Source organism: Eretmochelys imbricata, chromosome 1 (assembly GCF_965152235.1).
Source record: "Eretmochelys imbricata isolate rEreImb1 chromosome 1, rEreImb1.hap1, whole genome shotgun sequence".
Lineage (NCBI taxonomy): Eukaryota > Metazoa > Chordata > Testudines > Cheloniidae > Eretmochelys > Eretmochelys imbricata.
Window position 1 is genome coordinate 229,482,760 of NC_135572.1, and position 62,842 is coordinate 229,545,601.

Sequence of the window (62,842 nt, forward strand, 5' to 3'; positions counted from 1 at the left end):
TGGGAGCTGACAAGGTAAGCACCTCCTGACCAGAGCCTGCACCCTGAATCCTGTCCTGAACCCCAACCACCTGCCCCAGCTCTGAGCCTCCTCCCATACCCAAACGCCCTCCCAGAGCCCACACCCCATATCCCCTCCTGCACCCCAACCCCAGGCTCAGCCCAGAGCCCCCTTTACACTTCAAACCCCTTGGCCCCAACCCAAAGCCCGCACCCCCTCCTGAACTCCAACCCCCTACCCCAGCCTGGTGAAAGTGAGTGAAGGTGGGGGAGAGCGAGTGACCAAGGGAAGGGGGCTGGAGTGAGTGGGGGCGGAGCCTTAGAAAAGGCACAGGGCAGGGGCGTGGCCTTGGGCCATGGAGTGGGGCAAGGGTGTTTGGGTTTGTATGATTAGACAGTTGGCAACCCTATCAGACCACATGATCATGATGCATGGAAGCAGTGCACTGTATGTACCCCAAACACAATGTCTAATGTAGGCACAGTGGTAGCTTGCATCAGTTCAGTCACAACAGCACAATTCTGTAATGTAAACAAGGCTAAGTAGGTGGTCCCTCCCAGTCTCGGTTGAAGTATGGTGTTGGAGAAGCTTCTACTACTCATACTGTATTTGTTTTATGGATAAATTAGAGGATATCTAATACCTTTCATGAACACTAAATTCATACACCAAATTGATAAGAAAATATAGAAGCATGGTCCATTTTGATGAGTTTCTATGGCCACTAATTTAATTATGGAATAAAGATCCTGCTCAAAAAATTAAAATTTAATGACTAAAGTTAATCACTTAAATCCATATTTAAGCTGCAAAATACGAAGGCTGTTTTTTAAACAAGAATACTGAGTGCACACAACTCCTATTGACTTCAATAGGGAGCTTATTCTCATTTACACTAAGACCACTTTATATTGCTCTGTCAGAAGGGACCTTAGCATGGACATAAATTTACACTTCAAGACCCCCTTGCACTGCCAGAGGTTTGTTAAAGGGGCCACAAGGTAATCAGGCCCTAGGAGCCCAAGGTTCTCAGAACATCTAAGAATCAGGCCCCAACTCAATCGTGGAGTGTAAGATGGAACAAAAACAACCTCCCTTTATACAAGCCTGAGCTAGCATCTTAACCAAGCTTATGCAATGAGTCACCCCAGAGTCACCCCGGACACTGGTCAATCCCAAGCCAACAATCCTGTGTGCAAATGGTGGAATAAGACTTTTAAAAAGCATGCAGATACAAGTAAGACTCAAGATTCAAGCCTACTCCTTTCATTAGCTAACAATTACAGCTGTGTTTTCTCATGATTTTAAAAAGCATACCAGTCAAATATGGCTGTGCCTGTATCTGGGCCTGAACACAAATATATGCAGCAAATTTTATGGCATTTCAGTAATTTTGGCTTATGAATAGCAGACTTAATACAAATCAAATACAACCACATAACGAAATTTTACCCAACCAAAATCTGTACAAGGCATCACAGGCCTGGATACATAAGATAAATTCTTTTCTGTAGGAGGTCCTCCTAGTTTGTGTGCTTTTAGATACCTGATTGTTAAAATTAAATAGCACTGTGCTCCTTCCCTCTACTTGGGATATCGTTCTGCCAGATCACCAGCTCTTTGTTCCTATCTTGTGTCCATTCATATATATGCTATCCAGGTTCTGGCTGTCTGGGAAAGAGGTTACTACACTCCCCATCAGTCACCAGGCAGGCTTCAGCCAAAACAAATGTTTGGGACACAGGGCAAGGCCTCCACAGAAAAATCTTATAGCCTTAGAAGTCCTGGGCTTTTGAGGCTTCACTAAGCTACCAAAGACATTTTGGAGACTAGAAACATCAGTCAGGAGCAGTGTGGGCTTGTCATGAGGTATCTCATGAAACATTTATGATAGAGAGAGGATCCCCACTAGTTTTTCACACAGGTGGGGTTAATCAAATATTTTCCATGTAGACATCTGAACATTTCCGTACAGAAAATAAATAAATTGCCTACTAATAAAGCCATGACGCTCTTCTGGGATTAGGTATCCTTTACAGGTAGCGGAGAAGGGCCATGATTTTCAAAGATGGTTCAACTGTGAGTATCCAGCTTGAGACACCTGAAAAGGATTTGATTCTCAGAAGGTGCTGAATACCAGCTGTTTGAAAATCAGGACCTTTTAAGATGTCTCAGGATGGACATGCTAAATCACTAGTCACCTCTGAAAATCTGGGGCAAGGGTTTTACATTAGAAAGTCACAGAGCTGCTGCGAATCTTGACCCATGAAAATTAGTTTTCACAATGGAAAGGAAATGGAGTATTAATTATATTATTATTTCTAAATAATAAACCATGAGCAAAACCTATTCATATAATTTGTGGGCAAATGAATGTAGTATTACAGTTATGGATGGTACCAATTTGGCCTCCAAAGTATTTAAACTCATGAAATGAGTATTAGCTCAAAAGAGGACATCCCAAGGTGAAATCCAAGGGACTTTAGCCATTAGTAGAAGAAGAAAGACTCCAGTCTTTGTGCTCTTATACTTCCCACTTCTTTAACTCACCAAGTCATGTTTTCTAATATAAGCCTCCAGTCTGAGTGTACAAGGAATTGCACAGACTATATACGGTCTTCATATATTACAGGAAATGCCCCTTAGACAGCCACTGAAGAATGCCTGGCACTTCTGTAGGCTTGGCATATGAAAGATACATGAGGGAGCCTGTTTTGGGGGGCTTGGATTCTGCACTCCCTGCTTGGCTGAGCATAGGAAGAAAGGGCTTGAGCTGGGTGACAGTCTTCAAATACTATATTTGCCAAAAAATGGAAGATGAAAAAAATAAGGGGGAAAATTGAAAGTCAATGTTTTGCTTCAACATTTTCTGAATGAAACATTTCAACATTTCATTTTGATGTTTAGTTAATTTTTTTTTAAGGGAAGGGAGTAAAACACCTGAATAATAAACTAAATGTTTCATTTTGTTTTGAATGAAATGTTTCATTAAACTCCAAATTATTTTTCATTTGTTTGTGTTTGTGTGTGTTTGTTTGTTTTGTTGTTTTTCATTATGGCAAGAAAAACTAAAGGCTTTCCATTTTGAGTCAACACAAAATAATTCCCTTCGTTCCCACCCCCCCATTTTTTGGTTTGGCCACCAAACCAAAAAGTCAGTTATTCACTCAGTTCTAAATGAGGCAGGAAGAGACCTTTTTTTCAAATGTAAGCTGTAGGTATAACCCATGTATTCAGCCCCACTAGTTTCATCTGGAATCTCATCACAGAAGCAAAGGGCATTGGTTGACAGACAACCTACTCTTGTTCAGTGCAAGGTCAGTGGCTAATAAAGTATACCCAACTAGGATCTGATAAGGGATGAGCCCCTGACTTTGTGTGTATAACTTAGGTATAATTATACCAGTGTAGTTAAACAGCTATAGTTATACTGTTATAACTGCCCATGTGGATACCCTTAGTCTAGAATAAGAGTGGCACATTTCAGGTTAGCTTAAACCCCTTTCAAAGCAACATAAGCTTAAAAAAAAAAGACACTTATGTAGGACTAAGAGTGTCCACATGAGGAGTTATACATGCATAACTATAATGGTTTCAATTCACACATTAGTTTATACCATTATAACAGACCTGGCTGGCTCTGTGTTAGGCTGAGTCTCTCCACACAGTTCCTTAATGTACAATGACCTGAGGGAAGGTTGCGGCAGTGTATAACTTTTTTGTATCTGATTTCAAATGAAGATGCCGAACTCCAAAAACAGGTCTCTCATTAAATGTAATGCAACTGGTGCCAAGTCACGGGAGAGAGTGAACCTGAGAGCAGTTGTGGTGTCCGTCCAGCTATACCTCACATTCCCCAGCTAAACTGACCAAGGCTATGTCTGCATCTGGAGTTGGGGGTATGATTTCCAGCTAGAGCAGACCAACTCACTCAAGCTCTGATCAAGCTAGCATGCTCAAAATGTTACTAGGGCCACAGCAGCGGCACAGACAAGCTGCTCCAAATATGTACCACTGGGTCTGGGCAGGTTTGTACTTATGGGATCTAGACAATGCCACCACTTGCTGCAGTCCATGGTACTGTGGTTTCACTACTATTTTTAGCACACTAGCTTGGTCAGAGCTAGTGTATGTCTACTCGAGCTGGGAGTCACACTCCCAGCTCCAAGTGTAGACGTATCCTAAGTTTGTTTCTTACTGTTCTTTCCCACAAGTAATGCCTGCTCCAAATTTCCTCATCCCTTCCTGAGTTCATATTGATGGCCCTCCGCCACTCTTATAACAAGTGTACCATGAAATAGTCACCTCAGCATGGGTAGAGTGAGCAAGTCTAGATTAACAGGTCAGTTGCACAAATATGCTTTGCTAACTCCTCAGCTCAAACAGTTATTTAGGTGAGGCTGCATCTTGATAGGACCCAACCATACTGGCTGCTTGCCTCCTATTCTTAACCCGCTTTGGCTCACCTCACCATGCCCCCACCTTGTCCCCAGCTCCCTGTATCGTGACACAGCTGGAGAGTAAGGGAGTTAAGAAGACCCTTTCCCTGAATAAAATAACCTGAAATTAAAATAAAGAAAAAGAAAAAAAATTAAAACCTATCTTAAGCAAGACTAGAACCTGTAGCCCAGCAGTATTACCTACCCTCTAGCTTTCTTGACTTTATCAATAGAGACCTTCCTGAAAAGCTTCCTTCTCTGGCAAGTGGTATGGCAAGACAGGGCCTGGCTGTTGCAATGCTGCTATCATGATAGTGTCCAGCAGATAATAGGGTGAACTTCTTGTTTATGTAGCACTGCTGTGGGTTTACTGCTTCTGGATTAACAATTGTGTAGCTATTTACACCAATGCCACGTAGGTGTAAAATGCAACCATTGGTGATATGATACACTCACTCTGCACTAATGTAAATTGCAGGGTAATGGTGATGCCGTCCCATGGCCACTTTCTGTAGATGAAGAACAGTAGGTAGACATAAAAGAGCTTTGAGAATCATACTTTGTTGGTGTGCTGAACTGCATACAGACTTTCATAGCTTTTGGATCCACAGCTCTCCTAAAACCATGTGCTGTAAAGAAAGGTGTAGCTGTCCTCCCGTAGCATCTGGTTGGGTCTGTTTGTTTTGTAGTTCTCTATTTACAGTTGTCATAAATATAAAGGGAAGGGTAAACACCTTTAAAATCCCTCCTGGCCAGAGGAAAAACCCTTTCACCTGTAAAGGGTTAAGAAGCTAGGATAACCTTGCTGGCACCTGACCACAATGACCAATGAGGAGACAAGATACTTTCAAAGCTGGGGGGGGGGGGAAACAAAGGGTCTGGGTCTGTCTGTGTGATGCTTTTGCCGGGGACAGAACAGGAATGGAGTCTTAGAACTTAGTAAGTAATCTAGCTAGATATGCATTAGATTATGATTTCTTTAAATGGCTGAGAAAATAAGCTGTGCTGAATGGAATGGATATTTCTGTTTTTGTGTTTTTTGTAACTTAAGGTTTTGCGTAGAGGGATTCTCTATGTTTTGAATCTAATTACCCTGTAAGGTATTTACCCTCCTGATTTTACAGAGGTGATTCTTTTTTACTTTTTCTTCTATTAAAATTCTTCTTTTAAGAAACTGATTTTTTTTTTATTGTTCTTAAGATCCAAAGGTTTGGGTCTGTGGTCACCTATGCAAATTGGTGAGGATTTTTATCAAACCTTCCCCAGGAAAAAAGGGGTAAGATTTGGGAGGATTTTGGGGAGAAAGAGGTTTCCAAACAGCTCTTTCCTAATAAAAAACCCGGTTAGACGTTTAGTGGTGGCAGCGAAAGTCCAAGGGCAAAAGGTAAAATAGTTTGTACCTTGGGGAAGTTTTAACCTAAGCTGGTAAAAGTAAGCTTAGGAGGTTTTCATGCAGGTCCCCACATATGTACCCTAGAGTTCAGAGTGGAGAAGGAACCTCGACAACAGTACAGTAATTACTTTTGGGTGTGAAATACAGTGTAATCATTTGTTCTGTTTTTTAAACATTGAGATAGGATTGACGAATGTACCTCATTAATAACTCATTAATTAGCAACCTTCAGTAGAATACATGACTCTATGCAATGAAGGTTTAACTCTGGTTTAATCGTCTCCCTGTCATGTCAAGAGGCAGGGGGGCTGACATTCAGGCTGTACTAACAGGATGTATTAGTACAGCTTGTTTAGTTCTTTGATGCTTAGAGACTTTCATTGAAGTTAACAGGAACTTTGCAGCACTTTGCAGAATTGGGACCTTAATGGACAAAGAAGCAGAAGTTAAAAGCAGAAGGGGAAGTATTTTATTTTAAATTGTCAAATAACTTTACACTCAAATCTTATGCCCACAAATTGCAGAGATATTGCAATGGGGAAGGGAGGAATCCATATCTGGTTTGCAATTCACATTCTGTACAAGGCAGATTACAGCTGAAGTTGTAACTGGTTTTTCTGTCCCCTCATGCTTCCCTCCCTTTACACTGATTGTAGAAGCTCATTCAGGGTGATGAATAACTGTATTGTGCTCTGCCATTTTCACCACCCTCTCATTTTGTCACTTGACTCACCCCCCACCCCCAGCCTGTGTGGTGAACGTTTGCCAGGTGGAGTTGGCAGCAACAAGGGCTGGGTGCAATATCTTGGGGTTCCTCTTAACAATACAGAGCTCTCACCCAGTAATCTGGGACAACTTAACACCACCCCTTGGTGTCTGTAAGAGGCAATACTTCCCCACTCGCGAGCACCACTCTCCTCTCCCTCCACTGTGCCCCGCTCACAGTTGGCTGCCCTTGATTAGCAAAGAGGAGTGTGTTCACAGAAAGTGTCCCCCCGCCCCTCAAAAGACAGGGGAGCAGATCAAGCAATGCATCTGTGGTTGCCATGTACCTCTAAAACTGGCTGTTAGCCTCTGCCTCTGCTACTGCTCTTTCCTTCTCTGCTGCCACTAATCAATCACTGGTTGCTGCTGCTTCTCCCAGCTGCCACTGTTGGACACATACTTCTGCATTGACATGGTCTGAGGTTCCACCCAGCTCTCCAGTGATTTCAGCTCTGAGTGATTTCCCTGGGTAGCAGGAAACCTTACTTCTACTACAGTCTCTGCACTATCTTTCATTTCACCGCTGCCCCTACACCAGGTCTAAGGCATAGCCCCTGTTTATCAGGGATCCAGCTCTAGTAACAACTAAATAGAAACAATGACTCTCAATTGAGTCTAAGCAGATCTGTCTCGAAACACTGGAGAGGAAAAGGACAAATAGCACCTAGCACTCTTTCAGCAAAATCCACACCACAAGGTAGGAAAACCCACCAACCCACCCTTATTGGGATTTGGCATCCCTACCCTCTGCTTCACAAGTGAGGCTCAGTTTAGGGTGACACTAAATCAGGACAGGCTAAGCACAGTTCTGCTTCCCTTTACTTGTACAATAAGGATAACATTTCATTACCCCTGCATTTGAATACTAGAGTGATTTGTAACCCAAAAAACTGATTATTTGGCAAAGCAGCTCCACCATGCTGCACACCTAGGCAAGGTAGGCCTGTCTATGCAAACACAGTCTGTTCCTAAAGTCTTTTCTCCCAGTGCATCACTAGATCTCAGGGGGGAGCTCATTCAGGCCCTGCTTCCACTTGGGTATGTCACAAAGTCAAGTATGTTTTCTATGTTGGGTGGGTTTGCACTCAGGTAGCTAACCCTACCTGCCACCTGTGCCACCACAGCCACACTGCCATTTTGTGTGCTAGCTTGACCAGCGCTAATGTACGTTCATCTACCCAAGCTGGGAATTACACCTCCTACCTGCTGTGTAGATGTACCCTTAGAATGTGGACTTACTGGACTTGGTATGTACACCCAGTTTACCCCTTGCACTATAACTAATGGAGTGGTCTTTGAAATACGTTGGGTTGTTTCCTGCAATGAAATAATTAGTGGCACAGACCTGAAACAATACAATGCTCTACATGATAATAGTTAGCTATTCTTGCCTTCATAGTATTTGAACTTTGTATGCACAGTTTGATTTCAGGCTGTGTCTGGATAATTTTATTGGCGGTCCACAATAATCCATCATTCCCTTACCCCGAAGCTGTGATAGTAACTGCACCTGTACTCCCCCTCTGTGGTCCCTCATGGGCACCCACTTAAGGTTTCCAACTCCCAACCATCACCTCTCTTGGGTGGAGACTCACATCTCTCACCTTCCTGACTGGGAGTTTTAAAACTGCCAGGCTCACCGCCTGATACTGTCTGCCTAAAGGCCAGGTCAAGTGTTTTGCTTTTCTCTCTCCAAGGGCTATGAACAGCGTATTGCCAGCAGTTAAAAGTTACCACAAGTTTCTAAGCAAACACCATTATTCTTAAGGCAAAAGCATTACAGAAAAAAAATAAAACCAGTAAAAGTTCCTATAAACATGCTGTAGCCACCCATCAGTCTTATGGGGCCCTGGTAAGCTAAAATCTTTACAACCCTTCCACAAGGGTAGAGGCCTTTGGACAGAAGGTCCTGTCCATTTACTGGATCAGAAAGAATGCCCTGAGTCAGTTTAAATGTAGCCCTTTTAATCCAAAAGCCCTTTCTTTATTTTCCTAATCTCTGGAAACACAGTCTGAATCAGTATATATGAACTTTCCCAGCGGGTGGTACCTCTCTGGAGGTGTTCACAATGTGAGTGATTTTTCTTAATCATCCTGCACTGTTTTCATTCCTGAATAGCTGTGGTAACTCTCCTCCAGTGAAGTAGAACACAATCATACATATAGTCCCTGACCCACAGTGATACACACACTTAATGCAATATATTTCCCCAAAGATACTTCACGTAGTTGCAGTATCTGTCATAGCTCCCACTTCCCTTCTTGTTACCATTTCTGAAAAGAAGCAAGTTAGTAGCAACAGGATTCAGTATTGCACAAATATCAGTCATTCTCCTGGTCCACGGATTCTTACAATGGATTTTCAGTCTAGTTAGGAGTGGAACCAGAGCTCTCCGTCATGGACAGCAAGGGAGTTTAAGAGGTGACCGATAATCTTGTTAAATTTAAACACTTAGAGTAAGAGATAGTCTGGTGGCAGCAAAAACTAATTTATTTTACTCTTGGTTTAATAGATCCACTAAACTGCTCTGTGGCTGGTTATCCAACCTTTCCCCATTCCCAGTGCCTTTCATCCAGCTGTGCAAGTACATGCAGCCAATGACACTCATGCTGTCCACTTACCTTGGAGGGCCAGTGACAGAGCAGTAGTCATCCTCAAATACCATCCTGCTCAAATCTAATGGCCTCCCATTAAGCTTATCATTGGCTTTATTCTCTTCCCAGAATATTTAGTGCAGCCATGAAAGACATGTGTAACTCTTCGGCCAGGTGGAACCGGCAGCAACCAGGGCCGGATTAAATATCTAGGGGTTCCTTTTCAACAATACAACATAGACCTGGCTCAAGCTGCCACTCAAGTAACCTAGGAAAATTACACACCACCTCTGGGCACCTCTGAGAGGCAATATGTCCCCACTGGCAAGCACAGAGTCTGAGTGTAGAAAATAAACTTTTTATGAACGGAGGGAAGTCATCCGACATTAATTAGGGGAAATGATGCAAGCAGGATTCAAAACAATAAAACTGTGAGCAGGACACCCACCTCAGAGTGTGAGGGGCAGTGTCTTCTGCCTCATGTTCTTGAGTTCTACAACCAAAAGTTCCTTTACTGTACCCCTCTCTGTTCCCTCACCACACCATACCCCACTCAAAGTGGTTGCCCTTGGCCAGTGAGGACCCAAGGTTCAGAGGTGCATCTGTGTGAGTTCACCTCCCACCTGGGGAAAAAGGCACTTTGCTTGCTTCACCATCTGAGCACTTGCTCTGGCTGGCTGCCCTGCCAGCCACTGCTCCTCATTGCCTAGCCACCCTGCCAGCTGCTGCTCCTCTCTGCGGGCTGCCCTGCCAGCCACTGTTCCTCTCTGCTGGCCACCTCACAAGCCACTGTTCCACTCGGCAGTCACCTTCTGCCACCTGCCTCTCTGTGGTGACCTCTACAGGTCAGTTCTTGAGAGTCCACTCAGCTCTTAGGGTACGTCTACACTGGCAAAGTTACAGCGCTGGCAGTTACAGCACTGCTCAGAGAGCGCTGAAGGGAAACCACTGTTGTGTGCTCACACTGACAGCTGCCTGCACAATAGTGTGTTCACACTTGCGGCACTTGCAGCATTATTCGGAGTGGTGCACTCTGGGCAGCAATCCCACAGAGCATCTCTTCCTCTTCTGCCGCTAAGACTTGTGGGAAGGCGGAGGTGGTCACGGGGCATCCTGGGTCCAGTCCCAGTGCTCAGTGCATTGCTTTGCATCCCAGCAGTCCCTGTGCTTCTGTCCGCATTTTGTGCCATCTTTCAACGATTTGTGTACTGCGCGCCCTGCCTCTTTCGGGCTGCAGGAATGGATCCCAAACCGTTGACAAGTAAGCTTAGGGTGACTAGATGTCCTGATTTTATAGGGACAGTCCCGATTGTGGGGTCTCTTTCTTATATAGGCTCCTATTAGTCCCCACCCCCATCCCGATTTTTCACATTTGCTGTCTGGTCACCCTCAGTATGCTGCTCGCTCTGATCAACACATCATGAGTGGCAGTGGAGTTATTCCTTCAACTACACAGGCAAGAGGAGTGCAACATTGATCTCTCCACGCGTAGTATCTACGACATGAGATTGCTTGTGGCATTCACCAAGGTGCTGACCACAGTGGAGCACCACTTTTGGGCTCAGGAAACAAGCACTGAGTGGTGGGATCACATCGTCATGCACATCTGGGATGACGAGCAGTGGCTGCAGAACTTTTGGATGAGAAAAGCCACATTCAAGAGACTGTGATGAGCTGACCCCAGCCCTGCGGCGCAAGGACATCAGAATGAGAGCTGCCCTGTCACTGGAGAAGCACATGGCGACTGCACTGTGGAAGCTGGCTACTCCAGACTGCTACCCATCGGTCTCTAACAAGTTTGGAGTGGGAAAGTCAACTGTTGCAGTCGTGTTGATGGAAGTGTGCAGGGCCATTAATCACATCCTATTCTGAAAGACTGGGACTCTGGGCAACGTGCATGACATTGTGGATGGCTTTGCACAAATGGGCTTCCCTAACTGTGGAGGGGTGATAGATGGCACGCATATTCCAATGCTGGCACCAGACAACCTAGCTACCGAGTACATTAATCACAAGTGGTATTTCTCAATGGTTCTCCAGGTGCTTGTGGATCACCATGGGCATTTCACAGACATTAATGCAGACTGGTCTGTAAAGGTGCATGACGCACGCATCTTTCAGAACACTGGCCTGTTCAAGAAGCTGCAAGCAGAGTCTTTCTTCCCAGACCAGAAGATCACTGTAGGGGAAGTTGAAATGCCCATTGTGATCCCGGGAGACCCCACCTAACTCTTAATGCTGTGGCTCATGAAGCCATACACAGGCAACTTGACAGCAGCAAGGAGCAGTTCAACAACAGGCTGAGCAAGTGCAGAATGACTGTGGAGCGTGCATTTGGCCGTGGCAGTGCTTTAACATTGCTAGTGAAGACATACCCTCATTCAGACCCTGCTTATACATGTGTACTGCTCCACTCCGCTCCTGTGGACATTCATACAGCCATAGAGCTATATGTGTAGAGGCACCAGCTCTTTCAGTGCTGTCTAGCTGGGATCCTCTCGTGCTCTGTGGATACAGTGTAGCCACAGTGCCATCAGGCCCTTAGATCCATAGCTAGGCAGGTGGTGAACTGAGACTATTGCTTATTGGGCCTGACCCTAAGTTGACTGAAGTCAATGGAAAAACTCTATTGTGCTCATTCTACTGCTAATTCTTCCTCTCCCATTAACCAAGGGTGCCAATTAGGTAGGGAGGGAGGCCCTCCCCCGAGTTTCATACAGGAGGTGTGCTCCCAGGCCAAGCTCTGAACTGCTCAGCATTAGTGTGGAATGTGAGTTCTGCAGAGAGGTGCTTCTCCCAGCTTGTGTTCCTGGGGCAGGCAGTGAGTGTTCTGTTTACAAACAGAGGCAGACTGATTGAGATAATAAAAGGCGGGTAATTAAATTAAGGATCTGGAAGTCATTAGATGAACCTGTAAAACACGAATCCCTCTTCAGGGGGATTTGAAGAGAGAATGCAGGGGACTCAGAAGAAATACAGCGAAGCCTTGTTCTGAGCCAACGTTACATTCAGAAAAAAGGAAGATATGAGGGGCATAAGTGAACAGAAGGGGACAAAACCCAGGGAAGGGATAGCAGTGGTATCGAGAAGTTCCCACTCTACCTCTGGTACTTATGTAGCCCCATCACCGTAGTATCTGAGCGGCTCACATCACAGCTCCTCGGTGAGGTAGAATGGTGCTGTTATCCCCATTGTATGGATGGGGCACTGAGGCACAGAGAGACTAACAGACAGATATTCAAAGGTATTTAGGCACCTAGTGGGATTTTCAAAAGTGCCTACAAGGTTAGGTGCTTTGTAAACCGCACTAGAAGCCGAGCTGCATCTTTGGATGCCTAAAAACCTTTGAAACTCTGTCCCTAAGGCACTGACCTGAGGTCATACATGAAGCCCATAGGGGGCGGAGGGGGAAGTAAAACTCAGGTCTCTCAGGGCTAGTTCCCTATTCACTGGACTTTCTCTCTGCTGCATGCTGCAAAAAAGAGGCCTCTTATGGATGGGGGCAAAACCAAGAAGGCCAGTTCTCTGAGACTCCAGCAATTGGTCCCAGATGATTGGGAACGATGTTCTGGTTAACAGTGTCAAAAGCAGCACAGAGGTCAGGAAGGATGAAGAAAGAAAGAGAATAAGAGTCAGATGAGAGTCTGGCCTGTTCAGGAAGCTGCAAGCCGGGACTTTTTTCCCAGACCAGAAGATCACCATAGGGGAAGTCGAAATGCCCATTGTGATCCTGGGAGACCCCACTTACCCTTTAATGCTGTGGCTCATGAAACCCTACACATGGAGCCTTGACAGCAGCAAGGAGTGGTTCAACAACAGGCTGAGCCAGTGCAGAATGACTGTGGAGTGTGCTTTAAAGGGCCACTGGCGCTCTCTGTATGGGAAACTGGACCTGGCTGGTAACAGCATTCCGGCAGTTATATCCGCGTGCTGTACACTCCAAAACATTTGTGAAGGGAAGGGTGAATGATTCACTCAGGCCTGGAACTCGGAGGTTCAACAGCTGGAGGCTGAATTTGAACAGCCAAAGAGCAGGGCTATTAGAGGGGCCCAACGTGGGGCTGCAAGGATTAGGGATGCCTTGAGGGAGCAATCTGAGGCTGAAAGCCACCAGTAATGTCTGGTGCCCTGCACGGGAGTGACATGCAGTGGTTCCAATGTTAGTAGGAATCTGTGTTTGCTACGTATGATATGCTCCACTTGCAGTGCCTGTTGCTTTCCTGGGCTAAGGTTTCTTTTATGTTATGCAATAATAAAGAATGTTTTCAAAGCAAAAAAATCCATTTAATGAAAAGAAAATGCATTTATTGAAAAGAAACACAACTGCTTGGGAAACACAAAGGGCAAGGGGGTGGGGTGGGGAACGGTACAATCACAGGTTTGCGTATGTCTGGTTATCATACTCAGCCTTGCTGTTTGCAGTGCTGTGCAATGAGTGCTGCACTTCAGGATGGCTATACTGCATGGTGATGGGGGTTGAGTGCAGTGGATAAGGGTCGGAGTTTTCACGGCTGGATGGTGAAACTACAGATGTTGGAGGCAGCTGGTGGTGATAAGAACCCGGATGTTGGGGAAAGTGGGTTGGAGGTGACATGGGGGCACAAGGGAAAGAGTTTTGGGACAAGGGCTGCAGGGGGGTGGGCACAGTAGTGCTCCGCCTGCATGGCTACGAGCGCCTGGATTGAGTCCGCTTGGTGCTCCATGATGCTTATCAGCCGCTTTGTGCTTTGGTGCCAGCAATCGGCATTCTGCTGGTGGACCGTCCTTTCACTCTCCCACCACTCCTGCTCTTTTTGATTTTCATTAAGGGAGTGCTGCATGACTTCATGCAGCGTGTCCTCTTTGCTTCTGCGTGGCCTCTTCCTGATTCTTTGCAGCCTCTCGGCCAGTGATAACATGGACGGCTGAGATCTCAAGGTTGCATCTGTAAAGGCAAAATGCAACACTTAACAGAGGCAGCATTGTTCACACCAGACAGAGCAATGATTCCCCCATACTTAAGGAGGGCAAGCACAGTCTACACAATCGCATAATTTGCCTGTCCCAAAGCGAGCGCACATAACCCACGGGAGCCCCAAAATGGTGAGTAAGCACAGGGTCAAGGAGGACTGATTCTTTCATGGCTGTACTATCCTCTGGGTTTCTGTGCCTTGGGGAGAGCCAACAGCAGCAGGGGGCCCCAATACTGAACACTGTCCCCATATTTTCCACAGGAGATTGTCCTGGAAGATATCTCGCTGCTGAGTGTGACCTGGGAAGCAAGGGAGGGTCTTCTACTACAGTGCGGCTTCCGCCCTGGCCCATGTGCAGCTTGCCTGTGTGCAGCAATGGTCCCCCCGCCCCTCACAGCACAGTGGCGCGGACCTGTTAGCTTAACTGGGACAAGGACCACAGTGGCTCTCCCATGAAACCTGCGCAAGTACATTGCCCAAGTTCTGGATGAGACCTTTGAAGAGATCACTGAGGCCGATTACCACGATGTGAGAGAGCACATCAACGCCCTATTTTGCATCTAGGCATGCATGCAGCCCTAACCCTCCTCGCCCCAAGAGCCCGCACCAAATAACTTCCTTCCCAAAATAAAAGCTGCTTACCTGGAGCCTCCTCTGGTGTTCCCCAAGCACTGCCCACCCCTACTGGCTACCTTCCTCCTGGCTTGAGAACAGCTCCTGGCTGCATGCATCTAGGGATGCTGGAGTGTCTTCCTCCTCCTCAGCACCCTCACTCCCACTTTGCTGCTTCTCCTCCTCCTCCTGCCTTGTTGGACTGTGCTCTGAAGTGTCCATGGTGCTACTCGGAGTGGAGGAGGGGTCGCCCCCAAGTATCGCGTCCAGCTCTTTGTGAAAACGGCAGGTCGTGGGGGCAGCACTGGAGCGGCTGTTTGCCTTGCGGGCTTTGCGGTAAGCATTCTGCAGCTCCTTCACTTTAACCCTGCACTGCAGTGCGTCCCAGTCATGGCCCCTTTCCATCATGTCCCTTGATATCTGCCCAGCAGTGTCATAATTCCTGCAGTTGGAGGGCAGCTGGGACTGGACAGCTTCCTCCCCCCAAACACTGATGAGGTCCAGCACCTCACCATTGCTCCATGCCTGGCGCGTGGAGGCACAGTCACCTGGAAAGATTTGCTGAGAGCACTCCACGCCTGGCTGAGCAAACAGGAAGGGGATTTTCAAAATTCCCAGAGAATTTAAAGGGCAGGTCTGATGGTTGGTCACCTGAGGGCAGGGCAGTAGAGTTCAAAGTGATGACCAGAGTGGCTAGAACAGGCATTGTGGGACACTTCTGGAGGCCGATCAGAGTGCATTAACAGACCAGGGTGTCCACACTGGCGCCGCGGTGCTCCAGAGGGGGTGCATCAAACATTATTCCACTTGCCAAAGAGGAGTACCAGGAGCGCTCTAGCCACAGAGTCAGAGCGCTCTATTTGCCTTGCCAGTGTGGACATGTTGTGAGTTAGAGCGCACTGGGCTGCTTTAATGCGCTCTAACTCACAAGTGTAGCCGTGCCCTAAGATGTGTAACTCTGGATAATTTAGTGATTTAATCGGGGTTGGTCCTGCTATGAGCAGGGAGTTGGACTAGATGACCTCCTGAGTTCTCTTCCAACCCTAATCTTCTATGATTTCATAAGATGGCTCGGATATTTAAATATGAAGTATATAATTCTTGACCATACTTGTTATCACATGTTTACTGGCATGTTTATATCTATGAGTGGAGGCACTGATGGCAATAGAAGTTTTACTTGATTAAGGACTAGAAGATTTGACCCTCCAAATTTCTTTCAAGAGGAAGAGTTGCCCAGAGCTCCTGTGCCTATTTATTTTCCTTTCCTGCCTGAATTGGCCCTGATATACCTCAGAAGTCTCAATTTTTCCCCCTACTTTAAAACATGGAATTTTCTTGGTGTTTGATTTAAAATATTTTCCTGTGAAAACTGCAACTCAATCACTGTAGTGTTGTGTTTGTTTAAGAGTCTTCTGGAAATTAACTACCCTCTAAACAGAAGTGAAAGCAGTGTTGCCAGCTCTCATGAGTCTCATGATAATTATTGTTTTCTTTAAAGCCCCAGCTCCTGGAGTCAAGTGATATGTGATTATTTCAGCCTTCATTCTTAAAGAAAAATAAAGTTTCTAGCCCTTGTGGCTGTGGAGAAAGCTTCAAAATGTGACCCCAGTGCACCATAAAGGCTTAAAAAGCAGAATGTAAATAAAAAACCCACTAAATCTATTATTTTTACATAATCTCATTATTTTAAAGCCAATCTCATGATTTTTGGTGTGCCTGATTCTTGATTTTTGAACATTTGGGGTTGGCAATGCTATGAAAGTGACTGGAAAGGGTCAGTTTCACTCCTGTTTAAAGTCATTTTCTAGTCCAGGGGTCGGCAACCTATGGCACGCGTGCCAAAGATGGCACGTGAGCCGATTTTTAATGGCACGCTGCTGCCTGCTGGGTCCCAGCTGCCAGCCCTGCTCAGCCCACTGCCGAACCCAGGCCGGCAGCGGGGCCAGCGGCCGGGACCCCGGCAGGCAGCAGCGTGCCATTAAAAATCCTGCCCACCCCGGCCCGCTCTTCTCTGGCCCCCCCCGCCCCCTCCGCCGCATGGGCAGGGTGAAGAAGCTTGGTCCTGGCGGCTGCTGCTGCAGGGCAGGCAAGCTCCCCCTCCCCCGCCTCTTCCCTCAGCGTGCTGGGTTCCTGCTCCTCCTCTGGCAGTGGGCTGAGCAGGCCGGCGACATAAGATCAGCATTTTAATTTAATTTTAAATGAAGTTTCTTAAACATTTTGAAAACCTTGTTTACTTTACATACAACAATAGTTTAGTTATATAATATATAGACTTATAGAGACCTTCTAAAAAACGTTAAAATGTATTACTGGCACATGAAACCTTAAATGAAAGTGAATAAATGAAGACTCAGCACACCACTTCTGAAAGGTTGCCAACCCCTGCTCTAGTCTATTATCTGTAATAAGGTAACACCACTAAAGCCCCAAGCAGGTGCAGTATAAACTCATGGGGCCTTGCCCTAATAGGATGTTTCCAAAATTTAAATGATCTATTACAAACTTGATGAACTGCAAAATCATAGGCAGTGGCATGTTGGATTGTGTGCAGCATTTGTGGATGCAGCCAGAGACCCATTTGGAGATTCACTGGGAGGAGAGGGCTTGGTCCTTGGATTGGTCAGTGATGGCCACAACTAGTTTCGGCGATGTGAAAAAGAAATGAGTCCTGTGGAGGTAGAATGTCAGTGCACAGTGGACGTCAAGGGAGTGCGGGGCCCTGTCCATGTGGGAGGCGTGTGGTTTGGGGTGGAAAACAGGTAGGTAGATGCACTAATTAAGGTGGAACTCCAACACTACCTTTAGGAGGAATTTAGGGTGAAGTCATAAGCAAACTTTATCCTTGTGGGAGATGGCGTAAGGGTAGTCCGCCATCATGGCCGCCAGTTCACCAACCCATCTAGCTAAGGTAATGGCTACCAAGAATATCACCTTCATGGAGAGGGAGCACATTGCCAGCAGCTCGGAGGGTGGCTTTGTGAGGGGAGACAGGATGAGATTGATGTCCCATAGGGTGTGGGCTTGAGCACTGGCGGGAAGGTATTAGAATTGTAGAAGATTAGGGTTGGAAGAGACCTCAGGAGGTCATCTAGTCCAACCCCTGCTCAAAGCAGGACCAACACCAACTAAATCATCCCAGCCAGGGCTTTGTCAAGCCAGGCCTTAAAAACCTCTAAGGATGGAGATTCCACCACCTCCCTACGTAACCCATTCCAGTGCTTTACCACCCTCCTAGTGAAATAGCTTTTCCTAATATCCAACCTCATATCCTCCCTCACTGCAACTTGAGACCATTGCTCCTTGTTCTATCACCACTGAGAACAGCCGAGCTCCATCCTCTTGGAAACCCCCCTTCAGGTAGTTGAAGGCTGCTATCAAATCCTCCCTTACTCTTCTCTTCTGCAGACTAAACAAGCCCAGGTCCCTCAACCTTTCCTCGTAACTCATGTGTTCCATACCCCTAATCATTTTCGTTGCCCTCCACTGGACTCTCTCCAATTTGTCCACATCCTTTGGGGGGGCCCAAAGCTGGACACAATACTCCAGATGTGGCCTCACCAGTGCCAAATAGAGGGGAATAATCACTTCCCTCGATCTGCTGGCAATGCTCCTACTAGAGTAGCCCAATATGCCATTAACCTTCTTGGCAACAAGGGTACACTGGTGACTCATATCCAGCTTCTCGTCCACTGTAATCCCCAGGTCCTTTTCTGCAGAACTGCTGCTTAGCCAGTCGGTCCCCAGCCTGTAGTGGTGCATGGGATTCTTCCATCCTAAGTGCAGGACTCTGCACTTTTCTTTATTGAATCTCATCAGATTTCTTTTGGCCCAATCCTCCAATTTGTCTAGGTCACTCTGGACCCTATCCCTATCCTCCAGTGTATCTACCTGTTCCCCCGGCTTAATGTCATCTGCGAACTTGCTGAGGGTGCAATTCATCCCATCATCCAGATCATTAATAAAAATGTTGAACAAAACTGGCCCCAGGACCAACCTCTGGGGTACTCCACTTGATACCGGCTGCCAACTAGACATTGAGCTGTTGATCACTACCGTTGAGCCTGACAATCTAGCCAGCTTTCTATCCACCGTATAGTCCATTCATCCAATCCATATTTTAACTTGCTGGCAAGAATACTGTGGGAGACCATATCAAAAGCTTTGCTAAAGTCAAGATATATCACATCCATCACTTTCCCCATATTCACAGAACCATGACCCAATGCTCTTCATTCGCATTAGTGGCAAAATAAATTGGCACAGTGCTTCAGGTACGACAGCTGATTGATTGCCTTGCCTTTAAAGCCATGGCTACGTCTTTCACAATAGGAACATCAAGCAGCTGGTATGTTGTGGTGCTATTTTCCAAAGCCTGTTCTCTGAAGAAATGCTCTCACAAACACTGCACAGCACGCAACACTCAGCAGTAATCCTGGAGACTTAATGTACGTCATTTGCACTTTAATAGACATGTCCACCAAAAGCATGTTCCATCTCCAGTCAGCTCTCACTCAGCTGATTGTAAGAAGCAGAACTTCAGCTGAGTTATCGGCAGACGCCTTTTTGCACAACGAGTAAGTGAAAAACAACATCCTGACATCACTATAGGAACTAAAACCCCATTATACTGTGTCCTACGCAGTTGGAAGTGATGTCCCATCGTGGCCTCTGGTCTGAGCAGTAGGATTTTTAAAAGCTTCCATGTAATTTTACCTGTAATTTTCCATGTAATTTTACCTCATTTTACCTGGTTGCCCAACTCTGACACCAAGGAATAGATCTGAGTGCTCCAAAGTGGTTCCTAAGCTGTCGACCCCAGAGCCCTTTTTCATGATCTGCATCATGCATGATTTTAGATTCAGGTAGAGAGGTGCTGAAAGGGGACGTGATTCATAGGAGGCTCTTTCTGTTATGAAATAATCTGTAGTAGAACAAAAAAAATTAGAAAACTCAAACTCTGACACTACAGTCTGCATGACCACAGAGTAAGAGCTTTTGTAATTGTAATAACCACAAAATGTGGAAAGCCCCAGTCGTGGTAATATCTTTCCATTATCTCATGGGGTATGTTCAGAGCAATGACTCAGTTAAGTAGGACTTAGTTTATTATGGGGCACACTTTCAAAACCAGTGGCTCTCAACCTTTCCAGATTACTGTACCCTTTCAGGAGTCTGATTTGTCTTGCACACCCCAAGTTTCACCTCACTTAAAAACTTGCTTACAAAAATCAGACATAAAAATACAAAAGTGTTACAGCACACTATTACTGAAAAATTGCTGACTTTCTCATCTTTACCATATAATTCTAAAATAAATCAATTGGAATATTACTATTGTACTTACATGTCAGTGTATAGTATATAGAGCAGTACAAACAAGTCATTGTCTGTACAAAATTTTAGTTTGTACTGACTTGGCTAGTGCTTTTTACATCGCCTGTTGTAAAACTAGGTAAATATCTAAAGGAGTTGATGTACCCCCTGGAAGACCTCTGCGTACTCCCAGGGGTACATCTATCCCTGGTTGAGAACCACTGTTTCAAACAATAGCCACACTGTGTTGACTTGTCCACACCAGACAGGTTTTCTAGGGAGTAGCATTCAGTATATTTATGCCCTCTTTCACCATCCCCTCTTCTACACTCACTATTCTTTCTTCCTCCCCTCTTCTACAACCTTCCTCTGTCCATCTCTACTTCTTTTCGTATCCCCTCACCTCTCCTGAGACTTCTCCACCATTGACCTCTCTACTGATCCATGAAGAAAATGGCGGGGAGGGAGGGAAGGAGAAAAGAAGGAGCTAAGGATAGATTGAGAAGGAAAACAGAAGTATGAGAATGAATGGAAAGAAGGGGGGAAAGAACAAGAAGGAATGAAGGGAGAAACAGAGAAAGGAAATGAAGAGAATGAGAGATGTATGGCTTAGTTCCATGGATTTCAGTAGGGTTACTCATGGGCTTAAAGTTAAGCATGTGTGTGTTTGTGAAATGAGAGAGAAACACTGAGAAAAAGCAGGCCTTGTCTACACAGGGCAAATTGACAAACATAACTATTCCAGAATAGCTATTCTGTGATAAATTAGCTATTCTGAAATGACTCCCCCATGTGGATACTCTATTCCAGAATATAAATTATTTAATCCAGAATAATTACTCCTCTTTGTGAGCAGGGTAATTATTCTGAAATAAAGTCCCATTTATTCCACCATAGCTATGCCAGTAAATTTCCTGATGTAGACAAGGCCTCAGTCAGAGACGGAAGAAAGGTTTATTGTAAAATAAAGGGTCTCTAAGTGACTTTTTTCCTAATTTTCCATCAGAAACAACTTTATATGAACTAAAATATTAGGTTCCATGATTTTTCAACTAAAATTATGAGGTCCCCTAGATACTCCATGGTGTAAAGTAGGCCCTTTTTCTCCTTCACTATAATTCCCAGAATGAAGGCCTTCTGGATTGCAAATCTGAGGAGGAAATTAACTTATTTATGTGACCAAAGCCTCACTGTGCAAGGCAACAACGCTGTCCTTATGCAACACTGACCCCTGTGGGAGTATTTCTAATTTATTTAGTCTAACAGTGACATAGGACAAAATAATCAGGCTATCAGCCCATGAAAATTAGCAAGTCTTCAAGTGTAGATGGTTATGGAGTTGGTTTGGGTAAATTTCTGAATATTAAGTTTCTCCATGGAAGTTCCTGATGGTAAGTCATTTTTTCTCCCTAGCAACCCTCCTTGAAGCCTCTATGATAGGATCATAACAGTGATTCTGGGGAGGAAAACAAACAAACAAAAAACGCAGAGAGCAGGAAATGTTACCACCGATATCACTCTTAAATGCGCATAATCATCACGCAAGACCTTATGAATTGTCTCACCTTGAAACATTCATTCAGACCAGTTCAGATTCAGTTTAGAAAGATCAACAAGAAACAAAATTGTATTAATATACCATAACACAGACCATGCTGAAACTTGAAGGCCTTCTCCTCACCTTCAATGTGAAAGAAGGTGTTGACTGAGAAATCTGTCCATTTGCCATTATTATTTCAAGTACCTGAGAAATTTAATTTTGACCATGAATGTATTTGCTCAATTACGATTTTTTCTATAACCCCCAAAGAAGCCTGTCTCTTAAACAGGACATATTCTGATAGTTCTGAATTACATCATGAGGCAAGACAAGGCTTCTTCCTGTTTTCACTGAGTCTCTACCAAGTGCAATTTGTTGCCATTTATCAGACCAGAGAATGGGACTTAGAGGAAACAAGTGTACAGTCACACTGTTCACTGGCAATATCTTGCTATTCCTCCTAGAACTTCAGAAATCGATCAAATTTCTCAAACAGGCATTTGATCCAAATTGATGAGTCAATGGAGTTACTCCAGATTTAAATTGGTGCTACTTGAAGCAGAATTTGTCCCAAAGGCCCAATCCTGCCCTGAATGAAAAAGGTACAACTCTTACTGACCTCAGCGAGTAGTGAGTGTCCCTAATGAAGCGCTCCAGTGGCACAGCTACAGTGCTGCAACGGCACTCCTGTAGTGGTTTAAGTGTAGACGTAACCTAAAGCAATGCCTCTGGGAAATTCTGAGCCTCTCCACTCCAGCCTGACTGGTACCTCCAGGACTTCAAATACCTTGCAATTAACATCCTCCATCAAATATCAAAGATATACAAGATATCATCTGCTTTGGACAGTATACATAAGGGGGATGAGCATTTTTAAGAGAAACAGGCACTGGAAGATAAGCATGCATGAGTGGTAAGTGCCTCTGTGTGGGAGAGCATATGGAGGAGAGGTACAAAGGGAAATGTAGCTGGGGAAAAATGAGCCATTAGCAGTCTCTGCAAGTTGGATCCATAGTCTAAATATTTATTGGCATTTCAAAACATACAAATTTGTTCAAATTAACATAAAATACATTGATGTTTTACTGTAAGAATATTTAGCTCTTATACAGTGTTTTTTGTCTATGGTATTTAGTATTTTTCATCAATGGTTCTCAAAGCACTTTAGAAAGGTAAAAAGTCAATATTATCCACATTGACTATATGGGGAAATTGAGGCACAGGGAGGTTAAGTGGCTTGCCCAAAGACACACAAAGAATCAGCCACAGAGTCAAGAACAAAAGGCAGGTCTTCTGATTTACAGCCCTATGCTCCACTCCCAAGATCACGGGTGCTGCAGTAATGGAATTCTGTCCCATGTGTCCATTTACTATCGTCCATTTCTGGCTATATATTATGGTGATCATTTCTGCCTACACTTTCCTTTCTCCCAGTGTTATGCATTTTTCTTCCTTGCTTTCTAATGGGAGAACCTCTTATTTTTATCTTTCTTCATATTTGGAAACTGATATAGGAAATCTCTTTCCATTGCAGTCTCTCCTCTGTCACATTAGTTTCACATTGTTAAATCTTATCCTGGACAGTTCTGAAAAATATTCAATTTTACCATCTTTTAAATTTTGGGGTCAATTATTCTAAAGAGTTCTTATTTGCATTTCAATCACTACTCTTTGGGTTTCCACTGTGTTTTGTGACTCCCAGACCCCGATCCTCAGCTGGTGTAAATTGCCTTTGCTCCAATGGCAATTTGGCAAGGGCAAATTCACACCAGATGAGGATCTGCCCCTCTGTTTTTATTTACAGTTTGTAGTAACCAGTCTTATCCATTATAGAAGAATACACCAGTTCAACTAAGTTTATTTAAAATCAACCCCGTTAAACTAGTGCAAACCCCTAATACAGATGCACTTAGTCTGGTTGAGATTTTTGTTACATCAATTTAGTTTGTATTAGTAAATGATTGATTTAAGATGTAAGCAAGGATTAAATTGGTGTAACTGCACCTACATTAGGAGTTTGCATTGGTTTAACTAAATCAATTTAGTTAAACATGCATTCAACTAGTATAGACAAGGTCTAAGTCTGCATTGGGGAAGGATCTGTGGATGTTTTGCATATTTCATCATGCTAAAGTAGTTTGCTAAAGTAATCCTCCTGTGCCAGGATCTATGAAAATCTAGTTCATTGTGATTTTTTATTTATACTTCCCAGTGAGCGCTATAACACTTTCTTGGGATTTTGTGTTGACTAATGAGCACTAATCATTTTCGGAGGAAGCTCGATGGACCTCTGAGCAATGCTACATAGGAGTGGATTTTATTTTTTTAAATCTTCCAGAACTTTGCAGTAAAGGCAGTGTATACTGCTCCGGTTGACATGGTGTCAAAGTCTGAGAGGTCTTTTTCCTGTGTTGATAAGAAGAAAGAATCCTTCTAGTTTTACTAATCTGAGAGTTTGTCTATACTTGAAACTAGTTCACAAAAGCCAGATGAATAATGGGATGACAGGAAAGGAATTATGGTAATTTTTTAGTTTGACCCCCCCCATCCCAGAATTCCAGTGCCTTCCATTACTGATCCCACAATGTGTGAGAAAAATCCCAGAATGCACAAAGCATAGTGGCAGAACATTGCACCATGGGACTTCTGCCAAGAATGTCATGCACTTGTTTCAAAAAAAGCACAATGCTGTGTGGATGCAATAATTCAAAAGTGAAGTAGCTAAATACAAAACAGTGTAAACACCATTTTCAGAATAGCTATCCCTTGATTAATTAAAGCCCAAAAACTTCATCTGAAATAACTTAAAAGTGTAAACAAGCTGTAAGAGTCTGCTTTCTCTGGGGAGGGAGAGATCAGAAGAAGAGAACATGCCCTAGACGTGCCCCTGGAGCAAATAGTGGCACATAGCCACCTCATCTTTGCTTTCACTCTGTGCATCATTCTCCTCTTGGATGAGTAGTAAGATATGGGTCTAGTTGTTCAATTGCTGAGAGGTTGTTGCTGCTGTTGCTATTTTAATGCTATAGTGCTGTGGTTCAGAGCTCCGACACCAGTAACAAGCCCACAAGCATAAAGGTCTCAACCCTAGCTTCTAGCAACCTACTGTAGTCACTCTTTGCAGTAACAACCCCTTCCAGAGACCCCCTAATCCATCTCCCCAATTTTTTAACTACCAGATACTTAGACTTTTCTCCTCTAGCTCATCACCCATGAAGGAGTGAAACCTGCCCCAACTATCAGTTCACTTGGGCACACGCACTCTATAGTGTACCCAGTGCAGACCTGCTTGGGGTAAAAACAAACACAAGGTTTATTTAATAGAAAAATCATAGTGTCAAAGATTAAATAGGAAGGAAAAGCAAACATACAAATTACGCAGAAAATAAACAAAAAATCTCAGGCTTTACACTTCTATCCTAGAAGGGATCCAGTGTTTCAGGGACAGCACCCCTCTTAGATGCTGGCCCTCAGTTTCTGGATCAGTTGCTGTAAAAGCTACGTAGAGGTTAAGTAGAATCTAGAAGTCACTGTTGTAGATTTTTAAGAAATAAGTCTGTTTACTTTTTCAGTTGTCTTAACACTTCTTGTCCTCTTCACTTAAGGATTCAATTTAAATGCCTTCATTGGTCAGCTTCGGGAGTGAAGTCAACTGTTGTAGCAGATGCCTGGATAGCATTCTTTAATGACCCAAGTGGTTTCAACAGTAGACTTACAAGAGAGAGAATGCCAATAGTCTTCTCTAAATGTAGTAGCAAAAGTAATCCACCAGCCTCACTACTTAGATCCATCCCATCTTGGTAGATGCTTTCCAAAGCCAGTAATAATGGCTGGAGTAATTTTAAGACAACAGCCAAGGATCACTCATGAGAAAGCCAGAGGGTTGTCCCAGATTGGACTAATCTGAACTTCAGTCCCAAGATATTCAGTCTTTTGGGACTCTTGCTGAAAAAAAGAATATAATGAAGACAAATTTATAGCTTTTTTAATGTATTTTGAAGAGTCTGCAGCTCGTACTAGCGCTAGTTGGAGTAGATGGCCTCTGCAGTGTGTATAGGAGAGACTAGGGTTATGCTTTTCTCTGAGTAAAGCTTGTGCTCCACCAGGTCTTCCAGAGAAGTTTGCAGCACAAGCAGCCATCTGTTTGGGATCCCATTGACAAGCATTTAACTCTTCTAAGATATGGGTTGTCACAGATGCAGCCAATCTGTCTTCTATAACTTGAACATCTAGAAATGCATCTACTGGCCTACCACTGACATCAAGATAATGTACACAATAACTTAATACTTGATGACCATTTGCATTGGTGCATTCATCAGCCATGTATGCAAATTTTTTGAATGTGGGGAGAGAGTTCTTCACTTTTTCAACTGTTGAGTCTTTTACTGTTGCAACACATGCGTCTAGCCAGTCAGTTGAGTTTCTTCCAGAAAGATAGTGAGCATCTGCTGATCTTGTTTGGAACCAGTGTTCAACTTCAGGATGAACAAGTGACAATGCACTTAACATTGGCCTCTAGTTTGTAGTGTGTGGTATCTCTTGCTTAAATAGAAAGTATGATGCCACAGCCATGTTTGTTCACATGAACTGTGTTGTGTCTCCAACATTCTTAACAGCCTCATTTAACACACACCGGTGTTGTCCTTGGTCAGTGAGACTCAGAGTTCAGAGGTGCTTTCACTTGAGTTCATCTCCCACATTGGGGGCAAGAAGACACCTTGCTCGTTCCTCCAACTGCTCACTGTTCACTCTGGCCACTGTTGTTCGTTGGGCCACCGTTCACTCCATCGCTTTGTTGCCAATGGTCCTGCGCCATCACCTTCTGCTACTACCTGCCACTGTGACCTCTGTGAGTTGGCCTCTTGAGGTTCCACCCAGCTCTCAGTGATTTCAGCTGAGCTCTCAGTGGGGGAATCTCGCTGCTAGTGCAGACTGGGCCGTCTCTTCCACAGAAACACTATCCCACAGCAGGTCTAGGCACTTAGACCTGATTATCAGTGATTTCAGCTGTAGTGATCACTTAACACAACAAAGACTATCTATGGAGCCTAACCAGCTCTGTCTTTAAACAGTGGAGAGGGGCAGGTCTAATAGTACTTGTGACTCAGGCAGACCATCAAGCAAAACACCTGTAACCCAATCCCAGCCAAAATCTATCACTTGGGTAACACAGCTCTGTTTGCTGGATACTTAGGTAGATTAGGTGTGAATGTAAATACAATCTGGTCCTGAAGCCTTTCTCCCAAGCCCATCACTAGCTGTCAGGGACAGCTCATTTAGCCTTTGCTTACAAATCATAATTTGAAATTATTAGGTTGGCCAACATCACCAAAATGAATGCACTGACATGGTCATTAAAAACAACAGCTGTTTAAGGAAGCTAGTCCATGTTCATACTTTTCAAATCTATTATACTTTTTCAGATACATGTATTTTATCATACAATGTATATGCTTTTAAAGTGTGTATTAATGTTTCAATTTCAATTCATATTTCCAAACAATCACTAAATTGGCATGTAACTAGTTCAGAAAACTGGGGTTGGGGAAATTCAGGGGGGGTAGGGAAATCCCTTTTGCAGGCAGGGAAAGGCAGAGGAGCAGGGATAAGAGCACAAGGAGGGCACACAAAGGTGGCATAGCGTTGTGCAGAGATGGCTAGGCAGAGAAGCAGGTGCAGGGGAGGGAAGGGTAGAGGAGAGACAGAGTGAGGCAAGGCAGGGAAAGTGGGAGGGGACTGGCCAGAGGGCAGGGTAGGTACAGAGGGGCAGGGCAGTCAGAGGAATGGAAAAGGGGGCTGGGCTGGGCAGCCTGGGGGAGGTGCACGGAACTGCTCCACGGAAACCCGGATTTAAGGAGTGGCACTTTTGAAAGTCTCTTCGCTGCGTCCCGTTCCGTCCGCCGAGCCCCGCAGCAGCTGCCCAGTGCCCCGGACCTTCCAGCAAGATGCCAGTGAAAGGGGGCACCAAGTGCATCAAGTACCTGCTCTTCGGCTTCAACTTCATTTTCTGGGTAAGAGCCCAGCGCGCCCCCACCCCTGGGGCAGGAACCCGGCCGGGTGCGGCTCTGGGGGGCGGGGGAAGGATGGTGCCGTGAACCCATGCTCCCCCCCCCCCGAGGGGGCAGTCAGTGCCCCCAGCGGTGGGTCCCCCTAGAGGAAGAGGAGAGTCGGTCTCTTCCCCGCCCGCGGGGGATTCCGGCTTTTCCCTGCCGGGGCCGGCTAGCCAAGCCGGGCCGGCGCTTCCCGGGTGGAAGGGCCGGCGCTCTCCGGGCAGGGCGCCCCAGCGGGCGGCGTCCGGGCTCGGCCCCGCGGCGAGCGTTCGGGTGGCAGCTCTGTGCAGGCTGCGCCCAGCCTCGCCCGGGGAAGCCTCCGCTCCCTGCTGCTGACGGGAGGGAGGGGCACGTAGGAAGACTCCCTGCTGCCGGGGCGCTCGGGCAAACCTGCTTCTCTTCCCCTCCCCCCCCCCGGGACAGGCCGCCCTGGTTGGGAGCGTCGCACCTTGGCCGTGCCCCCGGGCGTGGGCGCCTCCTCCTTCGGGTGGCGGTGGAGAGGGGTCGCCTTCCAGAGCAGCTTCAGTTCGCGCTCTCAATTCCTCTCCCTTCCCGTTGGGGAGAGACGGGACCCTCTTTCTCCTGCGCCCCCCCGCTCCCAGTCTCACAGGGTGCGAGCACGGTCAGCCCCCAGTTTGTTTTCATTTGTAAACGGAGCCGAACTGGAGAAACTTGCGGGGCGGGGCGGGGGGCATTAGATGTGCTCCAGTGGGAGAATGTATTGGATCGTCAAGGGGTGTCTCGGGCCCCTGCTTTTCTCCTCTCCGACCCCACCCTTCCCTTGGTCGCCGCGGCGCCAATAATCCAGGGTGGGGCTGCTGAGTGGCAGCGCTCCCAGGGAGCAGCGAGTGGGGTAGCAGCCAGCCGCTGGCAGCCTGCCCCCTTCAGTGTATAAACACACAACACTCAGGCGGCAGGCTCACCCAAGGCCTGCGGGACGTCAGACAGTCCAGTTTTAACATACCGTACCTGCCAGTCAGCTCCATTTAGCCACTTTTTCCCAAGCCTGGATTTGAGAAAAGGCCAGGTAGTGATTTACATAGACATTTGCTAACTTCACATAATTGCATGAGTGGGGGAGGGAACCAAACTCCCAGAAAGTAATTGACCTTCTAGAACTTGAATTTTAAATGAATGCCAGCAAACTGGTAGAACCCTAATCGAGAAAGAGGTGTGTGTGTGTGGGGGGGATATGGCTGGAAATGGCCCACCTTGATTATCACTACAAAAGCCCCCGCCCCCTCCCCCCGCTGGTAATAGCTCACCTTACCTGATCACTCTGGTTACAGTGTGTATGGTAACACCCATTGTTTCAAGTTCTCTGTATATATAAAATCTCCCCACTGTATTTTCCACTGAATGCATCCGATGAAGTGAGCTGTAGCTCACGAAAGCTTATGCTCAAATAAATTTATTCGTCTCTAAGGTGCGACAAGTACTCCTTTTTCTTTTTGCGAATACAGGCTAACATGGCTGCTACTCTGAAACTTATCCCATGCAGTGGATTTTAAAATTCCTTGCTATAGTGCAGACTATTGATGATCCATTTACCTTGGGAGACTCGTTTTCCACAGGCTAGTAGATTTGATTACAAGCAGAAAGTGATTTGTAATGTTGAACCAAGGCTTTAACCTTTCTTAATTGTATACTTTTAAAGAGACATCTTCAGTATCTGATGAAGAAAATCCTAATCTAAGTATTGTTTTAGTTTGAAAATGTATCTGTGTAAAATACACTGCATGTGTAACCCTGCCATGAGAGAGTTCTGTATGCAGATCAAAGCTGTCTTCTTTTTTTTTTTTTTTTTTCTTTTTGGCTACAATTATACATTGAAAACTTGCCTCTCACCTAGTATGTTTTATCAGCCTTGTTACATACGAATTTTATTGGTTTCCAGACTTCTCATCCCATTGAATAGCCTCAGTTCATTTTTTAAAATTGAATTTCACTTCAATTTCTACCCATAGTTCTACAGAAATGTAATGGCATACCAGGTAGCCTGCTTTTTAACATCGGGGAGGGGAACCAGTGGCGTATATAAGTTCCCATGGTAACAGACACATACAATTAAGACATTTGTTTCCTTTGAGTTTAAACCAGAGGTGGGCAAACTACGGCCCGCGGACCACATCTGGATCGCAAGGCCCTCCTGCCTGGCCCCTGAGCTCCTGGCCTGGGAGGCGAGCCCCTGACCCCTCTCCTGCTGTTCCCCCTCCCTGGCAGCCTCCGCTCACTGTGCCACCCATAGGTGCCAACTCCATGGGTGCTCTGGGGCTGGAGCACCCCTGGGGGAAAAATCCCCGCCCCAGCTCGCCTCTGCTTTGCCTCCTCCCCTGAGCGTGCTGCATTCCCGCTTTTCCCCCTAGCTCCCAGCGCTTGCTGCTGCGAAACAGCTGTTACCCAGTGGCAAGCGCTGGGAGGGAGGGGGAGAAGCGGGAAGGCAGTGCACTCGGGTAAGAGGCGGGACTGGGGCAGGGATTTGGGGAAGGAGTCCAATAGGGGCAGGGAAGTGATGGAGTTGGGGCGGGGACTCTGGGGAAGGGGTTGGGATGGGGTGGGGGGTGGTCAAGAACCCACCGGCACCGGGAAAAGTTGGCACCTATGCTCTGGGCGGCAGCGCAGCTGCAGAGCCGCGGCCTGACCTGGTGCTCTGTGCTGTGCAGTGGGACAGGGGGTGTTGGATGGGGCAGGAGTCCCTGGGGGGCTGTCAGGGGGGGAGTCGGATAGGGGGTGGGGGCCAGGCCATGCCTGGCTCTTTGAGGAGGCACAGCCTCCCCTAACCGGCCTTCCATACAAAAGTTTGCCCACCCCTGGTTTAAACTCATGCTGCTTGCTGGTGGAATCTTCACTTGAAGCTGGCAGCTTCTCTCTGGGACATACTTAACAGTGCATTCTCAGAGTGCCATGTGCCCAGGAAGTCCAAAGTTATTTTATTAGAGCAAGACAACAGAAATGAAAGCCAGGGAGCACTGCAAAGCGCTAGGGTAGACTGCAAAGCAATATCTCTGGAAACTATCATTTAGAAGCTGTGGCCTCTCAAACTTTTTATATCCGTTCCCTGTGGCTTCTATTTAAACAATCAGAGAACATCTGTATTTTGGCTGTTTACACTGCTAAATACGAATCTTCTGTCTTGGCCTCTAGAACAAACAGGAGTACAACAAAGGGAAGGTAATAGACCCTGCTGTAGGTTCATTGTAAATGTCTGGGGAATAAGGTCAGATGTGACTCAAAGGGAATCATATAGGAAGTTGTACCCAGATCTGTCTCTTTTCAAAAAGGAAAAGAAAAGATCCATTATTTAAAAAATAATCAAGTTTCAGCCAACACTCCACACCTCTTTCCTTCCTCCCATCAAAAAGCTATGCCCAAAAATCCATGAAGTGTCTTTTTGATTCTTAATGACATGCAGACTAGCAGTAATAGTGAAACCTGGAAAAGAGAACTCTGAGTAAATGCAGTACTAGAAGGGAAAAGACAACTGCATGTGTTCAGGAAAATACACCTCACTAGTAATCTGTTTATGTAAATGGCCTTGAATACAATCTCTGATTTTATCAGGCACAAACTACAAATTCTAGCCCTATAACTAGCCAAATCAAAACACTTGATGGTTGGGAACATCTAGATTTATAATCTCCTGCAGAGAGAGAGAGTTTGAAAGTATTTGGATTCAGTCTCTGCATATCTCAACTGTAAAATGTGATTCCACATCTGATATTCACTAAACATTAACTTGGGTTTGGAGGATGGGAAGCTGGGAACAAAATTTAATCTGGTAAACAAATTATGAATTCAAATTCTAGTATTTTACATAATGGTGTCTACCTGAAGTCTGGATTACCAGAATGCATGATTCTACATGAAGTTACTCTGTAAAACTACTCCTACACTTCCACTAGCTCATAGTGCAGCGGGCTGCTATGCTCTGTGATTTGCATGCAATTTAAGGCATGCGTTTAAATCTATAAATGGTAGTAAGCACTTCTCTCTGCATGTGCTGCCACAGCAGTTGAGATCAGCAAAGGTGCTCAATTTAACAGCTCCTTAGTTTAACCATGAGAACTGGCAGGGTATTTACAGTGAAATGCCCTTAGCCAGGGAGCTCTTCCCCATTCTGTGCTACAGTATAGCACCACTTTAGTGACCCTTAAGATTAGCTTCTAGATCTACATTTTACCAGGCTTTGTAGAAGATAAAGCGTTAGGGTGGTGTCAGTGAATTGGGAATGGGGAAAGGAAAGAAAAGTATGTAGACTGTAAGCTCTTTAGCCTTGTCTTCACTAGGGGAAAAACCCGTATTCCTGTTACCTCATGTTAGCTAACATGAGGTAACTTCCCAGAGAAGACTAGGGCGTCTGTAGTATTTAGATGTGTTAACTGGTAGCGGTAAACAGTAGGCTACTTCCACTTCCCCTCCCCTGTAGACAAGCTCAAAGAGTGTCCCCCCATGTAGTTAATGAGGAACAGTTAATCTGGAGCAACTCCACAAGCCTTAACTAATAATCCTTAGCTCTTAAAAGAGGGTCCACTCATACAGGGCACAACTTGCGCAGGGGGGGATGCGTGGGTGCATGCTGGGGAAAGTGAGTGATCATTCTCAGCCACTGTAAATAACTTTATCTAATGAGGAGTCTTGAGTTAAATGTCAGTCAATTTCATATGATCTACCTTAGAATTGGACTGAGGTACCCTTGCCTTAAAGCTGTTTTAAAGACTCTGTTTTTAAACACAGGTGTACAGGTGCATTGTGACCCAGGCAGAGGACTATGAATCCCTAGGAAATTTGCACATGAGAGATCAAGCTCATAAAGACTGTACTAGGATCAGTTTGGCTAGCTACTGAAAATGGTAGTTAAGCAGATGCCTCTTAATTTCTTTCCCCCGCCTCCCCCCACAACTTCAAGGATGACTGTGCCACTTAATTAAGCTTATTCACCTAATTATAGGGTGTAGTTTCATTCTGGCACTTTCCCTCTTTGAATATTGAACTTTCAAGGGTTTCCCCACCCAATCTGAAAGATATGAAGAGGATGGTGATTCAACCATGCTCTCCTTTTTTTCCCTCCAGGTGAGGGAATTTCCTGAGAGGCTCACACCTCTTACTGCCATTATTTTGGTGTTTACATTAGGCTTGTAAATTGGTTTTAAACTGGTTTCAGAGTAACAGCCGTGTTAGTCTGTATTCGCAAAAAGAAAAGGAGTACTTGTGGCACCTTAGAGACTAACCAATTTATTTGAGCATGAGCTTTCGTGAGCTACAGCTCACTTCATCGGATGCATACCGTGGAAACTGCAGCAGACTTTATATATACACAGACAATATGAAACAATACCTCCTCCCACCCCACTGTCCTGCTGGTAATAGCTTATCTAAAGTGATCATCAGGTTAGGCCATTTCCAGCACAAATCCAGGTTTTCTCACCCTCCACCCCCCCACACACAAATTCACTCTCCTGCTGTTGATAGCCCATCCAAAGTGACAACTCTTTACACAATGTGCATGATAATCCAAGTTGGGCCATTTCCTGCACAAACTGGTGCATCTCTGAATATAGATAATAAGGCCTTATAGATTCCTGTTCTTCAGCAGTGTAGTGGGGTGTGTGGCCTTAACCACACTTATGACTGGCTCCTTAAAAATACTTAGCTTACATAGCCAAATGTTTGTCTTGAAATTCTGTATCTGGGCTTGGGTAATTCCACGTGTGCATAGTGACAGGCTACTTGGGTTGGAGCTAGGGAGCAGCCTGTGGCCCAGGCACTGGTGTTGGAAGGACCTGGGAGCAGACCAGTTGGAGCCACCAATTCTCTTAAGTGTGATGGGGGAGCCAGGGAGCACAGCAGCTGGAATTGGTGAGAGAGGAAAGAAGTTGGAGGAAAAGAAGTGAGGGGGAGAGAGAGAACGCATAGTATGGGGGAGAGTTAAAAAGAGGGAACCGATGCCAAAAATAACTTGGGAGAGGGAGTACTATATTTGCAACAATCACCACCTTCTGATGTATGGCACTTCCAGAAATCAGAAAATCTGACATGTTTTGACTAGGCTAAACTCCTCCATCAGGGTTTGAAGTCAGTTGGACTTGTGTTCCTAAACAACTTAAGTTGATATTTTTCAGAAGCCCTTAGGGGCTCTTAAAATTTTTGTCCTGTATATAAAAAATGTTCACCGTAAGTTTAACGTACTGAATGTCCAAATTACTTCAGTGTTAACAATGAAGTTATGTTGTTTGGAAGAAGCAAAGATTTTATGCCACCAAGAGTTTTTAATGTTAGTTGCTGATGCTAAGTTCACTTAGGCCTTGTCTACACTATCGTTTAAGTCAATGTAAGTTATGTCGCTCAGGGGTGTAAAAAAAACCACGCGCGCACACACCCACCGCGAGTAACATAACTTACATCAATTTATACCACATTAAGGTGGTGGGAGATGTTTTCTGATTGACATAGCTTCCGCCTCTTACTGAGGTGGATTAATTATGTCAATGGGAGAGCGCTTTCCCTTCGGCTGATCGCATCTTCACCAGACCCACTAAACAGAATCTGCTGCATCAATCTCGGTGGCACCGATTTAGCACCATAGTGAAGACAAGATCTGAAACCTGTCTTAAGTTTAAGCACTTCCTGTGAAAGACAATGGAACTACTCGTGTGAGTAAATTTACAGTCCTGTTTAAGTGTTTGCAGCATCAGGGCTTTAACTTTCAATATTTTTTGGTTTTTTTGCTTATAGCAGCCTTGCATATTCAAAGACCATACCCTGCTAGTAGTGGCATTTAAAAAGAACATGTATATTCTAATTCATTATAAATTTTAATCTAAAGTTGCAATAGCACGTGCTAAAATTAGTTTTACAAAGACTCAACCTGACCTAAATTTAAAAAAAAATAATAATAATCAAGTGACTTAAATCTATCAACCCTGTTCTGAAGTACTATTTTGTATCTCTCACTCACCCTTGTTTACAGCGGCCATGATTTCAGTAAAACTGTGGTTAATGGTAAGATTAGACTTTGGAGGCTTCTTCCTTTCTTCAGGGTATGTCTGATCCACTTTGTGACAGAGCACTTAGTTCATCTGTTTGTTGTACCATAGCGCGGTGGGTTGGACTTGATGACTTCTCAAGGTCCCTACCAGTCCTGCATTTCTATGATTGTATGAAAAACAGCCAGCCTCTTTAAAGTGTATTGACAAATTTAGAACAGACTTCCTTAAGCCAATGGTTCTCAACCAGGGGTCCGGGAGCCCCTAGGAAGCTGGGAGCAGGTTTCAGGGGGGTTGCTAAAATAGACTAGAGAGCAGAGCCGGCATTAGACTCCCTGGGGCTCAGGGCAGAAAGCCGAATCCAAGTTGCGTGGGGCTAACGCCAAAGTCCATGCAACTCAGCTTTTCAGGGCTCCCTGTGGTGTGGGGCCACGGGCAATTGCCCTGCTTGCTACCCCCGAACACAGAGGTGGGCAAACTATGGCCTGCGGGCCAGGGCCCTCCTGCCTGGCCCCTGAGCTCCTGGCCTGGGAAGCTAGCCCCCAGTGCTCTGGGCAGTGAGGGGGGGTTGGATAGAGGGCGGGGGAGTGGGGGGGGGGAGTGGTTGGGGTGTGTGTGGATAGGGGTTGGGGCAGTCAGAGGGTGGGGAACAGGGGGCTTGGATGGGGCAGGGGTCCCGGGGGGCAAGTCAGGAATGAGCGGGGGGGGGTTGAATGGGGCGGCAGGGGCCAGTCAGGGGTGGCGAGCCCAGGGGTAGTCAGGGAGCAGAGGGTGGTGGATGGGGTGGGGGGGGGCGGCGGGGGTGAGAAGCGGGCTGGTCGGATACGAGGCGGGGGCTGGGCCACGTCTGGCTGTTCGGGGAGACACAGCCTCCCCTAACCAGCCCTCCATACAATTTTGGAAACCTGATGTGGCCCTCTGGCCAAAAGATTTGCCCGCTCCTGCCCTAACACCAGCCCTGGCTTTTAATCTACTGGATATGCAGAAAAATACCTGTTGCGTCACCGGCAGGCCATGGAGGTTTCTATAGCACGTTGGTGGGGCCTCAGAAAGGAAAAAGCTGAGAACCCCTTCCTTAAGCCACTCAAATAAGTGGGGGAAAATTTATTCTCACAGAGCAGAGGCATTTAGCAAAAAACAAACCAGCCCAAGCATTTTTGTAAAATATTTTCTCTCTGCCTTGTGTAATGGTCAAGGCTGTTGACTTAGTCATGGGCTGTAGAGCCTGAATCAAAATACTACTTGTGTTCAATTGAATGGATACGTTAACTTCCAGTGTACTTACTTGAATTCCATGTAAAATGTTGTGGAAAATCAGGAACACAATTGCAGTATATTGCCCTGAGAAATCTGATGTGAAATTATCTATATTTAGATTTCTAGCAGTTTTAATTCTAATTTGCAATTTTAAATAAATGTAAAATCAGTAGACTGACTTCTGAATAGTAACTTGTGTAAAATGGCTACTAGTCTTGGCTTTGGTTCAGGAATTCCAAGTAATGTCACACCATTTTATTGCAGTAAATGCTGTTGCAGTACAGTAGGCATTGCATTAACTTTGCAAATAACACTCTTGAAACTAGACCTTGCTTAATGAGAAAGAAAACATCTTTTTTTCCAACCCATAAATTTTCAAAGCAAAGTAGGGTTAACCATGTTCGTAATAAACAGTTGCTCACTCTTTTATAATTGCCAGATATGCATTATGCATCTCAGAAGCTTGGAAAGTCATACTGCTGTGGATAGTGTTGCCTTTACTAAGGCTCAATCTCAGTCCATTCAAAACCCTTATTTGATTTTTCTTATCCGTGATTTTCTTTTCTTGTCTATAGTGAGCCAGCAGTTTTAGTCTGTTCAAAACCAGACATGTTCCTAAATTGCTCATAATAATCTCAAAACTTCTTTCTACATGCTTTGCAGTATCACGTCTGGTCTTGGCTCAAGGCAGTATATAGGCATGCATATGTGGGAGTAGTGGTTGTTTTGGTTTCTGTACCAGTGGAAAGTTTGAGGTAAATGTTTTGGTAGTTTTCTTGTTTTGAAGGTGGGGAGGAGGGACCATACTGACTTACTCTACACTCACATTTTTAAGGTGGGGAGGGGAGGACATGCTTTTGGATAGCCTTAAATGAGGAATGGTCATTTAGTAATGCCTGGAAAAAACAGACAAGTAGTAGCCAAAAATGATTATTGATACTCTTTCCCCTCCCCTCCATCTTTCTCCTCCTAATTCTGCTACGTGCAGCACTACGATGCTCACAGCTGTGGAAATACTCTGGTTTTTACTGACTGCAATGGACTGCTACAGTTTCACTTCCCTTGCCTCCAGATTAATTTCCCAAATTTGATTTTAATCAAATATATGTCACTAAATGGCATTCTTTTCAAATTTTGGCAGCTCTAGGGCTTTGCACTCCAAAGTGCAGTGAGCTTTTAATAAGCTTTGAAAAGGGAGCCTAGGCGCATAGAGAATGACCACTTTCTAATGCCATCTGAATGACAGTGGAAGCGTCCCTCTCTCCCCTGATCCATTCCTCCCAAACCCACTTATCCAGAGACATACGCACCTTTCATAGGCATTGGAAAGTACCCAGGAGTTCTCATGAACCTTCTGTTGGGCACTATACTCTGCCATTCATTGTAAATCACAAGGGTTCTGGCACGCATCAGCCTAGTCTGCTCTCTCCGTCCCTTGTTGATTTGCCTAATTTAAGGTTTTAGTCCTTTATCTTCAAAAGCCCTGCACATGATTAATCCCAGCAAGTTTATTATTTGTATTACAGTAGCTCCAACAGGGGGTGGGGCCATGTTATGTTAATACCTCTACATACACATAGTAAGGGACAATCCCTGCTCTGAGAGCTTGCAGTCTAAATAGATGCCACAGACAAAGGGTGGGAGAGGAAACTGAGGCTCAGAAAGGTTAAAGTGAGATGGTCCTTCATTTCAAGTCCATGACCCGCGCGACAGCTATGTCCCTCTGGAACAGGGGTAATCAATAATTTTTTGTCACGGTCCAAATTTCTTGGTCGAGGTCCAGACTCCAGAGAAAATAATACAAAAATAATAACAATAATGATATGTAAATAAAAACATTTTGCGGTCTGTTCAAAAGCATCTGGCAGTTTGGATTTGGCCCTTGGGCCGCCTGTTGACTACCCTTGCTCTGGAACAATGGAGCTTTCAACCCCTGGATGGAGATTTGCACACACGAGGCTTGGTCTACACGTAAAGTAATACTGGTATGCTGCGTCAGTGAAGGGTGTGCAATAACTGCACTTGTGACTGACCTAGCTATGCCGACAAATCCCCCAGTTTAAAGACAGCTGTGTTGGTGGAAGAGGGCTTCTGTCAACACAGCTAACATCATTCAGGGAGGTGGTGTTCCTACCTTGACAGACAACCCCCATCTGTTTGTGTAGGCTCTGTAGGGACGATAACTGTGCTGACATAGTTATGCTGGGGTAGGCTCTGTAGCGTAAAAGTAGTCTCAGACAGATTTTTCAGAAGCTGTTCCACATCTGTGGAACTCTGTCGTTTTTGAAGAGATTAGAAGAACTAACTTATTTTGTCACCTGCAAATTGAAAAGTAAAATCCACTTCTGGGCCCTTGCCGTCATAGGGTACAATAACTTATAACACACTCTTGCTGATGATGGGGTGGAACAAAAGGTGGAGATTTACTCTTAGATTTCTTTTTCTTCTATAAGGTACTCGGATGCAATGTTGAGTGGAGCGCTCCCTTATCCCTCTCATAAAATGTAACCTAGCCACTTTGTCAGCATATGTCAAGCTTTTAAACAGGAGTTACGACTTGTAAAACTTTTAAATTAATTACACAGGTTTCTTCAGAGTTGGTAAGTTCTTTGAACCATAGCTCTAATAGATCTTATGCAGGTGGTGCCTATGGAGTGACAAGCTCCATAGTCTGCATGTGATTGAGGTAGTGGAGAGGTCGGTAATGGTCATCGTGGAGCTTGGTTCTGTAGCAGCAAATACAGAAGGCCCACAAGTAAATTCTGTATACCTTGCAAGCTCTAAGGAAGAAACTGCACTTAACTAACCCATCTAAACATCATCTGCCAACCTTGAGACCTTACTTTTAGGATATCTTTGAGCTTCTGGAACCGGAGTTGCCTCTGTCCAAAAGCTCACAGGCTCCACTGTATGTGTCTGTGTTTCTTGTACCTATCTGACCCTCACAACCTGTGCCTGTGAAGGTCATGCCCTTCTCAAGACCAGTAGATCTCTTCTGAACTTAAATCCTTCATTGGAGATCCAAGAGGCTCAAACGACTTCAGTGATTAACTCCAAAACGAATTGCCTGACCTCCTAACATAGTATACTTGTTCTTGCACAAGATAAATGAATAAAACTTGGAATAAGTAATTTTTTTATACCCTGATATCTCCTTGTTCAATTAACATAACACTTTCCTTAAAAACATAAAAGGCCTCATTAGCAAAGTTTCAAATACAAAGTGTTTTCAAGGAGAGGTGAAAATAGTTTGTATACCATCTCAGATTTATAACTTTCATCTAACATCAAGCTATTCTTCCCACTCCCCCCCCCCCCCATCTTATCTTCCTCAAGATTGGTTGTCCAGAATAATCTGTTCTGTCAAAACCCAGTTATCTAGTAACTCCACTCTGGAACATTATAGGTGTACATGGGTTTTCTACAGGAAAAAATAACGCAGGTCTGGGACTCTGGTCCAAATAAGTTGAAAATCCAGGATGGCTATGCACGGTAAAGGAGCAAAAAAGCAGTGTCAAACTGGATTAGAGTCAAAACAGTAAATACCATGATAACCTTTGTGTGGACTATAGCGTGTGTGTGTGTGTGTGTGTGTGTGTGTGTGTGTGTGTAAAATATATAAATTTAAACAAAACAAAGAGTTCGTGGGAGCAGGGCCTTACAGGAATAATAAAGTGGTACTCAGCATTGGAAAGCTAACGGAACTGAGGTGAGCTCAGAGGAAGAATTTCCAAGACTGAGGTTACACAGGGACACTGATGCAGGAAGGAAGTGGAGGCTAGGAGTGTGTCAAGGTGCATGCAACTGGGAGAAGAAAGGGCATGTTGTGGGCCACAGTAGGAGACAAGAATACATATACAGGAGCACAGCCTGGAAAGCAACAAAGGGGGGTTTACATTTGATACAGAAAATGACTGGAAGCCAGTGCAGGGATTAAGAAGAGTGATGTAGTAAGAGTAACATGCAAGGAAAACAATTTAGCTGTAGTAAAATGGATTGAGGAGTAATGCAAGTTCTGGATGACAAAGCTGCTGTTGTAAGAAGTGAAAGATGACTAGGGATGGATTTTGGAGGAAGCAATTGGATGCTTAGCAGCCTTAATACAAATGACAAAGAAGAGAACTCTAAAACGTCAAGTTCCTGCCATTACTAGTGCCCTCTTTAGGGATTAGAATTCTTTTTCAGCCATCAAGTTGGATATCAGTTTAACTCCTGTTTTTGTTTAGGCTTGACACAGTGTCTATGACAGGCCTGTTCCCATAACAGGATCTGTCCAAGTTTTGCAGGTACAGTGGATTTCAACTTAAGTTAATTGAAGAATTAAATATATTATGTTTAAAAAGTTAACTTTGGGTTTCTATACCGTCTCTAGATTTAACCTGTCAATTTTGGGAGGGTTAACAGTTGCATTGTTCTTGCCTTTAAAAAAAGAAAATTCTTCTTTTCTCTCTCCTGTTGCTATACGCAAAAACCCAAACAAAGGAGAAGTGACTGACTTTATACAGAGGAAACAGTGGAACTGATTGACAATGTGTTTTATGTGCACCAAGTAACAAGCTTAAATTATATGCTTATTGTTTAGGCTTAGTAACCTTGTGTTACAAATTCAGAATAGGAAATTGTGGTCGGAAAATGCTACAAACAAAAGATCTGTCTCCTTCATTTCTTAAGATACATCTTTTTAACTTTTTGACCCCAACAGAATACGTCCCTGAATCTGTTTTTTATTTTTTGTTCTAAAACACCTGTGGAGGGGGAGATCAACAGAATCATCAAGTATGTTCTAACTGTATAATTTTTCTTACTGGTGAGCCATTTTACTTATAAATTGAGCCTCTTTTAATATGTAGTCATTGAGAGGTGCTAAGCTTAGAGCTCTGTAATGCCATTTTTATGGTTGCTTTGAGTAGAACTGTGCTCCAAAGTAGAAAACATACCATTTCATAAAATAGCTTGTATTATCACTGGTTTTCCTTCCAGTTGGAGTTTTACAGTGTTGTGGTAGCCAGACAAAAGTCATAAAAGCATCTTTTTGATTTGAGAAGAATGTGGTTCAAAAAACCAAACTCCTTTCTGTTTTTAAAAACTGGCCTTGGATTTGGTATAGGTCCGCTCTTTATAGCCTAAAACCAACAGTGTACAGCTTTCCTTTCCCAGGCAGAAAGCTGAAAATAGAGCCGAGCAGAAAAGTCTGTCTCCAATTTGAAAGATGAGGCCCAAATTTTTCATCTTGGATTGGAATTAGAAAAATCCCCAAATTTGGGGTGGTGGTGGGTAGATTGGAGGGTCCTGGTAAGGTTGCCAGGCATCGGGTCAAAAAGGGACCCTGGCGGCTCCAGTCAGCACAGCTGACCAGGCTGCTAAGTCTGGTTGGCCTCAGTGGTCAGCTCCATGCACCTCCCTGGAAGTAGCATGCAAGTCTCTCCAGCTCCTAGGTGGAGGTGCGACCAGGGTGGCTCCAGCTCCGCAGCTCCCATGGGAGCTGCGCAACCAATGGGGACTGTGGGAGCAGTGCCTGCAGACAGGAGCAGCATGCAGAGCCCCCTGGCCACTCTGTGCGTAGGAGCCAGAGCTGTGTGTCACCAATTCCCGGGAGCCGCCTGAGGTAAGTGCTGCTGGGAGCCCTGCCCCACCCTGGAGCCCCCTCCTGCATCCTGAACTCCTCAGCCCCACCCCAGAGTCCAAACCCCCAGCTGGAGCCCTCATCCCCTTTCCACACCCCAACCCCCTTCTCCACCCCAGAGCACACTCCCAACCCCTCATCCTCTGCCCCAGCCCAGTAAAAATGAGTGAGGGTGGGGGAGAGCAAGGGAGGGGGGGATGGAGTGGGCAGGGGTGAAGTCTGGGGGCAGAGCAAGGGTGTTTGGTTTTCTGCAATCAGAAAGTTGGCAACCCTATGGTAAGGGCTCGTCTCTATTAACTTGGGAGGCTGCCGCAAGTTGAATCGGATATGCTTTGTCATTTTATTCACAAAAGGCTTGAGGCTGCTTGAAAACCAAACAATAGCAATATTTAGCCTTAAGAAGCAAAGAGGGTAAGTGTCACTGCACTGAGGAGCTGGAGTGTTGTGGGTAAAGAACCCTAATCTGATCAGACATTATATTAAGGGTACATTAACAAAGAACCATTTGTTACAACATCAATTGCTTATTAATTTGTTACAGTCCAACTGGTCTATAAGTCATTCACAATCATGTTTTGTATCTACAGTACACCATCCACTGACCAGTTTATAACTATCTAAAATACACATTACTCGGGTCTATAACAGGCTTGCAACCGCTAACACGTAAGCCATTTGAAAATGGAACCTTAATGAGAACCCTGCATATGCAGAGATGAGGGAGTAGTGCTGAATGCTTGTTGACAGATGAGTCACTCCTTGAAAACCCCACACTGCTTCTTTGGCCATTCAGGATATGGTGGGGAAAAGGGTGAGAAGAGAATTTCTTGACCCTCTAAGAGATGAAGGCTCTTCATTATGACTCTTGCTGCCTGTGCGTGCTGGGGTATCTCAGAATAGCATTATCTACTGGACACTCTTTTCTTTATAACTCTATGCACTTTCTGAACTTCAGCCTAGTCCAATCTTATTTACACTTCAAAAATTTCCACTGCTTTTATTCTACCTATTCTAGATAAAGTGGCAAACTCTCTCCCCTCCCCATCCCATGTGGATGCAGTTATACCAGTATAGTTTATTGCCAATCATCAGCAAAGCAGAATACCCTAGTGTGTTATAAAGCACCTTATACTGTTATAACTTTATAACACACTAGGGTTTTTACTGGCATAATTATATATATAAAAAAATCACACCCCGCATTAACATAGTGACACCAGTAAAACTCTTTAGGTGTAGACCAGGCCTTACTCTTATTCACTTGAGGTACAACCTGAAGAATATTGTCTGTCTGGTTACACTTTGGTTTTGAAGTGTCAAGACTTTTTAATGTATCTTTGATTGGGTTGGAAGTCTCTGAATGTGACTGGTTCCTAGAGAACAAACTAAAGTGTAATGGTGCACTCCAGCTAAACCTTTAGGCTCCTCTTTGATAGGTTGGTCATCAGATGCTTGCTTTTAAAGGTAGTGCTGGTCTTTCAGGTATGTGCGGCTTTCTCTGATCAGGTAAATCCAGTCTTTGGCTGTTCAGAGGCTGGGTCATTCTCTCTGGCCACCCCGCCCAACTCCTAAGGTATTTTTAAAGCCTCTTTAAGGACAATCTCCACTGCAGTGAGATGAGGCTATTTAAATTGCAACTCCTCTCTAAGCTATTAAATAAAAGCCCAAATTCTCCCCTGCTAGTGATTTTTTTTTTCCCCTCTCACCCCATGTAGGGTTCCTTCAAGGAACTCCACACACTTCCATCATTTTGGGGGGAGAGATTGCAGGAGGGGAAATATGTATATGAGCAACAACAGTTCACCTCTTTCACCCCCCCACCCCAAGAAATGTCTGTACTATAATATACAGGAAGAAGAGGGGTCTTTTGCTCCCTCTCTTTGTGCATGTGTCCAGTGCAGGGTTTCACTGGGGTTCAGGGGAAAAGGATATGGAGAGAGAGAGGGGAAACATGCGCACCCATGGAGATCAGTAGTGCAGACAACCTGCCACCATCTGCAGAGGGGACAATAATTTGAGCCTTCGTAACAATTTCCAGTCTCTTTTGGGTGCAGAAGCCTGTGAATGCCAGTCTGTTCTCTCTTAGCTAGCTTAACTGTTCCCTGGGATTTCCTAAGCCTTAGGCTTAACAGTTACTAGTTCTAGTCATCTGTTACAAACTTCTTTGCCACAGAAACCGTTAAGGCAAAATCTAAGGGCTTGGCTACACAAACATTTAGTTTGTGGAGAGCTGGGGTGTAAATCTACTCCACACTAACCTCCCGTGTAGTTGGTGTCCTTGTGCACCCTGCTGCTGCTAAAAGTTTCCTAGTGTGCATTGATCTATTCCCATTTCAAAGCAGCATAGGTGAAAACACACTAGGGGATTTTTCAGTGCATGGCAACAGGATCCACACACAGACATTTGTGTGGCAGGTAAGTGTGGATTAGGTTTACACCTCAGCTTCCCGCAAACTGTAACTCTGATCTCTAACCCCTTGTTTTGGAAGCAGGGCAACTGTTCCAGAGGTTAGTCTGTGAATATTAAATGTCCTTTGCCACATGTATGCATGTGCACAGCCAGGCTGGCAGGATCCTTAGGTACACAGACTTGGTTCTTTGTTTGCAGATCACCTTTTTGGGTCCAATTTTGAATGCAGAACTTCAGATTAGGATACAGCATGGTTTCTGTCACTGCCTTCTGTATTTTCTACCCCTCTTATAATGTGCCCATGTATCTCCTTTGCTTAGCTTCTACTTTATGCTGGGCAGACTTAGACTGATGACCTCATCAGTCCATATGAAGATTTTTTTTATTTTTACCACTGTGCCAGAAACATAGAACATCCCATGACCTAAATCTGGCTAGTCCCGTAATTCACTGAAATTACTAGTGGGTATTCATGTAGGAAGAAATAAAACTGCCTACAAAGCATTGTCTTCAGCATATTACAACGTTGTCTTCAGTGTGAAAACATCAGTATGCTTCAGTATTCAACCTGATTACAATAGGTCCTCTGTAAAGCAGTGTGAGGTTCAGGGATAAGTGGAAATATATAACCCAACAAGTTGACACAGTCCAAAATGTAACATGTCTTCAGTATGGAACAAGAATGACATTCAGCTTGATCTGTAAATTATGGTGCAATTAAACTTGTGAAATACTCTGCTGGATATGTACAAAGCTGGAGACTAATACAGGACCAAGTTGGAACGTAAATATGCCAAAATGAAAATAACATCTTAGTTCTGGAAATTAAATGACAAGGCAATGTCCTTCTCCTTCATAATAATAATATTAGTCTAAAAATAATATGTAAAATTATCATCCTCATCTACATTTGTAACAGCATAATACTTATTTCTTTAACGACATTTCTCTTTACTCATACAGCTTTTAGGAACTGCAGTCCTTGCAATTGGACTATGGCTTCGGTTTGATACGCAGACAAAAAGTATCTTTGATATGGAATCCAACAATTCAAACTTCTATACTGGTAAGCGGTGAAGTAAAGTATTTGAGTACCATAAATTCCCTTTCTACAAAGAACTTTCTGATAATGGGCTCTGTCTTCTTTAACCTTCACAACAATTTGCCAAAGTGCAATACTCAATTGTTGTCTGAGATTTTAAGATGTTCAGGTAAATATGGTGAGTCTGGAATAAGCACCTCTCTTTCAGGGTACTTGGTACCACGTGGATGCCTACATGCGCACACTGGTTTAGCATGCAGTGGAGATCTAAGATATCCCATAGAAGAAGAGCACTAATAGACCAGTTTTGCCTCTTTGGCTGGCATTAGAGATGTGTGTCTGTGCTTACACTATGCTTACCAGTCCTAGAGACCTCTCTAGAACTGATGAGATGGAGCATGTGTTTCCCTGTGTGGAGGACTGGCTGATGAAGGACAGTCCCTTGGAAGGGATCCAAGAACTGGCCTATATCTCCAGCAGGGTGTGAGTCACTAGAGCTTCATTCTAAACTGAGTTGCTATTTGTGCAGTGACTTGAAAAAATTACAGTGCAATAAAAGTTATTACTAAGCTCCCAAAGTCTGAACTTAGAGGCAACAGGAGTATGTATGAATCTTGGTAGACCTGGCTCACGTCAAAGCTTTCAAACCCCAGAATATCGTGATTTGGCACAGAAGATGATCCAGAACCAGACAGTCTCAGCAAGGATCATGGTTGTGCACATTAGGCCTCATTGATGCAGTAATATGTTTGGTAGCCTTGGCACATATTCAAATGAGGCAGCCTCCATAGAACCTGCGGGACTTGTTCATAAGCTCACAGATTCATTGTATCCAAGAGTTTGCATCCTATCCTTTACACGCTGGCGTGAAGGGAGCTGAAGTACCATCTTGCATGTACCAGTAGGAAGAGTCCCAAATTCCTCTATTCAAAATTGTATTCCCTGTGGATTCACAAAGGGGATAGGGGGCTAGAACTAGAGCTAGTTAGAGTATTCAATCTGCTGAAAGCTCCTTCTGAACCACTCTTTGTGACATTTTATCCCTCAGGTATAAGGTTAACCTTTTTGGATCACTTGGTAAACTGGGGACAAACAGTATAGGTTTTAATACCACTAAATGTAAATATGTACTTCTAGGAACAAAGGATATAGGCCAAAATTACATGAATAGAGACTCCGCCCTGGGAAGCAGTGATTCTGAAAAAGATTTGGGAGTCATGCTGGATAATCAGCTGAACATGAGTTTCCAATGAAACGCTGTGGCCAAGAGAGTTAATGCAATTCTGGGATGCATAAACAGACGAATCTTGAGTAGGAGTAGTGAGATTCTTTTACCACTGGATTTGGCACTGGTCTGGCTTCTGCTGGAATACTGTGGCCAGTTCTGGTGCCCACAATTCAAGAAGGATGTTGATAAATTTAGAGAGGGTTCAGAGAAGAGTCAAAAGAATGATTAAAGGATTAGAAAATTTGGCTTATAGTTACGATTTTGTCAAGGTTATTGTTAGTTAAAGTCACAGACAGGACGCGGGCAATAAACAAAAATTCAAAGAAGCCTGCTACCTGCCTGTGACTTTAACTAAAAATAATCGGGGGGAGGGAGCTGACCGGGGGGATAACCGAAGCCCGAGGGTGGAGGAGGAGGCCACCACCCACCGTCCCGTGGGGTCTCGGAGCTCCAGGGCCCCCCTGTAGGGGTGAGGCGCAAAATGTCACAGAGGTCTCTGGAAGTCATGGAATTTGTGACCTCCATGACCTAATCTTATCCTTATAGCGGGGGTTCTCAAACTTCAGTGCGCTACAACTCCCTTCTGACAACAAAAATTACTTCACGGCCCCAGGAGCGTGGATCGAAACCTGAGCCTGTCTGAGCCCTATGGCCCCGGGGGTGGAAGGAGGGGGCAAAGCCAGAACCTCACCTCTCTGGACAGGTAGGCCAAAGCTCAAGGGCTTCAGCCCCAGGCAGGGGGCCTGCAACCTGAACCCCACCACCACCCAGGGCTGAAACCCTCAGACTTTGGCTTCAGCCATGGGCAGTGGAGTTCAGGCTTCAGCCCTAGGCCCCAGCAAGTCTAAGCCAACCCTGGTGATCCCTTTCAGGTCCCAACCCAAGTTTGAGAACCACTGCCTTATAGTGATAGAATCAAAGAACTCGATCTCTTTAGTTTAGTAACATAAGAACGGCCATACTCTGTCAGACTGAAGTCCATCTAGCCCAGTATCCTGTCTTCCGACAATGGCCAAAGCCAGATGCTTCAAAGGGAATGAACAGAAACAGGTAATCATCAAGCGATCTATCCCCTGTTGCCCATTCCCAGCTTCAGGCATACAGATGCCAGGGACTCCATCCCTGCCCATCCTGGCTAATAGCAATCGATGGACCTATCCTCCATGAATTTATCTAGTTCTTTTTGCACCCTGGTATAGTCTTGAACTTCACAACATCCTCTGGCAAAGAGTTCCACAGGTTGACTGTCCATTGTGTGAAGAAATACTTCCTTTTGTTTGTTTTTAAACCTACTGCCTATTAATTTCATTTAGTGACCCCTAGTTCTTTATCCCCCTTAGTCATCTCTTTTCCAAGCTGAAATGTCCCAGTGTTACTAATCTCTCCTCACAGGAAAGCTGTTCCATATCCCTAATCATTTTTGTTGTTCAAAGAGAAGTTTAGGGGATGACTTGATTACAGTCTATATGTATCTACATAAGGGACAAATATTTAATAATGAGCTCTTCAGTGTAGCAAAGACAGATGTAACATGATCCAAGGCTGGAAGTACAACCTAGAAAAATTCAGACTGGAAATAAGGTGTAAATTTTTGACACTGAGGATAATCAACCCTTAGAATAATTTAACAACGGTCATAATGAATTCTCCATCACTACCCATTTTGAAATCAAGATTAGGTGGTGGTGTAGGTTCTTTCTGTTTTTTCCTTTTTTTAAAAAAAAATAGTCTCGGAATTATTTTGAGGAAGTCCTATGGTCTGTGTTACACAGGAAGTCAGACTTAGATGGTCAGTGGTCCCTTCTGGCCTATGAATCTACTGGTGGAAGTGACTCCAGTTGCCCTTGTGACTGGTATTGCATTCTCTCTTCAAGGATATGCTAGTGCTATGGTTGCTTCCTGAATTCCTCTCAAAGATGGTGTTAGATTTCCACCTTTAATCCTTCTTTCAATATTTTTCCCGCTCTAGAAATCTGTCTCGTCAAGGCCCTGCTGCGCAAGTCATGTAAACAGGCTCTCTGAGGGCTTAAGCTGCTTCAGATAAAATACTAAAGTCCACTTGGGCTTGTGTGCGTCAACTTTTTAGAATTAGTTCTGCTTTCTTCATGAGCACTATACCTAAACAGCTTGTTTCATTTCATACTTGTTTCATTGTGTCCATGAGGAAAATCTGCTACTTCAATGTCTGTAGAGCCAGTTGAAGACTTTCTGATGGAAAAACACTCCACTGGAAAATTCTCATTCGACAAAATCAAAATATTTCACAGGAACATATCAATTTAATTGCAATCATCAATGAAAAAATATTAAAGTTTTTTGCTTCAATGAGGTCAAAATGGTTCGTTTTGACTTTTTCATAATTTTTATTGTAAAAGTCAAAACAGCATTTCACCTTTTGTCAAACTTCAGTATTTTCAGAAACTTTTTGTTTTGCAGAAAATCGACTTTTTTTTTCTTCCCCATCCCAATTTAGGATGAGAGGAAACTTTCTGAAATGTCAGAATCTCCTGCAGAATGGAAATTCAAGTTTCAACCAACCTTATCTATATATATATTTGGTCTGTCAGTTCACATCCAGGAAACTTGTAGGACAGCTCCAAAGTTTTCTCTGTGTGTGTGTGTGTGTGTGTGTGTGTATATATATATATGCAGATTTTAAACTGAGCATTGATTATTAATATTAAGTTGCAGTAGTTGATCAGCCATGGTACTCATGCTGACAATTTCTAGGTTTTGTACTGCGTATCAGAGTCTGGGAGTACAGAGCCTTTACTGAAGGGCCTCCTACTCCAGGACAGGCTGATGATCTCCACCCCTTTTGAGTAGCTACTTCCTAGGTCTGAGAGCGCACCATAGTCAATTTACTCAGTCACTTGATTCTTGTTGTGTGGGGGTGGCTGAAACTTTTTTTTCCCCTTCCTCTTTTTAAAAGGCAGAGGAGGCTGAATTTGCTGTGGTTGTAGAGAATGCCAGTTTAGCTAGCTAAATTGTAGTTTTTGTTATGCTCATGTGCCTAGAGGATTCCAAAAGGCACTCGTTCATTTAAAAAGGAAAAACCACTCTTAAGCTCTATATCAGATGGCTGACTCCTTTTTCCTTCCACCCACATTCTTGTGGAGCCAGTAAACCCTAGGTTAGAGGTAAATCGCTAACCTCATCTGCCTCCAGTCAGAACAATTGCAGCACAGCCCATGATTCTACAAAGAATAACTTGCAGGATTTGGTTCTGGCATAATTCCAGGCTTTCCCAATATGGGTTTGGAAACATGGTCCTGGGATGAGATGTTCTCTGCCCCTTGCCTAGTAATAGGCTTGGCAGAATTAGATTGGGTGTTTGTTTTTGGTTTTTGTTTTTTATAAATTTTAGCAATTAATACTTATCTTTACTTGTACAGTTGTGGGGGTGGTCAGGGCAGGGCTGCATGGGGGCATCATGTGTGGCCAAGGAGCCCAAGATGCACAGGTGCAAGGTAGATCCTGGTCTGGTGGAGCCAAGACCCTAGGCCAGGGCCGTGAGAAGGAGGACGACAAGTACCTGGCTGTAAAGGAGGCCCCTGCCCAGGGATGGAGCCATTCAGCAGCGGGGTGGCTTCGCCTTGCTGCCCTGTCTGGAGGTCTCCACTCTGCCCTACCAGGGCGGCAGCTGTCCCCATATCTTGTACCTGCAGGGACCAGTGCCATGGGCCCTGTAGCCATGCAGGAAGCCCTCTGCAGCTCCACTGCCACGGCCCCCCTCGCGCTCTACCGTGATAGCAGAGCTGCAGAGGGGTCTCTCTGCACTGCTGTGTGGCCAGTGATGCCCAATCTCTGCAGCAACAAGGGGTGGGTGTGGGGGTGTATGTGTGTGTGTATACGCATGGGGCGGGGGGGCAGGCTGTACGCATGCCAGCTGTGACCGATGGATATTTTTTCACTGATTTTTGGCGTGTCAGCTAAAATCAATATTTACTGACAGACACCCATCTATTTTTATATTGGATCTTGCCAAGCCTACCTATTAATAACGTGTCCTAAACAAACTGGGCTTAATGACTTGTGGAAAAGGTGGCAGAGGGGTTCCCCATCTTATTGCTTCTTTGAACAGAAACATTTGTTTCTTCATTACCTTTTCGGGGCATGTTCAGATGCATTCACTCTAAAGAATTAATCCCCTGCGTTGCTTTGAAAATGTCAACCGTAGTAACTTAAACCATGGCAAAGGCAACTACTTACAAATGCTATTGCCCTGAGGAATCTATTAAAAACTAACTACAGTCTTACAATCCCTTATTGGTGAGTACTTCCCCAGCTTTGTTTTCTCTTTACCCCCAGGGGTTTACATTCTAATTGGAGCTGGCGCACTCATGATGTTGGTTGGTTTCTTGGGATGCTGTGGTGCAGTGCAAGAGTCGCAGTGCATGCTTGGCTTGGTAAGTGTTTTTCTTCACTGTAACGTTTGATCTTGGGCTGGGATGTGTTCTGCAAATGGAACCTTCAAGCCTTTTAATAAGGCGAGAGTGGGAATGTCAGACGGCAGATTCTAGCTCTCTTCCACTCCAGTTATCACTTGTTTTGAAGCTTTACTTCTCTTGTAATATAGATTTAGTAACCTAATACTAAATTGAAATGACCAGCATTTGAAGTCCAATCTGGCTTTATTCCCCATCAAGCATATTCTGTTCAGACAAAGCAAGCTAAAATATTGATATGTGCTGCAACATTCAAGAGTTAAAAGACGAGATGAGGGATGCCTGAATGCAGAACTGATGGACCGTGCCATTATTGGCACTATTAGGCATTTTATTCTGAATACCGTATAACCAATACATGTGATGCAGATAATAGTGCCATGTGTGCAATTTATATAATTGTCTAGAACCTTAGTTTTCATCTTCAAAAGGCCTCAACCATGTGAGCCAACAGAAGAACTGCTATAGTTACCAGTAGTCCTAGGCACCACTCTTTCTGAGTGACTTATGGGAGGACAGCATTACTCACCTATATACAAAACCAGTACATCCTATCAGCCTCTCCGTGTCTCACAATTAAATAGCTGTGCGTAAAGTCTTCTGTAAATCTTCACAAGATTAACTGCAGATCAGCACAGGCTGCCATTACAGCTGGGAGAAAGAACAACTCATCGTTTGCTGTGTTCAAGGAAGAAATCCATTTCCAGAAGACTCTTTCAAGTGATACGTGTTGGTTTTCTGATATTTTTAACTCCTCCCTCCACCCCTTTCTTTAATGCTTTTAAAGGCTAGCAGCAATTTGATCCTCCCTGGAAGTTAGTTAAACACACAGACTTCCTTTGTGCGAGATGCCGTGCAAAGCTCCTGACTGCTTAGGGTCACTAAACATCCCATAGTGCAACTTCTGTTGCCTAAAACTATCTGAGTTGATGGGTCTTAGAGCAGCAGTGGTGACAGAAATTGGGAAAGAACACTTGTGAGAGAAGGAGGACACAGGCAATGTCTACATTACAGAGCCTGTGCTGGCATAGCCCCCATAGACGCAACGTACACTGATAGAAGGAATTTTGCTGCCCGTGTGTATGGACACACGTTCCCCAGACAACATGGTTTATGCTGACAGAAGCACTCGTCTGTCAACAGAGCTGCATTTGCTTGAGGGTTTTGTCAGCATAGCTGTGTGGGTCGGGTGTGGCTTTTTCACACCGATGGCACGTATATAGCTATGCCAGTATAAGTTTAAAGTGTAGACCAGCTTTTAGGCTCTGTCTACACTACAGCAGCACACATGCAGCACTGCAGCTACACCTCTGTAGCACTTCAGTGTAGATTCTACAGCTCTGGGAGAGGGGTTCTCACACTGCTGTAGTTAATCCACCTCCCTGACGGGCAGTAGCTAAATCAGTGGAAGAATTCTATCGACGTACCGCTGTCTACAACTAGGGCTATATTGGCTTAACTGCGTCTCTCGGGTGTGGACTTCTCACACTTCTGGCTGACCTCGGCATCTTGTAGCTGCTTCACAGAACAATAGAATTAAAGCAATGACAATACACCATTAGTTCAGTTTTCATAGTTCAGGAGTGACCAAAACGTGTGACTGGCTTCTTTCATTCAGTACACACATGTTGCTTCTGAAGTCTCCCTCTGCCATAATCCTTACTACTCTTCCATTCACATTGCAGAGCCAGCTTAAAGGTGTAAAACCTGTCTCCATCACCACTTAAATCCACCACTCCATCACCACTTAATTTCTGAAGTAAAGATCCTGGAACTGGCTTTAAAGTAGTACCACATCCCGAAATAAAAACCTCTAGGAACAAAGTCTAGTTGTATTTCCTCTTTCTCTCCGCCTCCCCATACATATGTTATTTAATTTATTTCTTTAATCCAGGAAATGCTTCACGATTTACCCATTGAAATGTCACATGATTTGATAGGATTACAGTAATTGTACTTTAGAGATGATATTTAGGATTTTAAATCAACTAATTCTGAAAAAACTACTCCTTACAAAGTACTCACAATAAACACCTTGATTTAATGACATAAATCTCTCTTCTCTTCTAGTTCTTTACCTTCCTTCTCGTAATTTTTGCCATTGAAGTAGCTGTTGCCATCTGGGGATTTGCAAATAAAGAGACGGTAGGTTTTTGACTATTGCAAGCTCTTGGCACTGAATAGTTCCTCAAGAACTGAAAACCTCTTCAGCTATTTTAAGATCACACAATTAGTAGGACAACGCAAAAGACAAATAATAGTTTCAGTGGCATGTAAACACAAAATATCTTTCCCAAAGATGCAAGAGGTATAATGGGTCAAATTTTTTAAATGTCCCGTGATACAGGAGAATTTTCTTAACCCTTACACTTCCCCACAACTACGCAGTCTCTCTCCAGTTCTCAGCAAAGACTATGGGCATGTCTACGTAGGGAAATTTATCAGTAGCATGATACCTTTATAATTCCCTGTGTAGACACTTTTCTTATTCCAGAATAAGAGTGTGTCCGCACAGGCAGCTATACTAGTATAAATGTAAAAGTATTATCTGTTAAATCTCCCTGTGTAGACAAGCCCCAAATCACAGATTCTGTATTGAAAGTCCCTATTCTTATGTACTACAATATACTATAATCTAAAAACTGAAATTACTCTAACATTAAGATATACTCTGTATATATCATCCATGCTCTTTAAACTTTGAAAAACTCTGGAAGAGATTCCCAGGACCAAATTAGCAAGGTTCTGTTTTACTACAGTTAAGACACTGTATAGTAATTGACTTCAGCCCCAATCCTGCAAACACTTAGGGTACATCTACAGGAGCAAGTCTCCCAGCCCAGGTCAACAGACGTTGGCTAGCAAAAGTCACGTTGGCACTCTAAAAGTAGCTGTGTAGTCAGTGCATTTAAGTTGTGGCTCAGGCTGTGAAGTCCATTCCCCTCCCTAGGCTTCAGAGCCCAAGTTCCAGCCCAAGCCACAACATCTACACAGCTACTTTTAGCACACTAGCGTGAGCCCTGCTAACCCAAGTCTGTTGACCCAGGCTCAAAGGCTTGCTGCCTCAGGTTGTGTAGACATACCCTTTAGGCATGTGAGTAGTCCAGTTAACTTCAATGGGATGACTCAAATGCACAAAGCTAAGCAAACACATATGTGGCAGGATCAGGGCCCCAAAAATTTAAGCATCTATGGAGATGTCTGAATTGGTAGCCTCCCTTGTTTTTCTTCCTCTTGTACAACAGGGAAACTTGTCCATTGCTGAAACAAGGCTAGATAAGTAAACATTTGCTCTCATGTATCCACTGGATGAAGTCTTAGTTTTCATCCCCATCAGATTCCCTCAAGATTTAGAGGGACACTATAAAGCTGGTATCTTCTTACTCATTGTCAAGTATCCGAGCAGAACCAAAACCACAAATTGGAAGTACTAGTATGATGTGTCCATAAGCATCTTTCACTGTTGTAATTCTTATCCTGCTATACCTCTCTTCTCAACTCCTCCTTTTGCTATCTCCTTATTGTTCTAAGGCTCGTGCATATTTTTAGAGACCTATGATGCTAACTTCTTTGGAAATGGAAGGTGGTTACCTCTTCCTAGGATTGAGCATTTAAACTGTAAAATAGCTGGTCTAATTACTCTTTGTCCTGAAGAAATTTACTATAAGTAACATAAGTCAAGGTAAAACAGGGTTATAGCTTTGCACTATTTTTGTAGATTATTGATGAAGTACAGAAATTTTACAAGGAAACCTACGATAAGAGGAATCAGCCAGCTGCTAAAGAAACCCTGAAAGCATTTCAACATGCAGTAAGTATATGGTCACACTTATTTCTTTTAAATGTACAAGATGTCTGTTTTTAAGAAGCCGGGCATAATACATTTAAGAATGAAGTGAAACATCATTTCTTAATTATGATGTCTAGCCTTCTTCAGTTTTGGCAGTTTCAGTCTACAGACAGATGGCAGTTTGAGGGGGGAAAACTATTAAGTACCCACACAATGTGTTTGGTTTTTTGCCTTTTTTGTTTTTAGTCTCTAATAATGGTGGTCATGGTGACAAAGATTATACAGTTAAAGTTTAAAAAGGTCTTTGCTTTAACAGTCCCTACTTTTTGTGAGCTCCTGACCATCTGAAAACTTTTCCTTTGGATCTGGAATTTAGGACGTCTCACATACTTGGTCTTGGCCCAAATTCATGGGTGTTCTTTGAGTTTGAGCCATCCCCATTTAAAAGATTTATTTTTGTAAACAAACTGTTCAGACATCTTTAGTCTAAAACTTCATTTGTCACTGATCCTCAATGGAAGTTTCTCTGCTAAGACTGGGGGAAAAAATAGACCAAGTTTTCGTTGACGACAAGATTAGCTTTCAACACACGTCTTCAATTTTTGCTGACTTTTAAGATGCGTATTAGTTTTGGGTACAATGTACTAATTCTGATACATCAAACGCATACCCATGGTGCTATGAAACAGCATGTGTAAACAGTGTGATGCCATCTTTGCACAAATGTGGAACTGCACAAGCCAACTAGATTATTGAACAAGCTCCTCTGACTTCATTAGATAATATCCATAGCAAACTGTACACAGGATTTAGTCACAGATTCTTCTGGGTGTGGGTTAGATGTAAAGAAATCTTCTTTTTTTTTTTTTTTTTTTAAATTGAGAAAGTAAACAGAAGTTTGGAAACTACGGTTCCTGTAGTAATGTTGTGTCATAACATAAACTGTTACATACGTGCTACATGACAAATGCAATCACTTTTACTATTAAAAGAACTCTTTACTTCCTGACTTATTCAAATTCTCACTCTTAATGTAATGCTAACAGACACTTTAAAATAAAACTGTTAGTGGCACAGTCAAACTGACTGATGTAACTTAAATATTTTGAAACTCTCCTATCTCTGATATTTGTGTATACCAGTATAAAGTAACCTGTCTTGCTTGTTGTTTTAGATTTTCTATTTTCTCTTGTAGTTAAACTGTTGTGGTCTCACAGGAGCTTTTGATCAGCTGTTGACAGACACCTGCCCTAAGAAGGAAGGATTGGAGACACTTACAATACAGGTAACTGAAGACTGAATTGCATATAGTGGTTCATGCCATTACACCTACATTTGACAGGGAACAGACTAGAGAAGCACACTTCTGAATAATGAACTATGGGTGAGATAATCCCCTTCCCTGGGAAGACTCCCTCCTTCTCCCTTCCCCCGCCCCCCCCCCCCCCCCGGGTTGGTTTGTTTGTTTGTTTGATATCCAGGATGCAGAGCCACTTGTATCTAGTTGTGATGGATGGGTGGGGGGGCTATACTACCAGTCTGGAGATGGCAAAGTATGCAGCCTCCTAAGGACTAGTAGAAAATCCTGATCACATGCCTGTGCAACGTGAGTCGTATACACATTGAAATTAATGGGAGTTGTGCCACTGACTTCAGCGGGCCATGATTTCACCCAGAGCGTCTGCATGCTCGTGTTCAGGTCTTCACAACCCTTCTTCCTCTTCCTGCTCCACACCCCTTCCTCAAAGGGTCCGTGGCAATGCTGCACTGTGGCTTTGCAGCCATAGCTCTGCAGCTGGGATGAACAGAGCATGTGAAAATGAAACGGCAGGTCTTAATTTAATGAGGGGGGAAAAAATAGCACTATCCTTGGAGGAAATTGGTGGGCTTCCTCTAGGTGAGCACATCATATGGAGCAAGTGCTCTTCGGCTCTGGCTACCCCATGAAATCATCATAGAATATCAGGGCTGGAAGGGACCTCAGGAGGTCATCTAGTCCAACCCCCTGCTCAAAGCAGGACCAATCCCCAACTAAATCATCCCAGCCAGGGCTTTGTCAAGCCTGACCTTAAAAATATCTAAGGAAGGAGATTCCACCACCTCCCTAGGTAACCCATTCCCAGTGAAATCACCACCCTCCTAGTGAAAGGTGCCACAGCAGTTGAGGTTAATACAGATCCCTGTAGGATCCTTCTGGACCACTCAGCCTTTTATCCTTCCCCTCATTCCAACAAATTCTTTTCTCTTTTAAAGAAACCAAAACTACTCTCTACACTGCCGCTGAAATTCCTTCTGCCAGCTTTTAATCCATGTATTTATGGGCGCTAATATGCATTAACTTTTCAAGTAAAATCCATGTGAGACTCTCAGATGTACAGATACAGTATTGTACATCAACCACATTTCCTTCCTGATTAACATGAATTCTATCAACGCCTTCAATTTAGCTGATGCAGCTATAAAACTGTGCTCCTGACTTTTTGTGGCACTTGTATCCTCTAGGTGCTACTGCATTCCACCCACTGTTTGGGTTACTACAAGCATGTGGTGTCCCACAACGTGAAGCAATACGAATTAGAACCACAACTTAGAATGCTCTGTAAGGACTAGCAGCTTCACGTGTCCTCACAGTTCCGCTTAAAAGCACGGGATGCTTGCGTGAGTCAATTGGAATTCAGAGGGCTACAGGGGAGTGTTCACGGGTTGCTGGGGGTCAGGGAGCGGGGAGACCAGAAACCAGATAAATGGTAGAATTTTGAATCTTATTTATTTTAAACATTCGGCTCACTGTGCTAGCACATGTTCTAGTGATATGATGCCTGTTACCACTAATAGTATAGATTATACAGTTACTTTTATGTACCTCAAATAGGGAGAAAGAAAGCATCTAAGTGCAACCTTCTCCAATTTTTTTTTTAATGGGAGTTAAAATTTCAGGCCTCTTTCTCTCTTATGCTTCTGTATTCCATGCAGAACATAGGGCCTTCACCACTGACTTCCATCTTTGCCAGTCTCCTGCTGCAGTCTTAGCTTCTTCAAGTGTCATTTTTGGTAGCTTTCTGTTGTGTTTCCATGTTATCCATGGCCCACCTCATCCCCATCTTGTCCTGGGGGTTTCAGATTAATGCCTCTCTTATGATGCTCAGGTGTTTCCTCCATGTATGTCTTAGCCATTTCCATTTCCATTTGGTCGTTTCCTGTCTTCTCCATTTCTGTTTCATTCTCTAATAGTGGTGTTAATGTGTGATCTTTTTTTCTTTTCTTTTTTTTAAATTTATTTATTTTACTTTCTGGCCATCTGATATTGAGGATTTGTCGAAGGTGGCTTTTTATGAAAACTTGGAGTTTAGATTAGTAAGGTCTTAAGTCTCCAAATTTTCAGCACCATATTGTAAGACTGACTTTACAATGGTGTTAAATATCTGAAGTTTAATTTGGAGTGTAAGACTTCCCTATAACCTGAGAGCTGTGCTGGTGAGGGCATAACTCCTGGCAGGGTAACCTGTGCCAAACAGGTCAAAACCAGTGGTTCTCAAACTGTGGGCCGCTTGCGGCCCAATCGGCACATAGCTGTGTCCCATGTCTCATCTTCAGGGCCATACAGGTTGTATTGGATGCAGCCCACATAACACGTGTATGCAGTCCACAATGGTAAATAGGTTGAGAACCACTGAGCTAGACTAATCGCAGTCCACTGGATGTCTTGGTAAAGCCTTTGGAGTAAGCTAATGACCTATTCCTGTGTGTTTTTTGTATTAAGTCATTACAGAAACCCTGCTTCTTTAGCTCAACAAAACTTCTGGCCTAAAACAGGGCTAACCACTGTGGGAAATGAGCTTTGAATCCTAAATTTTGGAACAAAACAGTGCTTTAGCTCATTGCATAGGATCCACATAGGGCTTTGCATTGGTTTAACTAGTTTAAAACAACACATTTAGTTAGGTGCAACTCTGAATACAGATGAGACCACAGTTGCTTGGCTTTCAGTCACTTGTGATGTCAGTTTCACTAATTCTCCAGTTACCATGAGTTGTGTACACAAGACACTTATTTTAAAACTGTAGTAACAGTTCAAGTGCTAGCACAGGTCAGCCACTACAGTATTAACAACTATGTTGTATAGGGCTGCTCCAAGCAGGGTTCGGCAATGTGGCAGCTAAAAAGTTAGCAGCTGCTGGTAACGTGTACACACTAGTACTTCCACCATTGTTGCCAAATCATTGGCAATAGGGGCTGGAAATTCTAGTGTGGGAAAAACCTACCCTAGACAAGGCCTTTTTCTTTTAGGGTAGAAAAGACCTGAAAGTTGTAGTGTACAAGAAAAGCAAGGGGGCAGGGGGGAGAATTGTGCATCCATTTTTAAAGGCAACCTGCCTCCCCTTTCCCACCATTCTTTGCAGGCCAGTTTCCGGAGATAAATATTGGCTTCTGTTGTAGTTGGATCAGGTTCAGCATGTGCTGTCTGATCAGGTCACGGTGTAGTGCTGCTCATAGTACCACATACTTTTGTAAGCCAAAACTGCACATATGTAAAACAATATTTAAGATAAGCTTCCCCCCCCCCCCCACACACACACCTTTTTTCTTCTTTTCAGTCGTGCCCTACAGCCATTGAGGAGGTCTTTACTTCTAAATTGAATGTGATTGGAGCAGTTGGCATTGGTATCGCTGTGGTAATGGTAAGTTTCTTGATGCTTTCGGTCAATTGAATCTGATGGGAAATTATGACGGCCTTCTCAAGTTAAGATGTGCTTTTTCCACTGATCTGATACCTTACACTGAGGATCTAATCCTCTCATCCTTCCTCACGCACAAATGTCACCAAGAACAATCCTGCCTCTATGATTGCAGTACAACAGATATTTGTATTGATTTAAACTATGTAGTCTGCCATCTGAGCAAATGGTATTTACAGATATGCTTTGGTGCTTTGGTTTTCACTGTAAATACTCTAGACCCTAGGGACCCTAGAATTGTGAGCCAAGAGCAAAAATTGTGTACATTTTCCCTTTATTGTGTTTTACTTGAGAGGTTTAATTGAAGACTGATACTTTGACTATAATACAACTGCATCTTTTTCCTCTCCCGCTCCACCCCAGAGAAAAGTCTGATTGATACTAGTATGTTCCCCTTCTTCCTAGCTAGCTGTTTACCCAGCCAGTCACATCATGAAAACTGGACTAAGAAAATGAATTTTTAAAAAATTAGTTTGAAGTTAAAGTATCTTGCCTCCTCTCATGGATAATATAGTGCTCAGGCACTTGGAAATTTGTGCCAGGCAGAGAATGAGACTAAGCTGTATTAAGAACAACTGTTTTTAATAACTCACTAAAATCCTGCATGCTGTCTCCAAAGAAATTGGTGGAAAGTCTGCACTTCCTAGCTTAGCTGAACAACGCACAACCTGATAGCCCTCCACACGCTGCTGCCCAAGATTGGGGTGGGGACCTTTTTACAGAGGGCACCTCAGGTTATCTACTCCTCTCTCAGGGGAGAGTGCTTTTGTGCCTTCCCTTGCCCTTAAGATCAAAGAGAGGTCATGGTGGTGGCTTTTATAATGGGGGGGGTGGGAGGGCTCTTATAGGGGAGAGGTGGGTAGGGAATAAATAGCTGTGAAAAAGAACATGGCCTATAGGCCAGAGAGAGCAAGAGCACCCACACTTATGTTTTTAGGAGCGCTGCATCACCAGAAAGCTAATCTTATAATGTATTCTAATTGAGTCTGCTTTCCTTTTCCAGATCTTTGGCATGATCTTCAGTATGATCCTCTGCTGTGCTATCCGCAGAACCAGAGAAATGGTTTAAGGGATATAACAAAGAAGATCTCTGCACTCTAGAAATGTCTGTTATTAACTTTAGCATTCTTAAAGCATTTCTAAAATTATATATTTGTTACCTTTTTTAATGCTTTATTTGGTACTGATGTTTTACTTATTGCTTTTTATGTTTATAAAGATTTAAAAAAATCCAGTGGTAAAGGGTACTATATTTGTTAGACCAAAGTCAAAGATATTGTACATAAAACAATTTGTCCTTAAATGGCTGTCTGGTTTCTTGAAACTCCTCATAATCAGGATGTAATTTATGTTGAAGACAATTTGATACTTAATAAAGATTAAGACCTGAAATGTGGAGTAATTAGGTTCTTAATCTTGCCCACATGCATGTGCCCTCCATTAAACCGTGTTGTCAGCAGTCTGCGCACAGAAGGTTTGGAGACTGAACCTGCACGAGTTTCTGCTTGGAGAAACCTGCACCTCATCCCTTTTCCCCTCACCCCTTTCTTGATAAGGATGACATGATGATGGGGGGAGAATAGCTGGCAGTGAGAGGCCATCTGACCTATTAGCATTATTACAGCATTGCGATAATTAACATTAAATGGGTAGCATAAAGCTAAGCGCCTTCTTTCAGTTTAATGTAAGTGTGTCAAGGCCACCCTTTGGGTGGAACCTATTACAATTTATATTACAGTGCCTAGGGGTCCGAGCCCATGATGGGGGCTCCTATGTGCTAGGTAGTGTACAAACATAACAAAAAGACAGTCCCTGACCCAAAGAATTTCCAGTCTTTTCCACCTCTTAGACCTGAAGAGTGGCTCTTTGAAAGTGAAAATGCTTCATTTTAACACAGTGAGTTAAAAGCACACAGAGTTACATTTGGCAAACAGCTCTGTCCATGAAGAAAAGGAGGACTTGTGGCACCTTAGAGACTAACCAATTTATTTGAGCATAAGCTTTCGTGAGCTACAGCTCACTTCATCGGATGCTTTTTTTCTCTTTACATCAAGTGTTAACTCACTGCTAGCAAAAATTCAATAATTCACAAACAAAAGTTGCTGGCATCTATCACAAAATGAACGCTACTCAAGTGGTAGCAACTACTGTATTCACTTGTAACGCGCTCACACCAAAATGATACAAGGGATGAGCTTAGCAAGGTTCTACTGTAAAATGTGAAAAGGTAAATTAAGGCAGCATTTAATGGGGTTGCCAGGTTTGGTTGGACATATTCCTGGAGGGTTCATCATATAACACTCTCTTTAATTAAAAAGATTAATCTCGAATTCCTGGAGACTCCAGGACAATCCAGAAGGGTTGCCATCCATAGTAAGGGTCAGAACTTAAAAGCAAAATGCTTAACTAAAAGCTTGGCTTCCATGTTATTGTCAACTCTGCTACATTAGCTATACAGTGCTTTGGTTTTTGGTTTTGTTTTTTTTTTAAATGTACACTGAGGAAAATCAAGCATTTAAATTAGGAAATGACAAGTCCAGCTTGAATGTTAACTCTTTACTTTTTGTGCATATGTGTGTAAAGTGAAGCTTTTAATTACGCTGTTTCCCAAATACATTAACATTGCACAAATTCCTTTAAAATGATTAGCATTTTAAGGACAGCAGGGAAGGATTCTGCTGTGTCAGTGAGACACTTCAAACTGTCCAGGCTGTAGCCTCAGAGCAGCTGCCTTAATGTCTGGCTTTATAGAGAGAACCTGCAGTGATGTCACAATGCTTCACTAAACTTCTCAGTCAGATGCTCACTGGGCATGCTCAGATTACTCAATGACTTAATTATGTGTTCTTTCCCCAAACCTACCACAACATGTTGTTTAGTCTATTGTGTGCCAAATTTCATATTTCCATCTGAAAACAAAGTAATAATAGAAACAATTTTTCAGTCTTAATTATAGTGGCTGCTTCCAACAACCATTGTAACTGAAGCATACAGAAACAGACATTTTAAATACTGCAGCTGTGCCAAGGTGAAAAGCTAATACTGCCATGGAACCTTTAGTTTATGAATTATCAGCCTTTTCTGCCCGCACGTTCTGAACATTGCATTAAGGTTGGGAGTGGGAGGCTGGCAGAGGTTCTGTACAAAAAAAAAAAAAAAGTTTTAGCTAGAGCCTTAGATTGTCAGAAGACTTGCACTCTAATTTCTACTTTGCATGAGCCTGCAGTGTGACCTTCAGCAAGTCACAGCACCCCTGTGCCTCAATTTACCTTTTCCGCACTGTTTGTCTCTTACTTAAACTGTAAGGTCTGAAACAAAGACTCTCACTAGGTGCGTGTGCAGTGCCTAGGGGCCCTGAACTCAACTTTAGGGGCTACTGCAACATAAAGAATGTGTTTACTACTCCGTTCTCTGCACAGGTGTGGAGAAGCAAACATTAAGGTGCTTATTGTTGCTAGATTAAGTAATGTTCACCATGCCATGTGTAGACTCCAGAGGGTGCATATATTTCTTAGTAAAGTCTGAATTTCCTGCACCATCCCTGCTCCTCTTAAAGCTTAGCTCAATTTGCATTGATTGAATGTGTTCATGCCTCCATTTTATGTGGAGAATTGTATCCCGGCATGTAGTTTAAGGAATGTCATATATGCTGTTCATGCT

At 43.9% G+C, this 62,842-nt stretch overlaps 1 protein-coding gene across 1 annotated transcript; it reads left to right on the forward strand.

Moving 5' to 3' along the window:
* The first annotated feature begins 27,411 nt into the window (after positions 1 to 27,411).
* Positions 27,412 to 60,574, forward strand: CD9 (CD9 molecule). Its single transcript, XM_077825249.1, has 8 exons — positions 27,412 to 27,626; positions 44,902 to 45,004; positions 50,520 to 50,617; positions 52,727 to 52,801; positions 54,375 to 54,467; positions 55,642 to 55,731; positions 59,042 to 59,125; positions 60,186 to 60,574. The coding sequence occupies exons 1-8, from the start codon at positions 27,561 to 27,563 to the stop codon at positions 60,249 to 60,251; spliced, it is 675 nt and encodes a 224-aa protein (XP_077681375.1). The 5' UTR covers positions 27,412 to 27,560; the 3' UTR covers positions 60,252 to 60,574.
* Positions 60,575 to 62,842: the final 2,268 nt, after the last annotated feature.

Excerpts from the sequence above, each read along its gene's own strand:
- CD9 (XM_077825249.1), top strand. The coding sequence starts at position 27,561 with ATGCCAGTGAAAGGGGGCACCAAGTGCATCAAGTACCTGCTCTTCGGC. Across the intron at positions 27,627-44,901 it reads GCTTCAACTTCATTTTCTGG|CTTTTAGGAACTGCAGTCCT; the intron begins GTAAGAGCCCAG and ends TTACTCATACAG. Across the intron at positions 54,468-55,641 it reads TGAAAGCATTTCAACATGCA|TTAAACTGTTGTGGTCTCAC; the intron begins GTAAGTATATGG and ends TTTCTCTTGTAG.